Source organism: Ruditapes philippinarum, unplaced genomic scaffold, assembly GCF_026571515.1.
Source record: "Ruditapes philippinarum isolate M1 unplaced genomic scaffold, ASM2657151v2 ctg1483_1_1_1_1, whole genome shotgun sequence".
Lineage (NCBI taxonomy): Eukaryota > Metazoa > Mollusca > Bivalvia > Venerida > Veneridae > Ruditapes > Ruditapes philippinarum.
Window position 1 is genome coordinate 53,055 of NW_026856964.1, and position 72,089 is coordinate 125,143.

A 72,089-nucleotide genomic window follows, 5' to 3' on the forward strand; every position below is an offset into this window, starting at 1 on the left:
TATTTCTCCTACGTTGGAGATAAAAAATCCTAATTAAGAGTTTGTATCTCCTACGTAGTACTTTATAACTCCTACGTAGGAGAACACTTATAAAGTCCTACGTAGGCGTTATATAGTCCTGCGATAAAGTTATAAATTCCTAATTAGGCTTTTTTAATCTCCTACGTAGGAGTTACAAAGTCCTACGTAGGACTTATAAAGTCATACGTATGAGCAATAAAGTTCTACGTAAGACTTATAAAGTCCTACGTAATTTTATAAAGTCATAGGTAAGACTTATACGTCATACGTAAGAGTAATGAAGTCCTTAATAGGATTTATAAACTCCTAACTAGGCTTTTTTATCTCCTACGTAGGAGTGATTATTTTTTATAGACCATGTTAAAATGGTACAGGGACGTTTCCGTATACAGGAGTATAACTATGTCCGTGTGATTAATTATGTTTTTTTTTTTATTTTTACATACTGTGTCACATCAATGATGCTTGTTATTATTTCAAATAATTGTTTGACTGAATGCTGAATGCTTTTGTATCACTTAAAGTGTATATATGAAACAAATAATATTCCAAAGTATGAATGATTAAAAGCACATAATTCAAAGTTGAAATGAAAGTTAAGCAGCATAAACAACATAAATTCACCCACCACACAATTCATATTGTTTTTATACAAAGATTAAAAGGATTTTTTTATGATGTTTTTCTCTCTTTTTATTCATCTTCAGAAATCTGTTGGAAGATGATTTACATGACCTCATAGTTCTTGTATCGGTTACGTCTGACACAGACTCCAATCGCGACAACTAAAATAATGAACGCTAATCCTCCAAACACTGAACCTAAAACAATTGCAACTGTGTCGTCGTCGTCGTCACCATCATTATCAGGGTTGTCCGCGGGACAGGCAGTCGTACCTACAGTGAATAAAGGACAATATATTAATAGTGAGCCACATATTTAAATACAATTAAGACAAGTGCTAAATGCAAGAAATATACTCTACAATTTTTGTGGGATATAATTGAGGTTGCGAAACTTTTTTGTTGTGTTTTAATCGGTTTGAAATAACTCGAGATTTTATTAACCACTCATTCATTAAAACGGCCTTAAGTTCTTCTTGTTTTGTTTTGTTTTGTTTTGAAAACCAATTCTACGTGCTTCAACCTAAGAATTAAAGAAATAAAAATAGCATATTTAACCTTTAAAAAAGGTAAAAGCCGCTTTTTAATGATATGATAACATTACAAGTTGTTTCAGCTAAGTTCTTAATGATTGTTACATTAATGAATAATAAAATGTTTTATTAGAACTTATATAATTTATATTAAACGTAATTCATTCATGTAAAATTTTTAAATTATATTACATAACAATTGACCGAGTGGTTTGGGGTTGTAGACTTCAAATCAATAACCATTTACCGCTTAAATTCTAACTACGCTAGGGACTTTTTATTCTCAAATGTGAGGAAACTACCCAGCTAGCTAACGTAACGTCGGCGGTTCCAGTCAGGTGTTCTATCTTCTATCTGAAATAATGCACAGAGGGGCACTTAAAACCAGTAACGCTGGAAGTCGCCATTTGACATCTAGTGTGCCGGTGCGTCGTAAATTTGAACCAAAATAAATATTACCATTATTAGAAAAGTCTCCAGAATCGTCTGTGTTGAAAGCCTTATACTGAAATTCTGTCAGATCAACATAAAGATCTTCTCCTAATTGTATCGTCTCCCCCGTATTGCATCTGTAAGAACCCTCGGGACTTGCTTTGAAGTTTCCAGCGACATCTTTCGTGACATTTTTCTTTTGTCCTAAAATGTCGCATAACAAAATACCACAAGTTACCACATTTCATGTTGTTACATTTAATAATATTTAGATTTTTTTGCTATTAGTGTGCGCAGGAACATGTGAATGTGTGACACTAGTTTACTTGAGTGAATATTCGAGAATAATATAAGTGATATTGTGTTACTATTTTGTGATCTTGGAATTTGCATACATTAATGGAATAAGACTTGTTCAATTTTACATGATAAATGTTTTTGTTTTCAAATTGAATTTTATTTTTGCTTAAAGTTTGAAAAAAGAAATCATTTAAACAAAGATGCATTACCAGGAGTTTTTGGATCATCAAATTGCTCATCTATGACATATTTTAATTCGATGTTTTGCCACGAATATGACGTCTCAGCTTGTAGGTCTTGTAAATAAGGGCCGGTTCTCTTTAACATGTTCGCCGCATCTTCTGCTATAAGTACAGTAAAACTCCATGTGTCATTGAAAAATGTTATAATCAATTCCTGTGTTGTATTTGTTTCATTGTACGTGCATGCCCCACTCACTTTTGCTTCTTTAGGTAGGTCAATAGATGAAGTACCCATCTGTTAAGGTTTGATAAAGATAATTTATAAAAGTAAGATGCACAACATGGAAATGGAAAAGTTTTAACCAATTACAAGCAAACTTAAGATGTGTGATTCATTTTGCAGCATTAATTCATAAGATAATTGTTTTCATAATTATAATGATATTACGATTGCAATTACTCTACAGTGAAATTTTCCCGTAAAATACAATAACTTTGTCTCTTGTCTCAAGTATAGATAAATTGTATATAGAGGATAATAAAATAAGTGTTGAAGGCATGTCAATATACCCAGGTTGCAGTAATACAAAGAAATTATGGACTAAGATCTTACTGGCAAATTATGACCCAGAAAAGCTTTAACTTTAATTTCCCAAAACTTTTTTACTTTTGGTGTCCGTTTTTACTTTCCAAAAGGGCACCAGCTGGCCAATTTTCAGAACCATGCTTCTGAAGATTTCTGACAATAAGTACAGTTATAGCGTTTTGGTATTTTATATGGAAGTCAAAATACTACATGTACTATTTTGTTAACATTTTACTACTTTTATTACCAGTAATTTCACATTTAGAGCTACTTCTATCAAATAATAAGCATATTAAATGCTGTTGCACCACTATTCACATGGTTGCCCCTAAAAAAAGGAGTAACAAAATTGAGCCGCGTCACGACAAAACCAACATAATGGGTTTGCGACCAGCATGGATCCAGACCAGCCTGCGCATCCACACAGTCTGATCAGGATCCATGATGTTCGCTATCAGTTTCTCTACTAGGATTTGTAAGCGAACAGCATGGATCCTGATCAGACTGCGCGGCGCAGGCTGGTCTGGATCCATGCTGGTCGCAAATGCATTATGTTGCTTTTGTCATTTCGTGGCTCAAATAGTCGTTTCTGAGGCATAATATTTCTTTAATAATGAAAACATCCTTACTTGGTTGTCATTCCTCTCGTACTGAATTTCAAATCTTATCTTTCCTTGAACAACAATACAGACAACATCTCCATCCTTCACCTCATATTTTGGAATTTTTATCGGTGTAGTGGTTTCAATGACCTCTGCGGTAGTTGTTTCTGGTTCATTTGAAGGTGACATTGTCTCCGGTTCTGGTGAGGTAGAGTTATCAATTGGATTAACTGTTGTAGTTTCTGGTTCGAGACTTGCAGGCGTTTCTTGAGTTGTTGTCTCAGGTATCAATGTAACAGGTGCTTCTGGGGTTGTTGTTTCTGGTACAATGGTAATGGGTGTTTCTGGCGTTGTTGTTTCTGGTGTTATAGATGTTGTAGTCGGTTCATCAGGTGGTGCTGTTGTCGGTGGGGATGTAAAATCATCTTGGCTGCATTCCAAAGCTGAAAAAGTATTAACTATCTTACTCATGTTTTACACAGTGATATCTAAAATTGTCCTTAAAATGATCGTCATAAAGAATAAAAGTTAATTGCCTTAAGTGATTCATTAAAACACTTGAATAAATGATACTTTATATTATATGTATGTGTGAGAGCAGATATGTCTTGGAAAATGAACATGTATAAATGCACAATTACATGTTTGTATTTTTCTATCTACGTATTTACACTTATGCGTAAAAAGAAAACAACAACAAAACTTGATTTGTACATTTTTGGCATTGTTTCCTTGTCAAGTAAGGGGTTTTCTTAATAAAAATAGTTAAACAATGGTAGTTTATAAGGAAAACAAAAGCACAGTTTGACCGAATTGTATTTTTGGTAAGTTTTTTTTTCTGAAATATTTGCTACGTAAATTAAGATCATTGCTATGTAGATAATATTAATGCAAAGGTCAAACCTGTACTAAACTCTCCGTTTTCTATATCATACGCTTGGACGTGAAGGTTTGTAATCGACATCGTCATAGAGTAACCAGGATCCTGATTAAAGAACATCTTCTGCTCTGAGTTACATATATATGACATGTTAGTCATACCAATTGGCAAGTCAATGCTATTCTCGAGTTCGAAAGGTAGAATCTCACTTGCATTCTCGAAATGTTTCTTTGGTTCAATGTTTAGCACAGTGGACATTGAAACGGTTCTTGAATTCAAATCTTTCCTGAAGTTTATCTTAAATGATTCTCCGGACGGAAATAATTTAAGAGACAATACCGCGGTAGTCATTTCTGTTCCACAAAGACTCTGTCCTGCTGTAACATTTGCACCATCAATGGAAAATGGATCTGCTTTCTGAAAACAAAAGTATTGATGTATTAGCTGACTAGATCGTAACAAAACCTTTCATTTAGTGACAATAGTCGAATGGTTAACGTGTCGAACTAGAAATCAAAGTTTCGCTATCTGCATGGGTTCAAGCCCTATGAAGAGCAAGCCGTTGTTTCCTTAAGCAAGAAACCTTGCTCGGTACTGGTTGGTTCCAGGAAATAATTCCCGTGTGTATATATAAGCACTAAGCTTCCTGCACAATCAAACTTACATGAATTATTTAACCAAAACTTTAATGGAATTTATACAAGAAATTTCAAAGTATTTCATTAAATAAAACACCAAATATGTAACACAAACATTTAACAAAGGTTTAGATATTTCATCAAAAATTCAAATTATACAAACGATGCGTACTGTAAACGATTTGAGGGTGTTTTTATAATAATAATAATAATAATAATATAATAATAATAATAATAATAATAATAATAATAATAATAATGATGATGATGATGATGATGATGATGATGATGATAATAATAGTTTAAACTGAATAATGAATCCTTCCTTAAAACGCGAAAAAATATTAACGTGCTTTAAAAATTTAATAGTTTCACGTTGTTTGTGTCTGATAAGCCCATTGGGCCGGGTGTATACTACTGTTAGTTCATGTATTGTATGTTCATTCTTTTTACTTACTGTATTTCATATGTAGGTTTATTTTCATTATTAAATAAAGCGTTTTAATTTAGCGGGTTGTTAATGTATGACCGTATCAACACTCGTCTAAGCGTGTATAAAACAGGTTTAGAAGTTTACACCGTTATCTCTGTCACGTGAATTCCGTGTGTAGAATCCTACAGCTTTAGTAAATCACTTCTAGCTTAAATTCCAACGTGGTAACATCGTTCATTAAAACCCACAGCCGATGTTTATATAGCAGCTGATATGGTTTAAAATGCCGAATACCGTCATCTAACATTCAGATAAGTATTTTATTTGCCATAATTGTTTTTTTTTACAGTTAGAGATTGTATTCTACGATTTTAAGTTCTACCTCTCATGTACATTGTATTTCATAGTTAGTGAGTTTGCTACCTTTGTTCTCTACCTTGCCTTAATTAAATAAATCAGTTAGCTTTAGTATTATACAATATAAAAGTGCATGATTTATTTAGTTTCCGACTGTTTAATACATTTGAATATTCTTTTACTTTTTGAAAACCCAATTTTCTAGTTATCTAGACACATCAGCACGAACACGTGCCATCAGCACGAACACGTGCTTGGTTTCTCCTAAACAGATAGTGATTCAACATTGACGATTTATACTGTTTATCTATATATCTGGTTTATATTTCAATATGTTACGAATTTCAATTACTGCAGTATCTGCCCTATCTGAAGCAGAATTCTGTTGTTATTCATTGAATAAATTTAGTTGGGGTTTTTTTTCACCGCATAATATAAATTTTAATGATTTTGCGTACATTTTATTTCTAATACCAATTCTTGTGTTGTGTCAATTATCATCCTATTATTCAGTAGGTGGTTAATATTAGATAAAACGAACAGTAATGGTTATATACAACTTTCGTGAAAAACCCTTATCGAACATAGACAACTGAATTTTCTACAGACTGGTTATATTTGTTTAGAATAAGTGCCAGCTCTTTTTAGAGACTTGTTATTATACCTGTAAATAAAATGGGTAGCTTAAATATTTAAAGCTTTGAAAATCTTAACCTTTCGGATGTTGGTCGTATAAACCTCTGGTTAAATGCCGATTTAAATAAATTAGTACTACCACGCGGTCTTAGACCGTTAGTTGTGGGCGTGGTCTTTGATAATGTATAAAGTATGTATATATTCGACATTGTTGGGTAGAGCAGACTATTTTTCACTAATTATCTTGCTGGGAGGCCAAATATTTATAACATTATTTTTTTTCTACACTCACATGTGAATGATATTTTGTTGTAAAGTTGCATTTGTTAATAAGGGTTTACACTGTTTATCGCAACATAAACTTGATGTGCGATCGGCTGTGTAAAGTGGACATCTGCTCAGTACTATAAATTCTGTGTATACCTAGCTTATAATTTATTTCTTACACAAAATTAAATCTTTTCCGAGAATACTCTTCGTTTTATGTATCACCTTTTTCATTCTTGCCAGCTATAAATAAAGGAATTGATGTAGTTTCTGGACATTATGCTACGACTGACCGCATATAATTTATATGTTATCATGTGTTTAACTGTTTTCCTTGTCTTTCTATGTAGCATAACCAAAAGGATTGGCAGGTCATCGGCTCGTGAGTCTAATCCCATCAGTCATCAAAGGACGAACACCTGTTGTCTTTTCTTATGAAGAAATTGGTCATTCAAGCAGTAAACAATATGGCATAGTGGCATGGCATGGTTTTTGGTTGACAGTTAACAAAGAAATTCAATACGCATATGGCGTCGAGGTAATTGCATATTTGATAATCAGTTCTTCTTTTTTCTACTCTTATTTCACATATATAACTTCACTTACGATAAGATACGATAATTGTTAATAAACTATAAAGCATCGAATGCAGAACTTTTCCATAAATAGAACTGTTCTCGCACATATATCCCCCCTTTGATTTGAATATGCAGCATGTCTCTAAAATCATGTTAATTCCTCGAAACTAATACTCTAAAAAAAAAATACAAAGAGAACATAGAACGTAATTTACATATTACGGGTACTTTCAGTCCACGATAATTGTGGGATAAAATATTTTTAAAATAATGCTTTTGCTGTGTTTTTATCACACGTTATACAAAAATATTGTTTTGCATATGTCATTTTATTCAAAATGTGTGCATAGTTATTTTTCCATATGTTGACTTTCTAAAATTTTATCGTTATCTCATCTGTAGGGCTGTAAGCTTTAAGTCCTAGCCGATATCATTGTACTGAGTGTACTTGCTTAAAGTGACGCTGTGTTCCTTTTTCATTGTCAAGTCTTATTTTAAAAGAATAACTATTTTAATAGGCTATAGGGAATGTACAACAATATCTTATTACAAATTGATTTGGTAAAATATAAAAGATATCACAATACAATTGTATATTATAACACAATGTACTGATACAGAATGTGACTTGAATTCAATAGGATAATTAGATAAAAAACCAACACAATTTAAGTATCAAAACATGTTTCGCTTTATTCAGCTTCCTGAGTTGATACAAAAAAAAAAAAAATGACGTAAACGTACAAAACAAACGTTTACGTTAATAGACGTCACATTTGGCGCGTAAATAACGTTATAATATTATACTTAAGGACGGTGAAAACGCACGGTCGGGATAATTGCATTTTAACAAGGAAAATATATTTCTTTTTAAATATTTTTATCAGCTTTATAAAACCAAATGCATTCCGGTCATTTAGATACCAAAGTTATGAAAAATGATTGCATTTTAATGAAGTTATTGCATAATAAAGACAGTACCCTAAAAATCAAAAGTAACACTTTTGGCTAATTGTGATAAGATCACAACAGGAAAACAGATTGAACCAATTCATGGTTACTTTATGAAATGAAATTATTTATATTTTTAAACTGTTAATTATTAACTTGTTTTTCACACCTTTCTAGAAATGTAAGACACAAATGAGTAATTAAAATCGTTCTGAAAATGAATATTAAACTATGCCAATGGTCAGTTTTAGAAATCGTAAAAGCTCAATTGGAAATTGCATATACACACTTTTCCTCTATAAAAGGTGCTAAATTTCAAACACTACTGAAGACTTGCTAACAAATTGTATACAATGTTTCTACAAAGAAATAACCGCTGGGTAGATTTAGGGCATATTCAGTCTAGTCTATCATACAGACAAAGCGCCAACCGTTTTGGTGTCCATCGGTCTACAATTTTACAGCTTCACCAGCGTTTACGCACTACACTACAGGCCGAATGGCGTCAGTTTCCACAGGCGACTATCTGCACCGTAAGGTCTATGAGGCGACGATGTATATCTGTAAGAGACGCTGATGGGGGGCATTGTCGTTTCTAAAGATCCCGACAGTGACATTGCTAATAGACATTTATGAGTGACTTTGTTTTGCTTTGCATCAATGCTTTTCTTGTATTATTTGTAATGCACCTTTGCATTCAAACCCTTCCGGAAAAATGTTTCTGTCTTACGTAACCAGTATGTCTCTTTCAAAAGTCTCCCCATATTATAATGGTGTTTATCAATCGGCATAAATTCAATGTAAGAATATAAGTACACATGTATATGTATGTCTTCCCATCGTAATATAAGTAAAAGTCTATATTACCTTAAAATAAATCGTGATTATAATAGGTATTTTCTGATTGGCAAATTTTATTTCATAAAATATTGTGTGGCCCTCAATACACGCTATTATGTGCATTTCGGTGCAATGAATGCTGTCCGTCAACATCATCTCATTATATACGGAGATCTCTGAGAGTTCACCTTCGCCTCGTTTTCTCTTTAGCTCTGAATATGTTATTTTCTACTGGATTTTCCATGCCATACGACTCCATTTCCCAGACCGTATTGTAACAGAATTTAGCATATTTAGCGCTTATTATCATAGTTTCAGCACCATTGCGTTGCTATGTAGCTGTCCAAGCATTTTCGCTGGGAGCTGTCTTTCATATTTTATTCATTACATTATTTCATATTTTGTTTTCATTGACATTTATTTGCACCAAATGCTTAATAAAGTCACGGCCTTATCCCATTCAATTATGTTTGTTATTTCTTTTTCTGCAATGGCAAATTACAATGTTGTTACAACTGTTAAATAAACCTCTTCATTTAAAGGCCGTTTTGTGTTAAGAGGTTCTACTTATCATAGTAAACAGGTTCTACTAAACATAGTAAACACAAAATAGAAGATTTTTGGTTCTACTTTTGTCGTTAAAATGGTGTGTTTCACAACATCATGTTGCTAATTGATGACATCATAATGTCCCTATTTACCTTTAAAGAGTATTTATGTGTGAGGCATTTTTCCGGCTGATATCGAACCTCAATTATTTTTATAAATAAAACCCGCATAGAAATTAAGTAGGTTTATTTTCTTTATTAAATAAAGCGTTTTAATTTAGCGGGTTATTAATGCATGACCGTATCAACACTCGTCTAAGCGTGTATAAAACAGGTTTAGAAGTTTACACCGTTATCTCTGTCACGTGAATTCCGTGCGTAGAATCCTACAGCTTTAGTAAATCACTTCTAGCTTAAATTCCAACGTGGTAACATCGTTCATTAAAACCCCACCCACCCTACCCTTAATTGCTGATATTTATATACAAATTTTGTTGTACGCTTTACTGCTGTCAAGACTTTATATTTCAGCTGTGAGCCGGACTCCATTCCACTGTTAAACCATGCCATGCCATGCCATGCTGCTTGCCCAACTAAAGAGTACCACAATAAGGAGACCATCCGTAATTAACTTGGACATAGTGTTAACTTTCATCACTGTATGATGTTCATAGCTGGAACAAAAGCTGTCTGCAGTAGACATTTAACTTATAAACAGTTTTAAAACTTGTAATCTTTAACAGTGTTAAAAGGCGTAACTAATAATTGTGCAAATGCGTAAAGTTAAAAAATACTCCAATAGAACATTTAAATAATTTCAAAACATGCGTAAATGTAAAATTTGTATCAATTTGCAAGGATGCGATCCGACATCCGGTGGTATGACATTGACAAACGGATGCAGGTTTCCTATTTTCCCAATGGGTTTTGGTTTTCCTGAGCGAGTCGACCACAGTTTGCAGATTGATTAATTGCGCATGTTAGACTTTTTATTGGGCACACAATTGTCCTTTGTCGAAATTTAACCTAGAGATAAATCAATTGTATCAGTTTCGAGATGAACTTGTATGTTATAAGATTTTTTCCTTTTTTGTGTGTGTGTGTTAATTGACATGTTAACCCCCCCCCCCGTTCTAATCGCCCGTCGTGACTTTAGCTCTTTCATTTTGTTGAACTTAATTTTGAAAGTCATCTTTTTCACTCGTCAAAGATTTTACTCTAATGCAATTTTATTTTTTTTTGAGTGAGCACCGGTTTTGTTTTATAAATGATTATACACTCTTTTTTTTATTTTAACAGCCCGAGGCTTCCAAAATTAATCACAAAAAAACACAAAAAAAAAACAACAACAACAACAAAAAAACCAAATCCATCCCTCAGAATAAAGAAAAGAAAAAAAAAAAAAAAAAAAAAAAAAAAAAAAAAAAAGGAAAAAAAAAATAAAAAGGAAAAAAAAAAAAAAAATTGTATTTTTTCTTCTAGGTTGGCCTCCCGTATCTGCAACCTCGCGTTCGGTTGGCCATCTCTTATCATTGGTGTTATTGGGCGGGCGCCCTTTTAACCGTTAGAGGGGCCTAGACCTTAAAGGTCGGCCGTTCACCATGTCCTTGAATTGACTGTGTCTTATATGAACAGGGTTTAAAATTCAGCTTTTCGGCCAAACGGCTATTAGTGGTCTGTCGATAGCTGCAAAAATAGTATGTACGTGTGGGTCCGTACATATTCAAAAAAAAATAGATGGCTTTGCTACAAACCTCTAACAAAATGGGTATGTTGAAACAGACATGTTAGCCCCCCTGTTCGAATCTTTGTCTGCCGCTTAGCTCAGTCAATTTTTTGGATGGTTATTTATAACATAGTAGCTTAGTTGCTACGTCCTACCCTGCATTGTCGCTCTCCATGTATTCGGTTTTCCATCTATTTATATAAACAAACATATTTATATGTTTTGTCATTAAAAAAAAGAGCTTAAATAGGCGTCCTAGTAGGTGACTTTCTAAACTTTCATCATTTTTTCTGAAATTTGTAATGGTGTGTGCTTAAATAATTAACGTATGTAATACATAATTGCCCTCAATACACGCTATTATGTGCTTTTCGGTGCAATGAATGCTGTCCGTCAACATCATCTCATTATATACGGAGATCTCTGAGAGTTCACCTTCGCCTCGTTTTCTCTTTAGCTCTGAATATGTTATTTTCTACTGGATTTTCCATGCCATACGACTCCATTTCCCAGGCCGTATTGTAACAGAATTTAGCATATTTAGCGCTTATTATCATAGTTTCAGCACCATTGTGTTGCTATGTAGCTGTCCAAGCATTTTCGCTGGGAGCTGTCTTTCATATTTTATTCATTACATTATTTCATATTTTGTTTTCATTGACATTTATTTGCACCAAATGCTTAATAAAGTCACGGCCTTATCCCATTCAATTATGTTTGTTATTTCTTTTTCTGCAATGGCAAATTACAATGTTGTTACAACTGTTAAATAAACCTCTTCATTTAAAGGCCGTTTTGTGTTAAGAGGTTCTACTTATCATAGTAAACAGGTTCTACTAAACATAGTAAACACAACATAGAAGATTCTTGGTTCTACTTTTGTCGTTAAAATGGTGTGTTTCACAACATCATGTTGCTAATTGATGACATCATAATGTCCCTATTTACCTTTAAAGAGTATTTATGTGTGAGGCATTTTTCCGGCTGATATCGAACCTCAATTATTTTTATAAATAAAACCCGCATAGAAATTAAATAATTTTTACATTCAGGTTTATTTCATATGCTGGGAATATATAAAACATACATAAATGAATATGATATTCTTATATATACATAAACTTTAGTATCACATGCACTTAGTTACCTCTGTTCCTTGCGAAAGGTCAAAAGATGCATCTATATCTAAAAGTATACATGCTTGTTGTCCATCACGGAATTCAAACTTAGCACTTTGTACTACAATAAAAAGAAAGATTAAATCAAATATTAGCAGCAGAGAAGAGCGTCAATATCCGTGTAAAAATAATAAGTTTTCGGCATGAGGTAGAAACTAATAAAATGTAGTCACGTCTGACATATATAGTTTCTGTGGATCAATAAAATCTGCCAAATAAGGAAATAAAAATCATCAATTGATTTATATCGCACCCACCTACAAACCTATGCATTATATAACCTATGAGTTATTGAGTCATTGGCCCCAGAAAAGCTTTGATTTTATTTCTCAAAAGTTTTTTTTTTTGCTACTTTGTTTACTTTTTGCTACCTTTAGATAGATAATGTCGCATTTAGCGTCTCTTTTTTAAGGTATTAAACATCTTATATTCTCTAAAATCATTTTTTGAACGTTATAAAATTCATGCTTATCCATTTATTCGTTCTTGAAACATAATGGACGTTTAATGGATTCGTATTGAGATGGTGTGCTTTTAAGTTCAACAAGATTTTATTTACATGTATTGTTTACCAAATTTAAGAGTCAACACTAAAATAAAGAACAGAAGGAAATGAATAAGTTATTATCAATGTTAAAAAGTAAAATGGTTCTAAAAAAAGCGTCACATACTCCATGTAAAGAAACTAAAAAATTTAATTTATATACTACGTGATTTTAAGCAAATTTTAACCGTTCATTTAAGTTATGTTTTCACTCACCTGTACACATTAGAAATCCAAAAAATAGACAAATGCTTGCGTATAAAATCTTTGTTTCCGCCATGATGGCTGCTGTCCTCACAAATTCAATAAGTCACACAAATACATAGGCTATGTATGATAAATTGACATTATCAAGATAAAATATGGTATATCACATTTATATCACGATAACATAAATGATATCATGTATATCCCATCAGTCACAAGTTAAAGTTGTTCAAATATTTTGAAAAGATGTACATGTCAGATATAAATTTTAATCTAAAAATGCTCATGATACTGCCTATTCTCTCTGGGTTTGATGTGTTTAAGAAATTTTGTCACCATATGCTGTCTTTAGTTTAAACATATGTTTTTAGCTCGATTCCGAAACAAGTTCTTGCAACTTATATTAATCACTTTTGAGTCCGCTTCCTGGAACTAACATGTACTGGTGTCATATGAAGAAACATGGTCGTGACCTGAGTACGGCTCGGATCCATGATCCTTGGGTTGAGAGGCGACCACCTTAACCACTAAGCATGCTTTCTTTCAGTAACAACTAAAGAAGTGTTATACCCTTAAGCTGAATTTCTTTAATGCACTTGTCAAGTTTCCAGTTTTTGGAACTGTCATTATCACTTTCGGGGATATCAACAGTAAAGTTGTAAAGTTGGTCAGCCATTCGAAAATTATCAGGCGGCAACGAAGTTAGAACGATCTGTTCTATACTGGAAGCAAATACTGGCCAGCCACTTCCGGTTCCAGTGTGTTAAGGGTCAAGACTTATAGCATGCATTATTAACATTTAAAACCCCGCAATATCATTACGACAAACGGTGATATGTGGGCATAGAAAAATACTTAAAAGAAAGAGAACACTAATCCTGTCACGAATAATGTTTACAATTAAACTAGAACATTCGTTATCAGCGCATACCTAAGTTTGTTCTTGCATATATGATTACTTTCCTTAGATATTGTAAATTATAGAGCATTATGTATGAGCACCAAACCCACCAAAAAAGTCAAATAAACATTAAAGTTTGAAGAGCATATAAAAATGAAAAGGTAATTTTTGCAAACTTTATATCTCTTCAAATCCTCCAAACTTCAGACAAAGAATAGACTAGTCACACGTGGAAACCACCCAAGTATATAACTGATGGCTGATGCCTTTGTATTATGGATTGTTATTCACATCACATTTCAAAAAGGCAAATGTAAAAAAAAAAACAGCAGCATAAACAACATATTGACATGAACTAGTTTTAAATAGTAAATAAAAGATAACCAAAAAAATAATACTATAAAAATAATAAAGTATTTAAGAATTCCATTCCATCAGGATTAATTTTACCAAGCTTATACATCCATGAACTTTCTTTTGATATTGTTTTCTATTTGTACTTCACTTCATCAAATGACATGAAAGGAACATCTTTAAGACTTTAGAGTCGAGACATTGTGTTGTTGTTTTTTACATAAAACAATTCAGTTTTAAATTTTAGATGGAGTATATTTCTACATTTAAATTTACATAAAGATATTATCATAATATAGCGTAATTATCCATTTACATTTTATACATTTACGAGTTATCTCAAAACAGCGATAAGTTAATAACAGTAATTTATATCTCAGTGAAATTTGATTTTGAAATAACATTTCAAGTGACCTTGAGATAAAGATGTAAACACTAAGCTTATCAATAATTGATAATAATAGCTAAACATGAAATAGCAGTAGAAAGATATTAGTAATCATTTATTCGTGTAGTTATATTTGATTATCTATTTATTAGTATTTTTCCTTTTTGTCTTCTTTTTGGTTTGTTTTGCCCGACTAACATGTTACATATACAGTATATACCCTTGATCAAAACTACAATGTATATTATTATTATTTCGAAATTTAAGGCCCGTATTCATAATCGATACACTCACACTCAATACACATATTATTGCCTAACGGTCAAGATAGTCCTCAGCCTTTCAGTACAGTGGTATTCAGATTTTAAAGTGTCGAGAATCTGTGAGAGTAGGAGGGGGCTACTATGTTAAAAATATGTTGTAGTGTTTAAACTTTATTAGATAGTTTTGTCATCAATCATTTTTCAAACCCAAACCTACAAACTGTAAATTTATATGGAAGCTAACAGGCCGGTAACACAGCCTTGACGTGTCATCAATAAAATAATACCAAATACCACTTAGTTTTCAGTATTGATTTCGAGTTAATTTCGTCCAATATACATTTAAGTGCTTCATATACGCGAACTGACAGAAAATGAGGAAATAAATGTTGAAAAGCATATACTTAGGGATAGGGATGATTCCATTGAATTTATGTCAGAAGTTGAATTTTATCAGAATTTTCGATGTTCGAAGGAATGTGCACATTTTATACCCGGAATGATACATGAAATACTGAGTGTGTTCAGCTCACAAGATATCAGTACTTATGCCAAAAGGAAGTGAATTATTACGATTTCGATTTGAAAATTTATTGAATGTCCGTTTATACATGAAAATAGCTGTTCCTGTGTTTGTCAATGTGACCGTCGATGATTCTGGACTCAAGTCCTCAAATGATTTGTCGTATGCGACTAAATATAGGTCTGTTTCCTTTTGATGACGTCTGAGTATTTTAATTCCAAAAGTATTCAAATCAACGTAGCAAAACAACATCTTTAACATTTGTTTAGCACATTTGTTTAGCAGGACTTATTGGCGACGCCGGTGAGCGGCGTCGTCTTTTATGGAATGCTTTTTATTTTGGCCTATGGAAGGAGCTGTTATTATTATCAGTAAATGTCATGTTGTGCTAATTAGTTTTATTTTGATTCGTAAAAAATAAGTAAACAAATATGTTGTTATATTTGTATTTAATAACTTTATGCAAAAAGCATGTGCATTGTAATATTATTTTCTCGAAATTGCAGGCTTAGTTTAACAGCTTGTCCCTTAGTTACTAAAACCCGGATTTTGAATATCGTTGTGGTCTACATTGATGCCGTATCCATCATTCATTCATTTATATATTTTCATTTTTTTCTACAAGAAGAAAGTGCACCTGCAAATGAGTATTAGGGTAGGTAATGAACTGTTGTAAACGAATATCCTATTAGTTCTATCCATATTACGTTTATCTGTTGCACAGAATGATTGTTTTTACAAAGTGTACCAGTATCCGGATGTTGAAAGCTATCCGATTTTCTGCAATTACTGCTGCCGTATGGCCATCTATATTTTTATGAATACTTTACCATTAATTTGCATGGCTTAATAAAACTGAGCCTGCAACATTTCATAATTTTGCTGTTTAGGGTGTTATTTTGGGTTTCAGGTTTTCTATGTTTTAAGGGGATGTATAAAATTTACAAGTTGTAAGGTCATCAAAAGCTTGTTAATGTTAATGTCAGGATTTCATGTTTATTTAATAGAAACATGGAATTATTTATGTTATGTGCATACATGTATATCTTAGTATATTGATATGAAGAGACTTATAATATTTCTGAATTTAACGAGATACAGTTATGTCATTTTTATTAAAGGGATGAAACTTTCATTTAAAGTTATAAATGATAATACATGTATTGATAGAAAATGTTCTTAAACTTGGATCAAGCAATATAATTAATAAAGTCTCAAAAAATCATATACTGAATAGTTATTCTATTTTTTTTCTAACATGCATGTAGTTTGAAAAGGACAGCTTCTGTCTTATCTATTTGTAATGGAAGGACACCAGTCTCAACCTCCAGGTCTCCTGAGTCAACCCGATTGTTATTTGCCCTTGAATAAATTATTTGCCCTTGAATAAATTTGTGCACTGAATTTTATTGTGGATGAGTTGTGCCACATGAAAACCAACAAAAAGTAAGCAGGCGCCAGATGAAAACATGAAAATACAATCTACCACTCAGTGGTTCGTTTGTTGCATTTTCATGTTTTCGCCCGGTACCCTTGATGCAAAATACAAATCAGCCTTCATAAAATTTCTTATCATAGAAAAAAGGTTAGTTTTTTATCTGTACAAAAAAATAGATATTGTACATGTATAAGCACAGTTATGTTCACTTTCAAATTGACCTGTTATAAATAATGGCACAACATATAACTGTCTAATCCCTTTTTAGTAAAAATAATTATACAATAATATATAAATTGTTATTTTAATTAAGACTATGAGTATGTAAGTTTTTTTTTCTTATTTATTAATTAAGAATTAATTATCTGTTAATTAAAAAAATCTAAAAGTATCTGTCACGGTTTAGAACTCTTCACTATTTAGGGGAGAAAATGTGTAAGCGGCCAGATAGCTTAATCGCTACAGCTGCGGTACATTATTCTGTGGGTCACAGGTTCGAGTTCTGGTCAAACTGGACGTTTTTTTTTCATCCTGTGACTGCATATATTCACTATGCTCTGTAAACATAAGAAAAAATATGACCAGATTGATAAAAAAAGCTGTGTTCATAAAAACTAAAAGAAATGTAAATAATGACCCCCTTTAAAAATATACTATTAACTTACAAGTTAAAGTATATTTTTAAAGGGGGTCATTATTTATATGGGGGGGGGGGGGGGGGGGTTGACACTTTTAAGATGAACACAGGTTTTTTATCAATCTGGTCATATTTTTTCTTCCCAACGTTTAAATACCATTGTTTATCGTGATGTCAATGGAATCAGAATGTCAGTTATCCGATTAGTATAGCATCGAAACACCGTATTTAATTGTTTATACCGCAACTTTAGATAGGTACAAACTGTTATAGATGAACGATTGCAATCTATATCAAAATATCGCATTTATCTATATATTTTTACTACATTTATAAGTTGTTTGTTTGCTGTTTTTATTTATATGATACACAAATCATTTAATTGTTTTTGTATTTGATTTTAACAGAGTGTTCTTATAGTAAATTTACTCTTCACTAACACAGTGATGACATAGAATCACATCTCCCCTTCTCGCTACTCTCACACTTGTGGAATAAATTAAGTGTACCAAGTGTCCACACATTTTGTGCACTGTAGCCACTTTTTTCCAGAAGTGTAAATCAATTACACTTACAACAAACTTTCGATACCGAGTCCTAAGGTTCAGAATCACTGCTGACATATGCATTTGATGTGTTTACGGTTTGTTTCGTAGTTCCAGAAGGTCCAAGTTTGGGCTCGGGTTTCCTCTTCTGAGACATGGGCTTAATTGTGAAATTTTCATGCTGCCTAACCCGGACCATAGACTTCTTCGTAATTGCCTTACCACTAACAACGGTGCTAATGTACCTTCTCTTCTTGGTTGCTGTTTTTTGGCAAAGGTATTTGCTGCTTTGGCGGTGAAAAATCAGAGCTTGACACACACTTGCTACATGCATCTGGAATTACAGCACTGGCTTTTTTGTAGAACCTTATATCGCTTAAGGTTGGGTTTACAACATTGGGGTCATATGGATCGATGCCAGTCTTGTGTTCACGCATAAACGTGTGACTCACAGAGTTATAAATCCTTTAAAATGGTCCAAAGCAACCAGAATCTAGGGGTTGTAACACATGACTTGTATGTGCTTGCATGATAAACAAGATCAGATTTTGTGTCCTTGGCAACCTTATCAAACTAAAATATATATGATACTTGTGCCCATCATACAACACAAGTACTGGACTATCAAGTGAACGTTCGGGCAAGTACTAAATGAGATGAATTTCAGCGTAATGGCGAAACCAACACTGTTACTCCATCCAGACCCTATGACGTTACCATCAACACCAGCTTTTCAACCATTCAAGAGTTATGGCCTCATCATTGCGCCTGGAAAGCAAAAATTGGTGGAACATTATTATCTAATGCATTTCTACAACCAATTACTGTTACAAGAGACCAGGATCCAGAGGTGACAGATTGAGGTTTGAAATCACAATCTGTAGCAACAACTGGTTGGGGGTTGCAAGTAGACAAACACTTTTCATCCACATTGTATGCGTTCTGGTATATCTTTCAGACAATATTTGTCAAAAATTGAAACAAGTTCTTCATTATACTTTGTGACACAGTCCATAGTTGTAGCTTTAGCACGCTGAATTTCCAGGCCACGCGGTTTTAACACCTTAAAGTCCGATCAACGAGACATAAACCCACGGAACCACTAAAGAGAAAGGGAATGCTTTCCTTCTTGCTTAGGCATAAAGAATACTCAGAAGCCATGTCTTCAACTCCTGCCCTACTATATCCATAGCCACATGCAGACATAAAATATGACAAAGAAGATCAACAAGGAAAAGCGGCGTTAAATAAACGAACCCCCACATAAAACTCGGGTGTTCTTAGGTGTTGAGAAAACATGGGTGCAGGACCAGAATGGGTAGCTTCATGTCTACTTTTCCACTAAGTTTGTGTCTAAGAGAATATTTAGGTATACCAAACTCCCTTGCAGTGGTTTTAATTGGTGCCCCTGTCTGTCTGACCTTCTCCAATGCTGATACCATAGAGGTTGGTGAATAGCATATGTACTGCCTTTGAAGAACCTGCAAAACAGAAAGAATAAACTAAGTAGGACAAGAAATAACAAATGTGGATATTCATGACATCAAATTCAAATATACTTATTCAAATTATTTTCAATTAACGAGTATTAATTGATGACAGCAAATAATTATATAATGCATACCGGTTACGGTAGTGTGAACATCAGGGATACAAATAACTGGCCATGAATTGTGTCACATGAATGTCACGTGACTTAAGAATACCGAAAATGAGGGAAGCAGATTGAAAGTTAATTTTCCACGTTTATTTTGCAACAAACCGGGATGTGAAATACAAGAAAAAAAATCCATTTGTGAAAACATACAAAAATCTTATGAAGAACGAATAATTGGCTAAATTTTTACCTTTGGATCTCTTTCCACATATTTGTACATATCGATTGAACTCAACCTCTGTTTACTAGAGCGTACCAGAGTAATGATGTAAGCGCTCGCATATATCAATTACAGAGCAAAACAAAGATGGCGTCGAAATAGTGCAGTGTAAAAACAGGTCAGTAAAGCTTGAAAGTCGCAATATGACCCTAATGGTATTGTTGCAACGCCAAACCTTACCAAAAAGAAAGAAAACATAGTTTGAGCAAAAGTTTTTTTTACTCTCCTGACGGCCGCCGTTTTTTTTAAATTTGTCATCATTTTATATTGCAGATTATTTCGAATTTTTTAAAAAAGCTTTTTGTTCTTCTATCTCTTTAAACTTTAAAATGAGAAACACTGAAACGTATACATATAATAAAAATGTAAGATAAAATTAATGAACATAATTATGGTGTCAATATCTGCATTTTAAAAGAATGGTTTTGTATATTTCTTTGACGCATAATACTGTCGGTCAAACTACAAATGTGTACTCGAATTTTATTTGTCAATATTTTTAACCACCACAGGACTTTTAGAGGTGTATAACTACATTGTATCTCCGTGTGATTATTTATGTTGTTTAATGTTTTAAAAACCATGCCACATCAATGATGCTTATCATTATTTCAAATAATTGTTAGACTGAATGCTTTTGTAGCACATAAAGTGTATATATTTTCTTCATTCTGAAGATGATTTACATGAACTGATAGTGTTTGTATCGTCTACGTCTGACACAGACTCCAACAGCGACAACTAAAATAATGAACGTTAATCCTCCAAACACCGAACCTAAAACGATTGCGACTGTGTCGTCGTCGTCGCCATCATCATGTTTGTCTGTTGGGCAGGCAGTCACATCTACAGTAAACACAGAAAATGTATTAATGACGAGCCACATATTTAAATTTAATGAAGACAAGTGCTAAATGCAAGAAAATTATTTTACAATTTTCGTCGGACAAGCCTACAGGCACGCCTTATTGAGGTTGCGAAACTTTTTTTTGAAACCCAATTCTGTGTGGTTTCAAACTAAGCATCTCAGTGATTTTGTCTTCGAAAAGTGAATTGATATCTTGTAAAGCCTTATTCAACAGCTATTTATATCACGCCAGTGTCGTTCATTTAAAAAAATAAAAGATCGGGAAACGTAGCATCCGCTTTGCTAATTTACATAATTATAGAGAGTGGACTGGTGGATAAGAGGTTTTCAGGGGGTTTCCTTATTATTCATGTATTTTATAGAGAGCGAATCCCATTTTAACTTTTATTCTTGAGAATTTGAGATTTGAGAATAATACAAAACAATTTATCTAAAAGTAGCATATTAAACTTTAAAAACAAATGGCCGCTTTAAATAACCACTATAACATAACATGTTGTTCCGGCTGAGTTCTTAATGATTGTTATATTGATGAATCGTTAGCACTGATGAAAATTGTTTAATTTTCTTTCATTTAAAACTAGGAATTTGTTCATGTAAAATATTAAACTTATATCATATACGAAATCCAAGTTAAATGTGATGTCCGTGCCCCAGTGGTTACAGGTCGTTGAGTTTCAGGGACTTCTGATTCTTAAATGTGAGGAAGCTATCCAGCTAGCTTAGGCAACATTGGTAGCTCTTCTCAGGTATTCGCTTCTGTCAGAAATAATGCACAGAATGGCACCTAAATCCTTCCTCCACCAGTAAAGCTAGAAGTCGCCATTTGACCTCTAGTGTGTCGGTGCGACATAAATTTTAACCTAAATAAATATCACCGTTATTAGAAAAGTCTCCAGAATCGTCTGTGTTGAAAGCCTTATACTGAAATTCTGTCAGATCAACATAAAGATCTTCTTTTAATTGTATCGTCTCTCCCGTACTGCATCTGTAAGAACCCTCGGGACTCGCTTTGAAGTTTCCAGTGACATCTTTCGTGACAGTTTCCTCTTGTCCTATAATGTTGTATAACAAATACCATCAGTAAACACGTTTTGTGTTGCTATATCGAATAAAAGTTTGATTTTTCTTGCTTTTAGTGTGCACAGGAGCATGTGACACAAGTTTACATGAGCGAATATTTAAGTATAATCAAGTTGATTTTGTGTTACTATTTTGTGATTTTGGAATTTGCATACATTGCTGGAATAAGATTTGTTCAATTTAACATGATAATATTTGTGTTTTCAAAATGCATTTTAATTTTGATTTTGAAAAAGAAATCATTTAAACAAAGATGCATTACCAGGAGTTTTTGGATTCTCAAAATGCTCATCTATGACATATTTTAACTCGATGTTCCGCCACGAATATGACGTCTCAGCTTGTAGGTCTTGTAACAAAGGGTCATTTTTCTTTAACATGTTCGCCGCATCTTCTGCTATAAGTACAGTAAAACTCCATGTGTCATTGAAAAATGTTATTATCAATTCCTGTTTTGTATCTGTTTCATTGTAGTTGCACGCCCCACTCACTTTTGCTACTTCAGGAAGGCCAATAGATAAGTAACCCATCTGTTTAGGTTAGAAAAAGATAATTTACTAATTTACTATGCACAACAAATATATAACATGCAAATGCAAAATTTACCAATAACATGCAAACTTAAGATGTGTGCATCATTTTGCATCATAAATTTATAAGATTATTGCTTTCACAAGAATGATATTACAATTACAATAAACTTACAGTGAAATTTTCCCGTAAAATACAATTACCATGTAATAAGTGAGACATAATATAAGTGTTAAAGGCATGTCGATATACACTGATTGCTGTAATAGAAAGAACATATTGACTAAGGATTTAGCCAAGAAAAGTTTTCAATATAATTTCTCAAATCATTTTACTCCTGGTGTCTGTTTTTACTTTTACAAACCCATCTTTTTTGATTTTCTAGATTAGTACATTTATAATAATTAAGTATTTTATATTGAAGTCAAAATACCATTTTGTTAACCTTTACGACCAATAACTTCACATGCTACTTCCATCATGTAATAAGCATCTAAAATGCTCTTCGACTACCATTTAAACGTTATAAAAACTCATGGTTGCCTTTTCAAGACAAAGGAAAACATAATATTCGTTTCTGCATAATATCCCTTTAATAATGAAAATATCCTTACTTGCCTGTCATTCCTCTCGTATGGAATGTCAAATCTTATGTTACCTTGAATAACAATACAGACAATATCTCCATCCTTCACCTCATATTTTGGACTTTTTTTCATCGGTGTAGTGGTTTTAATGATATCTGCGGTAGTTGTTTCTGGTTCATTTGAAGGTGACATTGTCTCTGGTTCTGATGAAGTAGAGTTATCGATGGGATTAACTGTAATTGTTGTTTCTGATACAATGGTAATAGGTGTTTCTTTAGACGTTGTTTCTGGTGCTAATGATGTTGTGGTAGGTTCATCAGGCGGTGCTGTTGTTGGCAGGGTTGTAAAATTATCTTGGCTGCATTCCAAAGCTGTAAAAGTATTCACTATCCTACTTTTGTATTACATCATAATAATTAAAATATATTTTCTAACATTGTCATCAATTTCGATTACTTAAAAAATGGCTCCTTATTAGAAATTAAGTTAATTGTCTGAAGTGATTTTTATAATACTTTAAATGATACATTATATATATCTGAGTAGATATATATTTTGGAAAATGAACTTGTATACAATTGCATTGTATTTTTATCTCCACGTATTGGCAATTTTGTGGTTGATAGTAATTTGTACATTTTTCGACATTGTTTTCGTTTCAAAGGGGGGCTTTCTTAATTAAAATAGTCAAATAGTTTGTAGTTTATAACAAAAACAAAAGCTAAAACAGTTTGACCGAATGACAATTTTGATAAACTTTATTTATAAATATTTGCATCTTGAAAAAAAGTTATTGTTACGTAAATAACACCAATGTAAACCTGTACTAAACTCTCCGTTTTCTATAGCATACGCTTGTACGTGAAGGTTTGTAATCGACATCGTCATAAAGTACCCAGGATCCTGATTAAAGAACATATTCTGCTCCGAGTTACATATATATGACATGTTTGTCATACCAATTGGCAAGTCAATGCTACTCTCGAGTTCGAAAGGTAGAATATCACTTGCATTCTCGAAATGTTTCTTTGGTTCAATGTTCAGCACAGCCGACATTGAAACGGTATTTGAATTCAAATCTTTTCGGAAGTTAATTTTAAATGATTCATCCGACGGAAACAATTTAAAAGACAACACCGCGGTAGACATTTCTGTTCCACAAAGACTTTGTCCTGCAGTAACATTTGCACCATCAATGGAAAATGGTTCTGCTTTCTGAAAACAAAATTATTGATGCATAACTGACAAAATCACAGCACATATTTCATTTTTCTATGGAAATCATACAAAAGCACCGTTTTAATTGAATTTATACGACAAGAGATTGATTTCAACGTATTTGATTTAAATAAATATCAATATATTAAACATACATTAACAAATTAACAAACAAATCGTTCACAGTATGCATCTTTTTAAAAATTAAATGATGATTATATTTAGATTATAATTTAATTCACACATCATTTATTTAATTAAAGGTTTTGCTGGAATGTTTGTCACTTTAAACTGGATTCTTGATTTATATTTGAATAAAGAAGTTTTCATTCACAATCTAATGTATAATCTTAACATGGAGGTGTATTTTATAAGCTGAGAATACTTAAAAGATAAACAAATTAAAATAATATTCTTAAAAATACATGAACTTTTGTACCACATGTACTTAGTTACCTCTGTTCCTTTCAAAAGGTCAAACGATGCATCTATGTCTAAAAGTATACATGTTTGTTCTCCATCACCAAATTCAAACTTAGCACTTTGTACTAAAATAAAAAGATAGATAAAAACAAATAGCGTCAGTATCCTTGTAAAAATAATTAGTTGAACTGCATGAGGTAGAATCTAATGGAATGTAATCATAAACACACATATATTGTTTCAATTAATCAATAAAATCTTCCAAACAAGGAAATGTAAATCATCTTTTTTTTTTACCTCAACCACATTATTCTCCTACAAGCAAATGCATTCAACAAGTTGTTGTGAAAGGTCCATTGTGCCCTAGAAAATCTTTGATTCTATTTCTAATAAGGTTTTTTTTTTTTGGCTTACTACCTGGACCCTTTTTGTTTCTTCTGTTGTTTTTATTCTTTGGAAAATAGTACAATGTCAGTGATTAAGTTTTTTGTATCGAAATAAAAAAAAACTACTTTCAACATTTTGCTACCCTTATTATAAATGATGTCGACGTATTTAACGTCTCTTTCTTAAGGTGTCAAACATCTAATATTCTCTAAAACCATTATTTAAACGTTATAAAATGCATGCTTATTCTTTCTAAAGAAGTAAAGAAGTAAAAATTGATTCATGTTGAAACATAATGGACCTTAAATAGATTCTTATTGAGATGGTGTGTCTTTAGTTCTATTGTACATGTATTGTATACCAAATTTAAGAGGCAATAATAAAATCCCAACAGTAGAAAATGACTAAGTTATTATCAATGTTGAAACGTAAAAGGTTCATAAAAGAAAGCGTCACATAATCCATGTATAGAAAATGATATTTCAATTCAATTTATATACTACGACATATTAAGCACGTTTTAACAGCTCATATAAGTTGCGTTTTCCGCTCACCTGTACACATTAGAAATCCACATAATAGACAAATGATTGCGTATAAAATTTTCATTTCCGCCATGATTGCTACTGTCCTCACACATTCAATAAGTCACACAAATACATAGTCTATGTATGTATGAATGACAAATTGACATTATCAAGATAAAATATAATATATCACATTTATATCATGATAACTTAAATGATATCATGTATATCCTATCGGTCACAAGTTAAAGTTGTTCAAATACTTTTTAAAAATGTACATGGCGGATATAAATTTCAATCTCACAATAATTATGAATCTGCCTTTTCTCTATGGTTTGATGTAGTTTAAACATATTCTTGAGCTCGATTACGAAAGAAGTTCCTGCGACTAATATTCATCACTTTCAAATCCGATTCCTGGAACCAACCAGTACTAGTGTCATATGAAGAAACATGGTCGTGACCTAGCTGAGAAACATCCTCGGACCCCTGGATTGAGAGACATACACTAACCACTAACCATGCTATATTTCAGGAGTAATGAAATACGTGTTTTACCCTTAAGCTGAATTTCTTTTATGCACTTGTCAAGCTTTCAGTTTTGGAACTGTCATGTATCACAGCAAATAGAGCATATTCAGGCTGCACCGACATACTGATAAGTCTGGTTCTATATTAGTGGCAAAGACTGGCTACTTCCGGTTCCAGTGTGGTAAGGTCAAGACTTATAGCAGGCATTATTTACATTTAAAACCCCGCAATATTATTTCGACAAACGGTGATCTGTGTGCATAGAAAAGCGCTTAAACGAAACAGATACCCCTTGTAATGTCACTAATAATGTTTACATTTTTGCATTTTTTAGAAAATAGAATTAAACATTTTTTGATTTTAACTGGAGTTGATTTCTTTATTCAACCGTACATAAAAACATAATCATAATAGAACGTAACTTTCTATAAACATTCTATAAATTTACGAGTTTAATTTCATGCTTTCAAGGGTTTTAGCAGATGATTAGACGGCGCGTGCATGGGCCGTCTAGTAGATATGCATTTGTTCATATAGCAATGGGGAAAATTATAGACTTGATTCTGTGCATTTTGTTCTTGGTTTAATAAAATCACATTGTTTTCAGATTTTCTAATAGAAATAGTTTTTCTGATGTGCAACATGTCACAGAGCTTTAAGGGATTAAAATAAACGTTTAACTGAAGTGATAGTGTCATGTTTGAATATCGATATGTAAGTCATGAAAATAATTAACGTTTAAGTTATAAAATAGATAAACTGATTGAATAAGTACGTTTGTTTTAAAATGTATAACAAATATTTGCAATAATTTATTTTGAAGGATTCTGTGACTGACAATTGTTCTCTTTCATCTTGATTTTTTACTTTGATGTTTTACTACATTTAGTGGTTCTATACCTAAATATATCAATTTATTCATGACTATTATTTAATATTACAGACATATTTTTGCTGTTTTTAAAATAAGAAACAGTTTGTCCTTAAATTCATCCAAACGAGCATTATGCAATTCGCACCAATATTTTAATGGACATTTTCTCCGCACATATTGTCTTGAATTCATTTTAAGTTTACCAATCATTTTAATTTTTCTTGTTATCCAATTTATTTTGCTTCGACCAGACATTTCAATCATTGTCGCAACAGACAAACATTTCAGACTTTCAGACACATAACAAGAACATGGAGAAAAATTGATTAGTGCTTCGGATATTCAACTGTAATTGAGAACGATTTTCAATTCAGATTTTGTACATTACCTGTGACTGTTCACATCATTTAGCGGTGTCTTTGATAATTATGCAGCATCAAAATTTAACTTGTTATATTTTGATAAACCACTAGTGAAATGTTCTCTCTTCATTTTGGTTTGTTTTGATCGACTAACACATTACATATAATTGTGGCGATTTGGTCGAATATCTAAGAATAATCAACGTCCTCCCATAGCATCCTGGATAGTTTTTATTAGAAAGAATCCGAAGTCCTTAGCAAGGAGGGAAGAGTGCTAAAGTTAGCGGCCTATACCAGTTGTTCTTTAATGCCATTTTTTGTATATACGTGTGTAACATAATTAGTTATATTATGTACAAGTACCACTTCATTGGTGATGTTTCACTGCTAATTAACTCGTTCCTGCATAAACATTTTGTGGAAATGGCTGTTCTCATTGAAAAGCCCCTTGTTACAAGTTCAGATTGCTATGGAACTATAAAAGACGCTCCAATATTCATTAAACTTGACGCAAATGTTGTATGACTGGACCATAGCCTAAGTAATGCTCAATCTTAAATTTCATGTAACAATGGCAACGAGGGAACATCTCAAAATTGCAAAAAAATCAAAAATCAAATTTTGGCTGTCCATTCAAACCGCTAAGTAGAAGTGGGCACATCCAACTCTGGCACCTCCTTTTGTAACTTTCTGATAGGGGATGACGCCGAAAAAAGTGATCACTTTTTCTAACAACATTTCTCAAACGACAACAAGTGTTTTGGGCCTAAATAGGACATTTTTTTGCAGTATTTGATGCCTAAAACTTGCAAATAAATATAAGAATTGACTCCTATATATAACTTGTACAATGAATATGTTTCTATAATTATAAATAGAATATCAAATTCATTAAATTTGTTTCATATTATAAAGCCCAAGATTGATCTAACATGACGTTTATCTTAATACTACTTACAAGCTTTTTAAAAAGTGCATGCTTTGGAAAATGTCAGTTACTCTAGTCATATATAGACTTTTGATGTGGCAAACAAATATTACCTTTTTCTAGGATTAATTTCAAGAACATATTTTACAATTCTATAACAGATATAGCACAACGGGAGATATAAACGTTAATTATCTACGACAATAGGCTCTTGGTAGATGAAATACCCATGCCTTAACGAATAGAGCTCTTGAAAGTGTTATATGTTCAAATATTTCCAATGTCTTAAGTAGGTGAATCATTGCTTCAAAGAAGAGAGTCCCCTATCATAGAGCAACTTTTAAGCAACATTATTGCAACTGTGTCAAAATGACCGATTAAGCTACACAATTACGTTTAAATGACAATTAAATGTTTCCCATTAGTACTCGTATAGCCGTAGAAAAAAGTATTGGCTTGTATTTATTTTTTTATTTCGCAACTTTAGAAAGGTACTGACTGTTATAGATGAACGATTGCTATCATCATCAATATATTGCACAGTAAAATATGAAAACGGGACTGCACCTGGAATTGACCAATTCAGTCGAACTACAAATATATAGCGGTGTTTTTCGCAACACCGTCACAGTTAAAAGTTCTTGCATAGCACACTCGCGTTTCACAATGTACCCATGCCGGAAATTTCATCTGACATGGGGGTGCCACATGAGTCGCGCGTCATACAACAACGTCATTTGAACGCCGCATTTTATCAATGAACCGCGTAAAAACGCGTCGTTTCGGCATATTTTAGAAGGGAACTAAGTGCTTAGGATGAAGTCATTTCGCCGATGTTATTAAAGTTGTAAATTCATAGGCTCAATTTTCAATTAAGGTAGTTTTTATATTGTATCCGAAACATTTTTCATTATCAATTGTTTGTCAGTGGCCATTACACTAGTAAATGATAATTACAATGATAAAAACAAAATAATAATAATAATTATAATAAAAATTAGGATGAAAGAAGAAAGAAAACGATGTGATCAAATAAAAATTCAACAATTGTTGTCATTACACGAAAATTAGGCTCATGAACGTTCTTTTATGTGTTTCCTTTTTGGACCATTTTATGCCCCCCCCCCCCCTCACACACACAATTAAAGAATATTTGTGTGCAAGGACAGAAATAAATTAAATTGAATTTTGAGATGAATTAAGAAGAAGTAAACTTTGAAACTGCGAATCACAGACAGCTTTAAGAACGGGTTGCAAATCCTAAAGATGACCCAACAGTATTCAAGCCAACCAAAATATAAAGATTTCAATGATAGAACTGAATATAGTACAAACGCAAGAATACATTCTTGTTGAACTTCATGGATCAGACATACAACTTCTTTAATTGAATGTACAGAACGACATTTTACAGAGGCTTGAATCACATGTGTAAGTAATTAAAAGACGAAGTAATCACAGGTGTAATAATTAATTGTCAACTTTATACAAAATAGCAAATGATTGTTTTACACATTGATCGACACCTGTAAAGTATATGCGTCATTAACATATAGACCTATCATTTTCAGAGGCATATAATTATATTGGTAAGCACTCTGTTGTGCTCGCCCCATGAATTAAAACACCAACATTCTTGTTGCTGCGTTCTAAGAAAACACTGTTCAAATATTATCATTTGTTGGATGTTTGTTTAAGGAGAAGTACCTTTTTTCTACATTAGAAATAATTACTTAATCATAAACTTACAGACGCTTGTAAAGGATTTACGCAAGGTAAGAAACTAACAGCATTTGTCTTCTTTTATTAACAATTTACAATTAATTTAAACAAGAACAAAAATCTATATCGCAAAAAAGGTATATTTAGGTAGCGTTATCACTTTTGTACTGGAAATTAAATCTACCTTAGGATGTTACAGATTTAAAATGTATCATACTATATATCTACTTATTAAAGTTTACGAAATACATATGATGACTATATTATATTAAATTAAATAGTAAACTTTGAAAATTTCCTTAAAAGTGGATGAAACACAAAATCATTTATAACAGTTTAAAAGAGTTCCAGGTATATTGGGGTGTATTGGAAATATTTTCTTACGAAATTGATGTTCCATTTGATGTAGATCCAGACCAAAAACTAATATGTAAAACGTCAGATTATTCACTCATTCCCTTTTCAGAGAAAAATATTCTAAATGTAAACAAATAACCCAAAAATGAAAAGCGCCCTAAGCATATGTATGTGGAAAATCAAATCCTATGTTTTAGGCGTTTAGATCTCTGTGGAGTTCATTTAAAACTCTACATAAAGTAGAAGTATGATAATTTGTTCGAGATCATTGGGTTCCAGTTACGTAACATATTCAGGTGTTCTTAATATCAGAGGCTTTTTTATGCTACAACTCATTAGAAAATCAACCATAAGAGCGTAAAAAAACTAACTGAAAAATGTATATAAAATTTTATTAATGAAAAAATGTATGCGACGAGATACAGCTTTACACCGTTTAAAACAAAAATATTAGGATTTATATAAAACTTACAGATTTGACATCGACAACTGCGTTTAAAACCTTGAAATTTGATTTATTCAAACAAACTGAAACAAACAAAATCTGTTTTGATTTTAGGAAAGCAACGAGAATATTACCGAAACAATTACAGTGTAGCGTTTAGATGAAATGGAGGACTCTTCGTTAGTAGTGAACATAGAAGATCTTCTTCCGATACTGAATCTTAATAACTCGTTCTCTTTGTTATCACCTTCCGAACAGGTAAAATTTAAATCACTAGCTGGAATAACATTTGTAGAATACTGAAAAGTGTTGTCCTCAGTTGGGCGTCGGCCTTGATTAAGTTGATATCTCAAAAACTACTGAAAGAATAGGTTGAAACTTAACACACTTATTTTAAAATACTTGTTGGAGATACCAGTCCAAGACCCATAACTGCACCATGGATTTGAATAGAATTGTTATCCAGGCTCTTGTTTTACTATCAAGCACTTACAATAGTCGAGCACGCCGTCATACCGACAGCTCTTTTTTCTAATGAATTTCGGTGCAGATTTGAAAAATATACATTACTGTGAGATATATATCACACTACCGTGTTTAACTCTATGCGCGATATATATTAAAACATTTTTAGTTTTCCTTTCATTATTTGATATCGTCAACAATTTAGCAGTTTTTAGTGACATAGATTTAATACTCAAATAAACAAATATCTGAATATTATTTCTTAATGGCGTCAAACATCATACATTTACACAGTTGTTTATTTACTTTCACTTGAGAAACAATGTAATCAATTCAAATTTAAAATCATAATAATTATATAAATCATAAGGTATTCAATGCGGAATTCTTCATAGCTACCATGATCCTTTAGATTTATCTTTATTTAACAAAAATGGGTATACAAATAATTCTCAAGACATTTACAATACAATGCCGCTTTAAAATATTTGGCACTTATATGTACTTCTTACTTTTAAATCTGATATACCCCGGTAACAGCAATATTTAAGCATTCGTACATGTGTATCAGTGTTAAATAATTTGAAGAACAAACACAGTACTTTATTCATTTTAGAATGAGCTTCTTACGAAGATACAAGAACAGATTTACAACGATCCTACAGAACCTCATGACATTCTCCAAGACATCTTTGAATACCGCGTCCACAAAGCACTCACCATGTACATTCCACCAGTGTTGATCTTTGTCGGACTCTGTGGCAACTTTATTTCGCTTTTCATCTTGTTGAGCAAGTCAATGATACGACAGACAACTAATGTCTTCTTTGCAGCTTTGGCTGTAGTTGATTCAATTGTATTATGCGCAGGTTTGCTCCGGATTTGGATAGGAAATATCACTAACGTCCACATAGAGGGCGAGTCTACAATCTTATGTAAAATTGTTTCCATAGTAACTTTCAGTAGCAGCCAACTTTCGAGCTGGCTTATTATTGCAGTTACCATTCTAAGATACATTGCGGTACGTTCACCACACAAGGCTGTTAGATACTGTAACCGGAGACTAACAAACCGAATAATAATTATATTGGCAGTTGTTATTATTTCAATAAATCTTCATTTTGCTTGGACAGTTCAGATACAGGATTATGGATATGGCAAGTCTAAAATCGCATCGTGTGATGCATCAAGTGGATTCATTTTCTTCATACATAGTGTCTGGCCATGGATAGACACCGTGCTTTCGGTGTTTGCTCCGTTCATATTGATAGCTTCTTTCAATGCGTTAATTGTTAAACATATAGTGAGAGCGACAAATTTGCGACGAAGCAGTTTATCAAGCTCGAACGCGACACGGACAGGCACACGTCGTTCTGACATAAAAATAACTTTAACCCTTTTAACGGTCTCATTCTCTTTCTTATTGTCAACTCTACCTATGGCCGTCATTATGCTGTTACAAAATAAATGGTTGGATGACGTCAACGATCAATCTGTTACAATGCAAGATATAGCAAGACGCAGGATGATTCGGACGATCGCTGAAATGCTGATGTATCTCGATCATTCCATTCACTTCTTTCTGTATTGTGCTGTCGGTCAAAATTTTCGAAATCAGCTGTCACGGACGTTCTGTAAAGAATCCGGTGTACTAGAAAAAAGCTCGTCAAACCACAATATTCACTTACTTTGCTCCAGGCACAACGGGGGTAAGAGACATATGTATGGCAGACGAACGAGCGCTTTTTCGACCTCGTTATGATTGTTCGGTATTCCAGTAACCAATAAGCTGTTGTAACTTTAATGCTGCTTACCACGTTCAGTATGTAATATCTTGAAGAGGAGCAAGTCTGAGTTACCGCTTGTTCTTATTGTAACCAAACGTTTTTTAAGAAGAACTGGCAAAAATATCGCAATGACATGTCCTTTTTAATCATTATTTACATATGTTGGCTATCATTATTACCTTCTTTATAAGTATAAGTTTTGTTGGGCTATACCAATTAAAGTGAATTGTTTGCTGATATTATTTTTGTCTGTGTATTCTTTACAATTGTGGTAAAATAAATAATTTCCTGAAAATTCAAACAAGTAGATAGGGTAGTTGCTGCTGCTAAAATTTGCGCCATGAAGTTATGGACAAAGTGGAAAATATGCTACCTGTACACATCTTGTCACCGTTATTTCTGCATGATTAAAATGAATATACAAAAAGAAGCAACTGTTTGTGCCATTATATGGATGCAAATGATTTACTGACGCATGAAATGTATAAGCACATTACAATTATGTCACATGTAATTATTCTAATTTTAAATTGAAATAAAGCAAAATAAAATAAACCTAAACAATAAATATAACAAAGCTAATAGGTATATGAATTAACATCACAAATATGCACAATTTCTTACGCACCGCGCCCTAGTACGACCCTTTTGATTTTCAGAAGAAAAAAAATATTAATATAAAACACAGGAACAAAAAACAAACAAACCAAAAACAACATCAGCAACACATACAAATTAATTTACATAAGATTGTATGCACAATAACAACAATGACCTTAGACTTTGTACGACTACCACACAGCACAAAACACACATTTTGTTTTGAAGGTGAATATTTCAAAATTCAGTTATGAAAATAAAAAAGAGTTTTTGTAAGAGTTAAATTTGGACATCAGTTACGGTCACCGAATTATTGTCATACGCTACAGCTTACTGTTCAAGATTTGTTTGTGATTGTTTTAAACCGAAATAGTACGGGCTTTTGTGAGTTAAAGCTGACAAGGTAATACGTGTGGGGATAAAAGTCATTACACATTAAGAAAATGATTTTATTAAATGCAAAACTAGTGTTAACATAAGAGTTACACATACATATATAAAGTTATCAATGATTCAGAATTTTCTAAGCTAAGTATAATGCAATCAAATGGCAACAAGTTTTAACTGGAAACTATGTATGTTTTGTTTGGTTTTACGGCACACTTACACAATAAAGGTCATATAGCGCCAAACAGGAAACTCAATGTGATTTTGGCTAACCTCGTGTGTTACAGACTTTAAGCAGCACCGGGAGTAAAAACCACTCCAACTGGTGTAGCTAAGAAATGCAGTAAGTCTAACCTATAAAGTCGCCTCTTACGATCTCTCAGGGGAAAACTATATCTTATGGTTGTTATTTAGCGACATACAAAGTTCGTAGATCGGATATATATTTCCTCACGATTCAATGTTGAATTAATATTAAACACAGTGTTAGCATCGTGGCCGTAATGTCAATAAGTTGATCACAGTTAAACTATGATACAAACTCAATCACACTGAGACTGTAACATGTTCAGTTTTGCCGTTCTGTGCGTTTCGTATGGAATCCGTTTTATAAAGCCAATTGATTCCTCTGATATTAATTAGCGGTCGAGCTCTGTATATCGTTTCCGTTTATACCTTTAACTCTTTGTCATATGCTGCACCTATTTCATCGATAGGAAAATGAAGATGTACCAGGATTTTTGTACTTTTAAAGAAAAAAGTCTTCAGTCTAGGCAGTTATCAAAAATATCACTGTTTTGTGGGGTTTTCTTTTACATTCATTTATCAAAAGTAGCAATTTCAATTTACACGATGTTGGCTGATCCTTGAGATACCGTATTTTACCTCCGCGGGGCGCCAGACGAAAACCGAAAAAGTAACCACTGTATCATATTTTCATGATTTTGTCTGGCAGTATGACAAAATGGTCACATCGTCGTAATTTTATCTGTTTGCCTGCCGCCCAGCGGAGCGAAAACATGAAGCACGACATTTCCGTGATTTCGCCAGGGGCCCAGCGGAGCGAAACTATAATATAGTAGTCACTATGTCGAATTTACCTGTTTTCGTCTGGCAGAGCATGAATTCGTCCCGTAAGAACAGTTACACATCAATGAAAAAGAAAATATGCAATATTATAGAAGAAAAAATTGTAATGATAGAAAAAGATGAGGCAGAGTAGACATAAACACAGTACAATAGATATAATTATGCTATTTTTTATTTTTTATTCTCATGATTGCTTTTTAGTATCATTTACTACTTAAACTCAATAAAACGTCTTTAAAATCTTAGAAAAGTGCAATATGTTTTTTCTATAATAGTTTCTACATTTTGGTTAATTTTCCGATTTCTTTGCTTGTTTTGTTTTTATTTTTATTTGTCTTAAAAATAAAAATAAATTTGCAACCAAATTACTTATTGAATAGGCGTGCAAATAAATGCGCTTAAACAAAACATTTTTGTCTATCGAAACTTTATCTTGGTCATGCTTATTTTAACATTTATATAGTATTGTCAGATAAATTAGTCTCATTTAGAACAAAACAAACAGATAAAAAAAAGATGAGTAGAAAAGCCGAACAGAATAGTCAGTTGTCAGGAGTTATGAAGCTTAAAACTAAATCAGAGTGTGTAATAAACATTGTCCTGAAGATTTAAAATATATTTCTTTTTCAAAATAACATATTAACCAACTTACCTTAAGAAATTACGTGTAGGCGTTATTAATTTTCATGACTTTTATATATACATGTATTTAGTTTGTACTTGACGTACAGTACCAAGGCTCGTACAGTACCAAACCGAGCCTGCAAGATTTTCAATTTTGCCGTTTGGACTTTCTTTAGGGATTTTGTGTTTCTATTTTGTGATATATGCGACCATTACCCTCTCTTTAACCAAGTGTGTATCCACTTCACGTCGTATCCCTTGAATGGAGTTTGGTTAGTCTTTGCAGATATTCAAGCTTACATGCCTTAAATTGACTTTGCCTGGCTGATTTACAGTCTTATCATTTATGTAATATTACATATATTCATCACGTACAGTGTCAGAAGAGTAAAGTTCGCACGGTTTATTAGCTGAGAAGTGGAAACAGTGGGGGAATAAGGTCAATGGCTGGAATTGTATCGCCGATTTGATAATCAAAAGAAAAAGACCCTAACATTTTGAATGGATGATTGTCGGGGTTACAACTGACTGGTGTATAATGTGTAAAACTTTTCATTTCGGTTGTAATTCCTGTAGCGACTGATCGATATGTCAAATGTTTAATTAACCACTGAAAACAACTGTATTTATAAAAAGTCCTTACAGGATGACAAAAACGACACAGTTAAGTTTTACATCCTCGGTTGATGGAGCATGTTCGTGAACAGCAGTGTTAAATGCAAGATACCGTTCGCGCACCCCTAGCAAGAGCAAAAGCAGATCTTAACATAATAATTCATGAAAACTTATAGTTTACAATTTGTAACATCCTCAGAGGTTTACATCAGGCGGTGATTTTGATATTTCTATGAGACATTATCATGTCATTCGATGACTATCATTTGACAAATCAATATGTGTTCCTTAAAGCAGACTGTGGGCAAACAGAGACAACCTGTTTGCAAAGACGCATTTCATATAACTCAGTCACCTAAAAGGGGAACTCGTGATATTGAATCCAAGATGATACTGGCCCTATGAATAACCAAAAATATTTGTGTTGTGTTTGTTAGCTATTCATTCCAGCTGAAGTTTTAAAAAATTATTTTTAAAAGTGCATTTACAAAACATATCCAATGTGATGGGATGAGAACATGTCTTGCAATCATTTGATCACTGGATCATAGTATCTACTGTACACCAAAATAATTAACCAGGTTGGGATGGATATTTTTGTATCCACTGTAAAGCGTAGGACTAAAAACTAATTACTTTACGCATTACTCGATATACACGCCTTTTAAATCCTTTTCCACCCCCCTATTTGTTGTCCCAAATGGTGAAAAATATTTTAATTTAGGCCCCAAACATTTCTTTTTGTTTAAGAAATGTTTGCTTAAAAAGTGACAATTTTTTCGGCGCAGCCCCCATCTAAAAGATCCATCAAGAGGGTTACCAAAAGGGGGATGTGCCCGCTTGGGGGATGAAGAGGGCGTTAGTCCCCCTCATCGCCAGAAAATTTTGGACTTGTGAGAGGCTCAAAATGACCCCAGATCGATTATAAGGTAACGTGTACCCAACGCTGAAAAGCATTTGACTTTATCTCAATCTATTGAGAAGTTGTAGCACTTTAAAATCAATTTTGATGGAAAAAATCAACGCAAAATAGTAATTTTGGGCAATTTTGAGATATCCTCGTTGCCATGGTAACAGGACAGTTAAGACTGAGCATGTCAAGGCAATGGTCCAGTCAACATTTGTGCCAAGTTTGATTATTATTGAAGCATTTTTATAGTTTTTTAGCAATTTGAACTTGTAACTGGAGACTTTTCAATAAAAACAGACATTTTTCACAAAATGCTCATGAAGTAATGGGTTAAAATGTCAAAAGCACTGTTTAACTGTTTTGGCTTAATATAGATCTCACGTACTAAGTGACGAAATGGACCATTGAAAATGGTGGATTAAAGAATGACTATAGATTGCTACTTTTTTAGTTTAACTAAATGCGCTTAAACAAGACATTTTGTATGTAGTGAACCTTTATATTGGACATGCTTATTCAAACATTTATACAGTATTGACAGAAACATTTTTGTCTTTATTAGAGTACCTCAAAATATACATATGGAAATAGATGAGAAGGAAAAAAACGAACAGAAAAGTCATTTGTCAAGAGTAAGGAAGCTCAAAACTGAATCCGATTGTGTAATAAACATTGTATTAATGAATTTTCCTGTCAAACATTTCCAAAATAACATATATATCAACTTACCTGAAGAAAATACAAGCGGGCGTTATAAATATACATGACTTTTGTACGGTGTTTGCACTTGACCAAACCGAGCCTGCAACATTTTCAATTTCGCAATTTTGGACCTTCTTCAGGGATTTTTTTTCTAATTTGTCATGTTGAAACCATTTCGCTCGCTTACATTGCTTACATTCATTGAACGCCGCCTTTCCTTGTTGATCTTGTTTATCATATTTTACATTGCCTTTCCCTTATGATTTTCATTCTCAATTTTTATATATATTTTCATGTTCAAATGTCAGAATAGTAAAGTTCGCACAGTTTATCAGGTGAGAAGCGGAAAAAGTGGGGGAATATAGTCAATTTGTAATGTGTTTGAGCACTTAAAAAGTATATTGATAATTTACCAGGACAGGGCTTGTACCGGCGATTTTATAATCAAAAGAAAAATACCCTAACATTTTGAATGGATGGTTGTCGGGGTTACAACTGACTGGTGGATAATGTGTAAATCTTTCCATTCCGGTAATAACTCCTGCAACGACTGATTGTTATGTCAAATGTATAAATTATATAATGTATAAACCACTGGAACTATATATTTAAAGACAATCTTACAGGACTCCTAACACGATAGAATTAAGTTTTACAGACTCGGTTCAGTGGAGCATGTTCGTATACAGCAGTGGTTATATTAGTGCAAAATACCGTCCGCGCCCATAGCATGAGTATTAACAAAATTTAACATTATAATTCATAAATTGTAAATTAAAGTTTATAATTTGCAACATCCTCAGACGTTTACACTAGGCGGTGATTATGATATTTCTATGAGGCATTTTCCTTGGGAATAAAAAGTACTTAAAATGTCACAAATACTGTCACGCACTAAGTGACAAAATGGACCTTTCAAAATGGCGGATTCATGAACTACATATTGTAACTCTTTTAATTTTATGCTGTATGTTTTTGTGTTTGGAGGATATTCTTTACGGATTAAATTATAAGGATTCGGTTTAGTTTGTTTGTTAAGTGTACTGTTCTTTTTAAATATCATATTGTTAGTGAAATGCTATGTTGACGTAAAGTGGTAAAACAACAAATAACATCAACACATTAATATAATACTGCGACAGGTCATTATATAAGATCTAGAATGCCCTTGTGACTGCTTTAGTTTCTATCATTGCTGTAATCCCTTGGGTATTACATGTATTTGACGCCTGCACTTAGGCTTAGTCTGGATCAGTTTTGCAGATGGCAGTCCAACAGTTAGATAGTAACAAAGCTGCGATCAAAGCATATTCAAAGCAGTTTCGTTTATGTGTTTTCGATATGATTAAGGTGAATCAAAAATGAATTAGATAGATGCGTTTTTTCTACATTATGCATTGTCAGTGACAAACGTGGTATAACTACGACAAAGAAAAACAATGATGTAAGATGTTTGTTGTCCTATGATTTAATCAAAGTTTGTGACATTCAAAGAAACAATGTTCAGACTTTTTAATACGTTCACATTGTGAGTTACACCTTATTTTTAAAATTTTAACCTGCCTCCGTAAATAGCTGTTATCAATCAATTTTAATTTGGATTATATTCTTCATCTCCTCAGTTGCACTGTCATCTTGAGAGGGTCTTGTCAATAAATCTTTTCTTTTAGAAAAAATCGGCTAATGAAAGCATTTCATTATTATCATATGTTATTTGTATTTTAATGTCGTCTTGCAAAATTTCTTGTTTTTCAATCATTCTTAAAACAAATATTGTCTTTTAGTATTTACCGATGCAGTTGTGCAACATTTCTTTTCGGCTAGATTTCGTGTGTGAACATTTTCCAATTAATTCTTTCACTTGTCAAGCAACTTTACTTATTTAGCAAGAAGTTTTATAAATGCTAACAGATACTTACATTCATCAACATTATCCTTTAGTTCTTCAAAACTTCCCATGCCAAATTATCCACAGGTTGTGTCAGGTTGATCATTTTCACATATTGTTACAACATACATTTGTATTTACTTTAAAATTATGCAATATTTGATGTACGAAAGTATGTCTCGAACAATTAAGCTGGTTTTTAACATATATTTTTACAACACATGATACTTCGAGATATTCAAGACCTGACTTCTGAGAAATGCAGACTACATTTGTCACATCTTGTTTATCTTGACACGTATGAGGTCATTTCTAATTTCTGCAATTGTTCAGAAATTTTAGAAATATCCGAATAAATGTTTGTGTCATTATGGTGGAGACTCAAAACTAAAAATATGCACTAAAATATCTCAATCTCAACACCTACCACGAAATATGCTTCACTAAAACATTCATTTCGGATTGATCCTCTCCATTTTGCCTCTTCTTATTTGTAAACATAAAAACTATTACACTCCTTACATCTTTAATATAGTATTAAATCTTTAATCCTCCACTCACAATCCTTGTGTCCTGTCCGTTTTTTTTGTTTTTTTTTTGCTTGGTACCATATGCGTGTCCTGTGAACGTCGCCTTGCATAGTTGATCTTTATTCTCCATTTTAACAGAAATTTGAATTTTGAAATATCCGTTGATGTGTCCATACGACCGTCAATGACACTCTTAGTGCCATTCCATAAGAAATGCGCACTATATAAAAATGCGTATGGTATTTAAGGCAATCGTGATGTTAAAAACATTGGTAATATTTCGTTTTGTATATATCCATCGCATATTATCATGTCTAAATGATTTGTTAAGATAAAGACTTACTTGACATCAAAGGGTAATGAACTCGTAATGTTACATTGAAACAGTTTGGCCTGCAGACATTCCCTTAGGGCCAGGATTTTGTAGGTGCTTAATAAAACACGTAGGGTTTAAAACATATACCATGCTACTTGTTTTTTTCATTTCTGTAAATGCTTTTTGAGCGATTAAATAATTATTTCCTGAACGCCAGATTTACAAGTAACAATCAAAGAAGAATCCAAAGACGGATTTAAATATCTTGTTACAAGTACATCGGACAACTATCTTACGAATCGCACCGATATACAATCGTTTTGATTTAAATCAGCACAGTTAATGTCAGTTGTTCCCCTTGCAGTGATAAGTGTGTACACAAAGAGGTAACGGGTTACGTAACATATTTTGATACAGTTTATAGAAGTAGATTACAAATGCACAATTTTGATTTGAAACTTGATATTAATTTTCTTAGGTTGGTATATCCTATTAAATATTTCGGATTTTGTACATTTATAGATATACATTTATGGTTGAGTATTTAAATGTCAATTTGTGCTGATGTAACAACATTTTTGTTTTACAAATTTGTCATGTTTGGCCAGGGATTTGGCAGTTTTGACAGCATGTGGTAATAAATAATAGCTCTATAATCTATATAAATACAAAGTCAAAAATAGCATAAGTGAATATATCTTGCTAGTGGTATTGACAAAGTTAAAAAGTTGAAAATCTGTGTCGTGTCATTGTTATATTTATTATTGATTTATAACTGTATTCGCAAATCTTTAATCAAGATATACCCACGTAAAATAAAAAATGCGTCCGTTTCATGACTACTAATTTTTAAACATCCTTTTTTATATTAGATATTTTTCTGACTAAACTGTTTTGTAAAAAATGAAGGTTATTCCCCGTCATCGTCATTTTTGGCTTACCTCATTTAATATAAATTTGAGGTGATTTCCATTGTGCTGTATTGATTCAATAGAAACGATACATAAATAAAATGCTATACTGGATCAATTGTTCACATATATTATATTAAGTGTCTGATTTTGAATTATTATCAATTCAAACATGTATTTGGCTTGGGCTTAAATGCGTCTGTAGTTGTTAATGTACGAAAACAGATGTACTATAGACAGTTGAATAGAAATTTCATTGAATAGATATCTTATAAATAATATAGTGAGCCCCTCTGAGCATGAAGGTTATAGCAAATAGTCTCATTATTTAGTTGAGATCCTTGCCTTGTATATTTCCTCGACATGTAGGCAGTTATTTTGACACAAAGTTACTGCATATTTTCATCAAATCATTGCTACACAGAAAAATGTATACAAGCATAACAGGGAAAAGTAAAAGAGCTACAATCGATAGTTATGTACTATTTTTTTCGGTAAACATTTGCCTCCAACAAGTAAATGTTTATTATTCAAATATATAAAGGACAATAGACAATAAGCTAAACAATTAACAAAAACCTTTTATGTCAGGGGCGCGGCCTTTAGCGCTGACCAAATGCCATATAGCATTGGTTGTGCTCATCACCATACTTTGACAATCACTGTGATTCACGATAGCGCTGCTTTCAACCTCTCCTTAAATATTCTGATATGTATAATGTTGTACTTTAATAGTGTTGGTTTAAATACTACTCAAACATCAATATTAACATATAACAAGCGTACCGGTTTCATTTGCGAATTTGCAAAGGACCAATTTCTATATCTCGATATGGTTCTCTTCCTCCATGTTGACACCAGTAGAGGCACACTCCGGTTTCTGAAGATGGCTTTTACATGTATATTTTCTATATGCTTGGTTTGCGTATTTCAAGAGGTTACTCAACTTATTGTAATGGTAACCAAAAAAATAGAGTTCATTATTTCAATTTATGCAATAATATATGGTTTTGGAAACTTTTACATAATTTGTGTTTTAGATCAGTTCATTTAATTTCATGAGTAATGTGAAAAACATGTTGCTGCACATACCAAAGGAAATGAAGCTTCAAATGGCGCTATATTCAACTAAAACGAAAGTTTCCGTTAAAATGCGATTCGGAAAAATGGCCATTCATTGTTGTTTTATTAATTTATTTTCTTTACTTATTGTTGCCCAAGAACCTCGCCAAATGTTATGTATTATAACTTTTCTTCTTTTATCCATGTTTGCTAATGATCTGTTGTCGTTATATCCTTTAATAGACGTGACTGTTGATAACGTTAATCAAAATTCGAAGACATACCGACTTAAACTTAAACCGAAAGAAAACATGAAAACTAGTATTTTAATAACGTACAAGTAAGTGTGTACGAAAGAATATACTGACACCCTTATATATTTTGTATGCCTTAAAGAAAAAATACTTTGTATAATACGTATCTATAAAAAATTGACTGGTTATATGGTAAAATAAATCTTAAAGACTTTAATATTTATTATAAACCAACAGTCACAAAGGTGCATAGTTTCAATGATGATCGTTGGAAATTTAAGGGAACAAATTGTTCTTCTTAACATACAGTAGATGTGCACTTTATCATATGAACCCCATGGAAAAGATTTATGAAATTATGAATTGAAATATATCCTCTTGGTATAACAAGTTGCTTCTATATGGCCCTTTGTCTCTTTTTGATATAAAAACCATGTAAATGAAAATGACTGATATGCCAAATCTACCTTTTGTTATTATTTATGTTATTAGTTATGTACATTTTATCTTAGGTCTTCGATACTTTTTCTTAAACTACCTTGTGAAACCCATAAAATTTACATCTTAGCTACAAACTCAGATGTAGAATAAATGTATAAAATTATATATGATTATATCATCTCTATATCTATCGAACAAATAATGCTCCGAAAACATACTTTTTTCAAATAAATAAAAGCGGTTTATCCCAGAGAAACGTCTTCCTTCTAAAGTAAAATTTCAATGAAAAGAAGAAAAACATATTTCTTATCAATAAATGTAAGTTCTTAAGAAAGTCTAAGTTTGAAATACGTATCTTTAACAGTATAGTAGCCAAAGAAGAGAAAAGATCAATATAAACTATATAAGTAACTTTTAAAAAGCCATTACGTTCTATGCTGTGATCATGTATCGTCTTATTTTAAACAGGCATATAAATTATATTGGTATGTTTTTACTTGGTATTATTTTCTTTCTCTAACATGTCTAATCTACTCTGGCGTAACCTTCCTTAACTGATTCACACTGATCTGATCATCTTACATCAACTTCTTCAGAATGCACTAGTGTCCAGTTTTGTATTTTCTTTTATAACTTATCGTCCTACCTATGTTTAAGGCTGTTCACATTCACCATTTTGTTGATTAGCCAAGTTCCTTTACTTTTTGACATATTTATTGTATGTGTTTATTTTGATAAATTCTATGGATTGTACAATTTATGTTTGTAAATGTAACTATATCAGCATCTTATCATTCCGTAATAGAGTGGCAACATAAATCATCATCGAAATTGTAAATACTTCTATTTAACTTTAATTTATATTTGGGACGACACAGTATAGGTCATTTAGCGACGTTCCAGCTTTACTGGTGGAGGAATACCTTAGGTGCCCCTCCGCGCATTTTTTCAGGCACGAACGGGCACCTGAGTAGAACACTATTTAACTTCATTGTGTTTATTAGTCGCCGGTAAAAACCGGCGACTATATTTGTAATAGTTTAATATTATACCTATGGTAGGAGAAGCCCTTAAAATATGAAAATAAAAGCATATCAAACATTGAACATTTAAAGACAACAATTATTTTTCAGTAATCACAAAAAATCAAACATATGATAACTTTGCTCAGTGGAATGAAATATGCACATATTGACGTCTTAAAAAGCAACATTACAATTTTCATAAAATGAATCAATAACGTATCCCCAATGATCAGTCATTGAATATTAGAGATACTTTTACTTTTTTCTGTGTGTCAAGCATTGCTATTTTATAATATATAAATCATGAATGATATTTGAAATGACACTTTAGAATTATTTGGTTGTTTATTTTTTATGAGACCTTTTATATTACATAAATTTATCTAATTATAACAAATGCTCCCTGGTCTTTCGTAAGAATCACGTGACTACGTGTTTATATATGTTGTATATCGTAATAAAAAAAATTAATAGTTACAGATTGCTGATAAGACTGGTGGTAACTGATGAGATGCATATCATTGTAATTTTGTACAGATAATTACATAAGTTATTTTTCATTAATCAGGTTCATACTTTATATCATTAGAGAAACCTGTTTACATTAAAAATACATTTTCAAAACCTTTTCCTTTCTTCTTGGTAAAGGGTTTAACTTGGCCCTTTCTGTCAAACATTCGACAAGAAAGTTCAATTGTTTAGTTTAGGTTGAACATCCCAAAATAATGTTATGCTTTAGAGGCACATTATTGAAATATATAATGGTAATCGTTGATTTCGGTATATTCCGTCGGTTTCCGTCACGCAGGTTTCCAAAACGGTATGACGTCAGGGGTCCGGAATCGTATTAGATACATAGAAAAAAATAATAAACTATCTTTGTGTTGATAGTTTATCGCACTGAAAGGCAATTAAACGTTAATTTTATATATCGTATGTAACGATTGGAATACGTGTATTGATTTCAACTAAATTATATATTTTTTCTATAGCACATAATAATGATGTACAACACTTTTACAATAAAATTGTATTGTTTCATGTAATAATTAAACATATATATTTTCATAGTCACTTTGCAAATATTCGATGATTGGTAATTATTTGTCGGTAATTATCTGAATCTGAACTAGTAACCTATACGGATTTCAATGTATGGTACAACAGTATATGTATAAAGTAAAATTACAAGAAGAATAACCAGCATAGCACTTGCCTTACAAGCCTCACTCAACTCATTGTTCCTCTTATTTTTATACGTGAACCATTAAACTTATATTTTCTTATATTTATGATAATACAATCATTTTTCTATCCGGCGACTTGATGATTTAGCATCAAAATCTCTACTTGTATATTGATGATACTTAAATAAAGATAAACACATGTTTCCTACGGTGGTAGGTCATAAGCAGGTACAACAGTGTATGTTTTCCTTCGTTGTATCAATACCTGATTCATACGGTCTGCACACACCGTACTTTCTATCTTTTCAAGGAATAATATGTATTTTACTCTTATTTGCTAATTGTTTAAAATCTTTCTCATTTCAGTTTCGATTATAGTTGTAATGCAAAGATTATAACACTATGTAAAAGAACTGATAAATATTATCGTTTTTCAGAAAATAAATAAGTCAAGACTATTTATAGCTTATACGGATTTTTATTTGCTTCCATTTACCATAATCATAAGAAAGTATCAAGCGAGAAGAAGTAATTAAGCATATTTTAGATTTTGGCAAATTGAAATGCGATTTTACGGCGTATTACTAGCGAAATTCAAAATGCACACGACAGTACACCATACCACGTGTTATTTTATCATTGTTCTGAATATATTTCTTATTTGCAAATGAATCTTGGTGTTAGTAACAAAGTGAACAAGTGATATTGCCGATGTATGACATTTTGAATTATACAACTAAACAAATAGTACTGTATAAAAATTACAAAATAAAAAGCAGAACAAATCACAGTCTTATCTTTGATATGCAAACATCATAAACTCTGATACCCTTTCAAAAGTAAAATTTATTTAGTTTCGCCCATTATTCTCTCGATTAGGGCACATGCATTTCTTCACTTGATGACCATATACCGAATTTCATGGAATGGCACTTACGTGTCACATTCTAGGTCCCATGATAACCGCAAAATTGAACTCATCTTCGGATGTTTCAAAATTCAAAATTTTATCAGTTCATGTTACATGATGAATTCTGCTTTAGCCGGTACCAGGGGCTCGGACGGTAGCTTGCAATAACGTATTTTGCCATATTGTGATTTCTTAAGGTGTTCTGTTTTTCTCTATTTATCTTTATTAACACATTATTCGTCTTACAATTCTTAGTATAAACACAACTTAAAAAAGGAGAAAGAAATCTTATAATGTACTAATTCATCAGAAAAATGTACAGAATCCTACTTGAAGACACTGCAAAATAAACATGCACATACATATAACAACTTTTAAACGCTTCAAGTAGACTTTTCGGAATATTTCAAACAAACTATTCAGAATAATTGCTTGAAATTTTCAGTGAAGCTAAAGAAATATATAAGACAGTTGTTGGTGGAAAACAAACAACAGACGTCTCTGTTATTTGAAGATTTTGTTTTTTATTTGATGCAACCTCCACTTTACAAAGTCGCAAAAGCTATCGGATAAATGCAATTACTAATAAAACGAAAATCATGGCCCCGAATCTTGAAAAAAGTCTTTGGAATGATAAGAATTATTAAATATCAGTACGTATAATAAAAAGGTAAATCGTTATAATTGTTATCACAATCTTTGGATGATACAAAAAGATATAGCACATGACAAATATCATAAATGACGCCAGGCGTTCAACGGCAACGCGTACGCTGCGCAAACAAAAATAAATACTGCTGAGAGTAATCATTTGCGGTGTTCCTTTTTGATATTGTAATACAATAAGATTAATAAACTTGAATCGACCAATATGCCTTAAGGAACAAAAAGCAACTATATATTTTTATGTAAATTTAAAATTTTATGGAAATTCAATCATAAATTAATACGTAGTCTACAAGAAATTCTGCAAATCTGTACATTTTGCATTACCCACACTATGAGTGATATACTGTGAGTGATATGTATTTTATTTCACCTATTAAAAACCAGAATTTGAATTTCACTTGTAATCAAAAACTATTGCAACAATTTGACAGAATTGGCGAAATATTGACAAATTAAAATATACGGTTAGTCAATTATATTAGCGTGAAGCAAACAGTCATGCTTGAAACGTTAGCTCAGTGGGTGTTGGATTACAGATATAGCACGTTCGATTCTACAAGTATCTGTAATACATATTTTCTCGTTTTGCTTATCATTTTAGAATATCATAATGTTAGAAATAACGATTAATTGAGGATTCACCATAAACGCTGTATTAAAAACATTACTATCAAATCGGCCTTTGCAAACATTCATTATTCACTGTATAGCCAAATTTATGGTAGAATTTATTTTGAACAGGAAAATTTAGAAACAGTATTTTAAACATGAAATATAATGAAACGCTGTAAATACACGTCTGCGGATTTTAGCGAACCGGCGGCCCTGAGCTAGATACTGCACAAAGGAGTGTTGCGTTGTAAATCTTTATACAAAATAAAGATATTTCAATATATATTGTCATTTTTTTGTCTGTACATGCTACGGGCACTGTAGAGGATCTGTCGATGTTTCACTAACTATTTAATCAGTATGCAACTGACATGTAAATAAAACCGAGAAATATTACATTTTACTCAAAGTTTTACTATTTAATGTTATTCTGACAAATGTCAGATCAGACTATTATTTCTTTCCTCTTGTAGAAAGTGGGTAATTCTGAAGTACATCTTTATTCACTGTTTTATATACAAAATCTGTATTTACAAGAATAAAAAAAACAACATATTTTGGTTATATCTGATCGTGTAATTAAAAAAATATGTATTTTAGTAAATACGAACTTCATTCAAAGTTCCCGCATATTACGAGTGTACGGATCACGGTATATTAGTCATATACGTATTGCATGATATACGGTCCCGTACATCAAATTTCACTTATTTTTACCTGGCTATCTATAATATACGGAATTTCGTACCCTTTATTGTATCCATATATTTTCCGCAGTGGTCATGATAGCGTAAAATGCCGTAAAAAGCGGGATTTTGACACAGGGCGATCGTTTTAATAACATCAAAAAACCAAACGCCCCGTGACAGCGTGACTTTTATCCAAAGGGTTGGGGGAAATAAAATCACGTGTACCGAAAAAATTGAGTCGGTGACCCCCTAATTTTTTTAGTTATTTTGACTAAGTATACATTTTAAAGGACGTTTAAAGAAAGAAATCAAAAATTTATTTCAGTTTTTTTTTAATAAGCCACTTTACAGCCGAAAATTGCGGCTAAACTGAACGTCAAATTTTACACAAAATTGACAATTTTCTTTCCATTACTCAAACAATTTTCGGCGTAAAACAATAAATTTTATATCTGCTTCAAGGAAAAAATAATTTCCGTCGAATGCTGTAGGATTTAAGATATTTTGTCCGCCAATGGCGTTGAAATACCCGTAACAGTTGCCAAGGATACGCAACGACGTCGTGTTCAAAAACGGGCTTTGATGGTCAACTTTGACGTCATGTGTACAAAAATTGGCTGAAACTATTGAAATAAAATCAACGAAATCCAATCAGAAATATGGTCAATTATTTGCATGCCAATTTTCAAGACGCTACTCGAAAGTTCGCAAAGTGTCGCGTTCTACCTTAAAGCTTTTTTCAAGCTCAATTATTGCTTTTTTGAGGGGGAGGGGGTGTAATAACTATAGAATATTAAATCATTAAAAGATAATGAAAATGGCGATAATATAAAATGAAATTTAATTTATTATAAATTTGCAAGAATACAGTTTATAATATTGAGTACTGAATAGTTGACTAAATTTTCGACTTTGGAAAACGGGGTTTCATAGGATTATCATTAAATATGTTATTTTTAGACTTATTGTATTGTAGATTTTATATTAAACAACGGCACAAGTATTAATTTGTATTTTAGGAAAATTGTTTTCTGTTCCTTTCGGTAGTTTTAAAGTTATTACAAAATTGGTGTCGTTTTAAAGCGAAGTTTAAGCCAAAGTCTCTATCCGATGTAAAAGAGATACTTCTTTCTTGTAACTCTGAAATTCGTTTTCGCAAGAAACCATTATACTTCAATTCAAATTAATTCATAAAGAGTTAACTCGCTTTTCAACCTTGTCACTTTTCGTTTTTCGGACAAGTAAATGATACCTTTGCGAATTCTTGTATTTATCACATTATCTGTACTGCTTCTTATTTTGTAAGAAATCAAATATATAGAATCTACTTGTATGGTTATTGTGAGGGCTCCTCGACCCCTATCATGCCAATGAAGGGGAAAATAAATGGGGTTACACTTAACTGGGCGCCCGAAACTGAGAATAAAATGTTACTACGAAAATGCTACTGGTTGCGTTAGCAAAGTTGTTAAGTGTACATGCATTAAACAAATACCTTATTTAGAAGCATAGGGCTTGGAATGGATAAATATGATTTTTAAAACAGGATATCAACACACTCACAAGTATTGTTAAATTCAAGCAAATGTTACAACAAACTTGAAAACAGTTTCAAACAGGAGTAAGTCATATATTCATCATTTTAGTTGAATGCATTTATGTTGGCGTTTGTTCTTGCGTTTGCCCACCTGCTTGTAGCTCTCCAGGGCGCATCAACATCTTCATTCTGGTTCATCAGCACTAAAATGTGAATGCTTATAATAATAGATTGATATGATATTTAAAAAGCGAGGTTTTAATCACGCGAAGGAATGGTCAGCTGTGTACTGCATACCTTTAGAAGAGCAAAGATAATTCTACCCAGACGAATGTATATTTAGATTTGCGCAGATGTTGTAATTAAATGGGGAAGCGTAATGGCACTAAAATTCCACTAAGTTCTTACTAGTAGTACTCGTTTTATACAGAAACAGGCCGGATGTGCTTCCATGCATATTAAGACAGTTTTGCTCGTAATGATTCATCATAATGCCTTAACCAACAAAAAAAATCAATTTGAGCATAAACGTAGTATATAAGACATTAAAGGCATCAGACCCGTTACCAAATCTAACCAAAATCAAACAGCACACGTTTGAGCTCGCTTTACTATATATAAGGTGGTTGTTTATAAGTTTTTGAAAGCAGAAATATGTCCGCACATCACCATACAAATCATCTCACTATAAAGAACTAAAGATAAATTTCTTCAAAACGAACTTGTTTCCTACTTTCTTGAAGTCAACAAATAAAATGGATTGAACAATTCAGATGTTTATGACAGTGCAATGCAACAGCTCTTACACGATGCGTTTTGACCAAATGCGAAGAAAAGGTGGAGAAAAGGCGTTTACGTATGATTTAATTTTAGCCTGGTTCCACAATATTAATTATCTTTATACTACAGACAGTTGCACAGTCCATTATTTGTATACGGAGATAAGAAAACATTGTCTTTCCATTTGAAGAAAATTAAAAGATATATCATTACAACAAAGCCAGAAACTTAAAATTGGTCATTAAGTGTAAAGCTAATTGATGTGAATGTTTTTATGTACTGGTGTTTTTATTGACGAGTCCCAAAATTATCGTGTCATTCCGCAGTAAATCATACGTCTTTGCAGCAGAATTAAGATAATGTGTACAGTATTCATATAATATAGATATATTATCGACTTTTAATTTACATTTTCATTTGTAAGTGTTGAAGAACCAGTTATGTTTTCTGTGATAGAAATTAAAAGCAGAAGACAAAAACACTTACAGGCTCTGTTGTTTTGGGGAGCGGTCTCTTGTGTATGTACCAGGTTCCTGTTTTATAATAAAATCATGATAGTTATTAGGTTTTTATTTGAATAAGGGTACATTTGTTAAAAAGTGTATCATACTGAGTTAAAAAAAATATTCATATCTTTGTTATAAATCTTTATATTAAATGGTGTACGTATAAGAAAAAGTAATCACTTTTGTCAAGATGATTAATTCGCACAAAAGAATATGGTAAGAAATGGCTTAAAATTGCACTTTATTCAGTAAAAATGTATGTTTTATTGTTATTGTTAACCGAAAGTTAATAAATTTCTCATTACAAAATCATATCGCTGATATATCTCAGACCGTCCGTAGTTTCTGTTGCTGTTTTTGCAAGGTCTTTTGCTGTCTTTACAAGGCCTTCTGTTTGAATCTCACATGCTTTTATTCTATTTCTGCATATTTCTATTTCCCTTTTTTGTTCTCCTGCAACGTTGGTGCATTGGTGTTCTAAAGCTATTCCTCTTTGTATTTGATATGTTAGCAGCCCTTCCATTCTCCTCTTCCATAGGTCATTGCATTCGTCGGCGGCGTTTTCTCTTAACCTGCTCTCTCGTTGAACTGTTTTGATTTCAACTATCTGCTTATTTTGCTTTTCAATCATTTCAAAAAGGGTCTGTTTTAAATGAAATGTATATGTAATGTATTTTTTAAGATCCTTATAAAGTGTTAATCAAGGAAAACAAAAGTAATGTTGTATTCGAACCAAATGAATCAAATTTAGCATTAAACATATTACCAGTTATTTAGTTATTTACGTATTTATCTCAGAACTGTTTTAGTATTAATATTAAGTTTATTCTAACTTAAGGAAAGAAAAACTAAAATGAAGTTTTATTTCATCTATATCTATTTCGGAAGGCACAATAAACCTTTTTAAAGTATTTTAGTTTGAGTCTCGAGTAAACATATTGAGTTCAGTCATGATATTATGACGTTCATTTAATAATGGCCGGTTTCAAATGTGCACATATGATCCGGTGTGACTCATGTTCAAACTCAAACTAGAAAAAAAATGACTGCAAATTGTGTCGCTGGCCTCAATGCGTCTGGAGAGCTCACGATAATATCATTCGCTCTAACCCAATTACCCCTTTCTCCGCAAGATGAATCATTATTTATATTTTTAAAGAATTAATAAACACAAATAATTTAAAGAAACAATTATGCTGACAGTCTTGAAAAAATATGTTGCCATATCTAAAATCTTCATACTTCTTTCTAGATTGTTTGTTTGTTTCTTGATTTGGTTTAACGACACACCGACACAGTATAGGACGTTCCAGCTTTCCTAGGGTGGAGGAAGACCTCATGTGCCCATCCATGCATTATTTCAGACACGAACGGGCACCTTAGTAGAACCACCGACGTTCCGTAAGCTAGATGGATAGTTTCCTCACATGAAACGATCCAAAGTCCTATCGGGATCCGAACCCACAACGGTGAGGGGCAAGTGGTTTGAAGTCAACGACCTTAACCACTCGGCCGCCGACGCCCTCTTTTTAAAGCGTTAAAAGATATTCTTTATTTAGTGGCTTAAATTTTCTCAATGATTTATTGAATTAGAAATTAGACTCATTAGTAAAACAGTGGCAGATTGTAAATCAATAAACTGCTTAAATATTTGGTGGGCTAGTATGATCTATCATCATAACGTATCTTAGGTATGTTAACTATTTGCTTTATATTCAGTTATGACAGGGCTTTACAATGATTTGATATAAAAATGTTACCAACAAGCACTGCTGCAAAAACTCATTATAAACATAATATGATAATGCATTCTGTTCCAAGTAAATTACTAAATGCAACCTGTGCAAATAAACACACATAGGAGACGAAAAGTTGTGAAGTTGATACAAAGTATCGCTCCAAAAAGGTCAAATTAGTTACATGTACTAAGCTTTACTAAAAAAACAACTGGAACTTTCGTTGTAGAGAAGTAATTGATCTACAGAGGGGGTTGCAATGTACTAGTTAATTACCTTTATCTCTTTTTTTCCGGCTTCAGAATCTGATATAAGGTTCTTTATTTGATCCGCATGCTTGACAATTTTGTCAGTTTTGGCAGTATGCCTCGTCTTTTCTTCTTCCATAAATGTGTTTATTGTACTTTTAAGCTCATAATAATCTTTAGAAAGATCCTATAAGACGACCATAGATGATTTATTTGAAAATTTTATATTAGTAATTATCAGCAAATGTTAAAGACAATAATTAGATAGGTTATACACAGTCAATAGATTTTGACCTTAAACTAATTCAGTGAATTCAAATTTTATCAGTGACTGTCCTTTCTTGAACTCAATCTTTGTATATTTATCTATAATCTGTAAGTTAATAAGGAGTTTCATAATCGTTGGGTTTAGCCATTTGCAATGCCAAATAAATTACCTCTAGTTTTTCCCCCCCGGCGTGATAATCCCGTTCGAGTGACGTTATTTTCTCCTCCAACTCCTTAATTTTTCTGACTCTACGAGCATTTCTTGTGTCTCCATTTTCTTTGAGACTGCTTATGTCGTTTTTATAATCCGTTTTGAGGTTTTCTATATCCTTTTTGAGCTCTTCATAATGTTTCTATAATGATGTTTAAGGACATGTAATGATATTTAATATTTGTATGTGTTGTGTTTGATCTTACCCAATTCCAAATATCTTCTGTGAAATAAATACATTCCTTTACCCAAATGGATGAATTGTATCGAGGTTGAGTCTGATAATATAATTATAGTACTTGTAATTAATCTAAGATTTCCAAGTTATTTTAACTTGATCCAATCAAATCTGAGATATATTTAAAACTTTAATATAAAAAAAATCAACTTGGCTGAAACAATAACATATTTCAAAATGTATATTTTGTCTAAATGTTAGCCAGAAATTATCTTTTAAAAAAAGTTAAGATACCATTCATGGTTTTTGATTTTCCTTAAAGTGAACTTGATCTGGCGTTGCAATCCTGAGACTTAACTTGTGAAAGCATCACTTGCAATAATTTTGGTGAAAATGGAACACATATTAAATGTAAGTAAAATATAATTTCATAATGCAGAATGTGTCCATATTATATCCAAAATACAAAAGTTTGAGTTTCTTATAATTAGTCAAGACTGTCTGAGCATTCCCCTGAAGTCAACAAAAAGAAAACACCTAGGATATGAATTAAGAATTTTGAATGCACTGATATAACGTTTATTTTGTATCATTTGTTTCAGAGGCATTCTTGTTTTATTCACATCAAATACTTAAATTGCTATTGGTTAGGTATCATAAAATCATTCGTTAACACAGTATGTATATTTTATGAGTTCTACAAAGTTTTCATAATTGAAAGATCAATCAAATAAGAATATATACAATAGAAATTTGATGCCGATGAAGTAAACATTGTTGCTGTATTACTAATTTCAAGTTTCATCTCGATTATGAATACAGTAACATTCCTTGAAATTTAAATACATTTCGCTACACATGTTCGCGTCGTTTGATTGTTTATTTTTTTTAATCATCTTAATAAAGATTGGACTACAATATATACAATGATTATTTAAATCTTAGATTGAAATCAAATCATATAAACAAATAGAAGCAGTACATCTCAAATATCTATTTAGGTAGATTTTTGTAAAGGAGAGAATATGTACTTGTTCTGGTGTTAGTTTCATATTTGGACAAAATCGTATGTCCTTGGCTCTATAGGCTAGTATGATATAACATCATAGCAAACCTTAGGTATGTTCACTGTTTGCTTTATATTAAGTAATAAAAAGGCTTTACAAAGCACCGTTGTATAAAATCAATAATCCATTCTGTTTCAAGAAATGTACTAAATGGACATAGATATATTTATCACATAAACCGCGGCAGGGTGTGTAATAAAGCCATATAATAATCAAAGGGCTTCAAACTCTGGTATTTTCTGATCTTTGCAATCTAAATCGTACTGTAAATCTGTATGTATTTTCCTGTATAAGTTTATTTTTGTATATAATTCATCTTACAGGGCACTGCGTTGAGATTTTTTACTATAACAGTTTGAGTTTAGTACATACGGAATTTGTATGACTAGAATTGCATCAAAAAATAATTTATGTTCATGTTTGTGTTGCCTTGAAAAAGGCGACATATAGGGGTTACTTTTGTCGGCTGTGTCGGTCTCGTTGTTGGCGTCTGTGTCCCCTTAAGATTGTCCGGAGCATAAGTCAGTCATTATAAGTAGGATCGACCATAAACTTGGTATCCATGCTTCTTTTAATGACAAAAAGTGCAGTGCACAAGTACTGGTACTCTGTATTTCTTATTTTTTGAGTTATTGCCCTTTGTTCATTTTCATACTTTATTTTTGTCCGGGCCATTTCTCCTCAAGTATAAAAGCTATGAACATGAAACTTCATAGGATGATAGATCTCATTAAGAAGACGTGCAGTGCACAAGAACCGGTACTCTACATTTCTTATTTTTCAGTTATTGCCCTTTGTTAATTTTCATACTTTATTTTTGTCCAGGCCATTTCTCCTAAAGTATAAAAGTCATGGTCTTTAAACTTCATAAGATGATAGAGCTCATTAAGAATAAGTGCAGTGTACAAGAACCAGTACTCCTCATTTCTTATTTTTTGAGTTATTGCCCTTCGTTAATTTTCATACCTTATTTTTGTCCGGGCCATTTTCCTTAAGTATAAAAGCTATAGACTTTAAACATCATAGGATGATAGATTTATTAAGAAAAAGTGCAGTGCACAAGAACCGGTACTCTGCTTTTCTTATTTTTTTTAGTTATTGCTCTTTGTTAATTTCATACTAAATTTTTGTCCAGGCCATTTCTCCTAAAGTGTAAAAGCTATGGACATTAAACTTCATAGGATGAAAAGAAGTGCAGTGCACAAGAACCGGTACTCTGCATTTCTTATTTTTTGAGTTATTGCCCTTTGTTAATTTTCATACTCTATTTTTGTCCAGGCCATTTCTCCTAAAGTATAAAAACTATGGTCTTTAAACTTCATAGGATGAGTTATTGCCCTTTGTTAATTTTCATATTTCATTTTCTGCCTGGCCATTTCTCCTAAACTATATTGTTCACAAGGCGACACATCCGACTCGCTGAGTTCCAGTTTTATGACAGCCACACTTTATGGCTACTTCCTTAAAAAAGACACTTAAAAAGATATAGTTGCCTCGACTGGGATTTAAACCACAGACCTCTAACTCCCTAAATCAGCGCGTAAAACCTGCACCACGGGGAAGTTATATAAGACTGAATAAAATTAAATAATTCTAAATTTAGAATTTCCATTTCGGGTTTGAAATCCTTATTAAGTTCGAGGTATTTTGTTCACGATAAATCTATTGTTTAACATTGATGTAGATATATGTTGATGTCAAAACAGTCCGACAAGTATATATTCCACTACTCGACAGTCAGATTTATTTGTGTACTACGCTCTGAATTATTCGGTAATCGACATCGCTAAAAATAGCATTTTCATTGATAAAAATGATATTCATCAGCGTAATTTGTGGTTGTGCATTTATTGACAATTTTATAAGCCAACGCTACTTTTAAACTTTGAATTTGTAGGACACTTGTAACAAAATAAAAATATTTCTTTTTACATCGGTAGTTTTAAGCTGTTTTGAGAACTACTTGTTGTTAGGTTTGTCGTGAAATTCTGTGCCAAAGATTGAATGTCAGCATTGTATTTCCTGATCTGCGATCATAAAATACAAAAACGATATTACACTAGTGTAATAACACTTTGACGTGACGTCATTTGCTCTATATATAAACCTAGCGTTAAAGCGCGCTAATGTAAGCGTAACACTATAGGCGTGTCAATGAAAAATGACTCGTTTTGACTCTAAAGCGTTTCTCTTTTTAATAAGTTATAATTGTTATATTCGTGCAGATTCAATACTAAATTTATTGAACTCGTTGAATAAAACAATATTATGCTCGCGAGAGGCTCGCATAATATGATTTTATTCAACTCGTTCGACTCGTTCAATAAATTTAGTATTAAACCTACACTCATTCAATATCCTCTATATATAGAATATCTACCGTTTAAGTGATTCAAATGTTGATAAGTGATATGAATGATATGCATAATTATGATATAAACAAACACATGTCGTACTTAATGATAGATACAGTGCAATCTTTGCAAATAAACACCTATAGGATAGGACAATTTGAGAAGTTTGATACAAAGGATCGCTCCAGAAAGGTTAGATTTATAATTGAGCCTTACTTAGAAAACAACTGGAACTTTCGTTGTTAAGAGGTAATTGATCGACTGAGGGGACCAATGCAAAGGTTGCACTATACTTGTAAATAACCTTTATCTCATTATTTCCGGCTTCAGAATCTAATTCAAGCTTCTTAATTTTACCCTAATGCTTGGCAATGTCGTCAATTATGTCAGCCTTTTCTTTCTCCAAAAAACTGCCTATTTCCTTCTTGAGCTCATGATAATCTTTAGAAAGATCCTAAAAGACGATTTGAAATTTAATATCAGAAATAATCAGCAAAATTTAAAGATAATTATTAATTTGGGTGTAAACTGTGAATATATTTTGATCCTAAAAATATTCAATGAATTCAAATTTCATCAATGAGTCCCTTTTTTTGAACTCAATTTTTAAATACTTATCTTTAAACAAATTATGTAAGCTTTACGTCAATGAAGAGTTTCATAATCGTTGGTTTTAGCCAGTTGTAATGACAAATAAATTACCTTTAGATTTCTTTTTCCGGTTTGATGATTCAATTCGAGTGACTTTATTTGATCCTTCAATTTCCGAATTTGTTCGACTCTAACATCATTATCAGTCTTTTGTTTTTCTTTGAGATTTTCATGACCAGATTTGAGTTCGTCTATTTCTGTCTCACATTCGCAAACTTTTGAAGTAGTGTCGTTACATTTATCTTCTAGTTCTATGAGTTTTGTTTCATCATATTTGAGCTCTTCATATTTTTGCTTAAATGACATTAACGGACAGTTTATGATATTTAATGTTTGTTTACTATATTATTCGCGTTAAATAAATAAAATGTAATAATCACAAACAGACAGACAAAGCTTGCCATTGTTGTTCATTTTTTATGCAGATTCCAATTTCTGAGAGTTGAAATAAGTTGAATTTTTTTGTGTTTGATCTTACCCAGTTCCAAATATATTATGTGAAGTAAATGCATTTCTTTAACCAAACGGATGAACTGCATCGAGCTTGAGTGTGATAATGTAATTTCAGTAATTGTTATTGTTATACAATTTTCCAAGTGATTTTAACGTGATCAAATCAAATCTTAGTTATATTCACAATTTTAATGGAAAAACTCAACTTTGTAAGTATTAAGAAAGTTTTATTTCTAAATGTAAGCCAGAAAATTATATTTTTAAAATAGTAACGATACCAATCATTGTATTTGCTTTTCCCTGAAGTGAACTCGCTCAGGCGTTGCAATCCTGAGACTTAATTTGTGCAAGCATCACTTTCTTTGGTGAAAATGGAACACATAAATGTAAGTAAAAAATAATCTCATAATGCAGAATGTGCCCACATTATTTCCAAATACAGAAAATTGCGTTTCTTATATATAGTCGAGACTGTCTTAGCAGTCCCCTGAAGTCAACGACTCTTTCCTTTAATTAATAAAGAGAAAACACTTTGGATATAAATATACTGTTTAATTAAAAAAAAATGAATGCATCAGTTTCAAGATTGTTTTGTATCATTTGTTTCACATGCATTCTTATCATATTTACATCAAATGCTTAAATTGCAATTGAGCAGGTATCATATTCGTTTACATAGTATGTATATTTAAAGGAAATCTACAGAAATTGCTTAAGAGGTAAACATTGTTGCTGTATAATAAATTTCAAGTTTCATCTGGGTTATGGATATTGAAACGTTTCTTAAAATTTAAATACATTTCTCTACACATTTACAAGAAGTTTGATTGTTAGATAAAGAATGGACTACACTGATATGTAATGCCTTATTTAATCTTAGAATGAAATGAAATCATAACTACAAATGGAAGCAGTACATCTCGGTTATCTATCTGGGTTCTTTCAAAGTTTATGCAAAAAATACAGGACGAGAAACTTTTATACTAAAAGGTTGTGACTGTTGATTTGTTTGACAGGGATCATTGAATGTGTAAAATAGATTGAGGAAAAATTTAGATGTATCAAAATCAATGTTTCAAACTATGGTGCTAGGACATGTGTTAGAAACGGAGAAGAAGTGCAAGACATACCTGCAGTTATTGCGAGACGGGGATAAAGTTTTACAAATGGATTATATGATTCTATACGCAAATATATATATGTAGGCGATATAGATGAGGAGTTAAAAACATTATATCAATGACACAATAAATTTTCAATTACAAGTGTTTCATCTGTAAGTCATGTTAAGGAGTTGTATAAAATTTAATGGAACCACATTTAAAGCAAATCATAGGAAATTATTCTTGTTTTTATCATTTCTTTATGAACAGCTACCAGTAAAAATATTTTTAAGTAGAGATGATCCTTAACAACTTGTGGACATGAGATAAAAGGTCATTGTTCCACTATACTGTACGATAAGTCCCTTGTAAGAAAACTGATATGCATTTTACTTACGAATATCTTTTCAAACACAGAACAGTTAGAAAAATATTGTTATGAAATTTTAAATTGTAAAAAATATAAAAAATTAAATATTGTATTATACGTATTGTATGTTTTTGACTATTTGTTAAAAATAACTTTAAAAAGTAAGAAGCGCCCATATTAAAGTCAAAATCCAGAACATTGAGTTTTCATTTAGCAGAAGAAAAGAATATTTTTGGAATAAATCTTACCAAATTAACATTAACATAAACAGCACCCTTTTTAATTTTCAAAAATGGGTGTTTTATGTATATTAATGACGAACACATTCTATTTCTAGTTCAATGAATTTTCTATATGAGATATAATCAAATATTGAAAAAATAAGGAGCAATGTCTGTTTAAATTTTATAAAATATAAATCATCAAAATATCGCTTTTACCTACACATGTATTATACTGTCGAATTGAATAACATTGCCTCACGTTTTCACCATGATATGAAAGAAATATTAAATTTGGTATAAAATTATGAATATTAAAAGGTTTCAAAATCTCACCTTTAGTGATTTTGAGTCGTTGATCCCCATTGTGCAACTGAAGGCCGATTGACTGTTCTGCAAACTATAGATTGGTTAAAAATCACGCAGTCATTACAAAGGTCAGTGCGCATGCGTTTGCACAACTATTATTATGTTATGTCATACATAGAAGTTTTATCTTTGCCATACTTACATCTTGTTTATTTTATCGTAACAGTGACTTTTTCAGAGATAATCAGACAGTCATTTTATCAATAAAGTATAACATGATACATGGCCCTGATACACAGTTATGGAATAGTATATCTGTCTGCATGTGTGCATTAGGCTTTGGTTCGTCCATATGCATGTTTACACTTATTTGGCAAGTTTGACGTATGTTAAGTTTTTTAGGCAGTAAAGGAAAAAACATCATAAACAGATTACCAAGACAGAGACCATTATCATGACTCCTTATATAAATGTTTTACCCACCTGCCTAATTATTTCACCTGTGTGCACTTCGAGAACTGGCACAGTCGACGTATTGCTTAGAACTGGATAACGACATATACAAATACCTCAATCTATTTTCATATTTATTTTCTCCTTTACAGTATTTGGAAAATCAAAGGGCTGCAAGCTCTGTGGTATTTTCTTATCTTCACAATCTAAATCGTACTGTATATCTGTATGCATTTTCCTTTATTAGTTTATTTTGATATACTATTATTCATCTTGCAGGGCACCGAGTTGCAGCGACTGCGTTTAGATCTTTTATTATAACAGTTTAAGTTTAATACATACACTTTGCATGACTTGAGATTCTACTTGCATCATAAAATCATTTACGTTCATTTTTTATAACGGCCACACATTATCCCTGCATATTGTGGCTACTTCCTTATTTAAGAAAAAATGTTTAAATCGCTAAAAAGACACTTAAAAACAACAACTAGTTGCCTCGACTGGGATTTGAACCCCAGACATCTCACACCTTAAACGACCGTGTTACCCTTGGACCATGGTGAAATTATACATATAGGCCTGAATAAGACCAAATGATTCAAAATTTTGAATTTCCATTTAGGATTCGAGATATTTTGTTCACGGTAAACCTGATGTAAATAATTTAGCGAAAATCTTCTCGCCCAAACAGTCCGACATGCATAAATTTCATTACTCGACAGTCAAGATTTATTTGTGAATACGCGCTAAAATCTTCGGTAATCGACATCGCTAAAATAGCACTCTGTTTACGCGCAACGGACTGAATTATCGGGTGCTTAACTTTTAACCCATCATCGACTGCCCTAAATTCTTCCCAGTCCTAAAGTCAACATCCTTTCTTAATTTTTTCAAAAATCTAAATACCAAATGTTCATTTAGGGGGGGGGGGGGCGTTTAATTCCGAACGCAATAATCCGAAGCTTTTTGTAAAATGCCGAGCAATTTTCATTGATTAAAATGATATTTATCCGGGTATTTTGTGATTGTGCATTTATTGACAATTTTATAAGCCAAAGCTACTTTAAAACTTCGAATGCGTTTTAATTTGTTGGATACTTGTAACGAAATCAAAATATATCTTACCTTTACATCGCCAGTTTTAAGCTGAGTTTTAAGCTGAGTTGTGCAATGTCAGCATTGTATTTCCTGATGTTATGCCTCCCCTTATTATAACTAAGCCATGATTTGAAAAGTTCAAGAAATAAATAAAATTTAATGGGTGATCTCCCTTCCTGACTAATTTATTAAATGTGTAAGTTTTAGATATTTATCAGCTTGATATACAATTAGCATAGTGATTAATCTAAACAGCTTTTAAGTTCTCTTGATTCTGTAAGAGTAAGCGACGGTTTCTATCGGTATATAAACAATCTAAAGAGCAGCAAACCGATGAAAAAATATCTCACAGATTTATAAGTTATTAAAAAGCTTTGTTTTATGAAACATAAATAATTTTCATGTTCAATATTTTCGTTTGTTCCGTTGATATATGTCTGCATTAAATCGACTATAATAAAGAAAAGAAGAAGGAAAGTGTGATTCCCAAGAAAAGAATTCTGCAAAATACAACGTTGTTTTTATGTATGGGTAAGAGTTCGTATTAAGACGACCGTAGGGAGTCTTATCGAACTCTTACCCATATAACTGCAAATCGGCTTTTACAACTCGATATCAGATAAAAATATAGAAAGTGTAACCTCTTTAATTAAGCATAACATTATTTTTCCACAGCGTCACGTACAAACAAGGATGGGGTCCAATTACTTAATCTGGCATGTAAAACAATGAGTTTTCAACAATACCTAGGATTGTTAATGCAATTCATTCCTGTCATATGAAACAAAATAATGTTTTGCTTACTTTTTCTAGAAAATATAAACAGTCAGCAATTATTAATTAACATTTTTCTTAGAGTTAAAAGGATATCAAAAAGTTACTGTGTTCTCATTTGTCTCTTCGAGCTGAGCTCCATGTGTATTATCTATGCAATAAATTTGAATGTATCCTCACATTGCTACAGTGTTATCAGCCTTTTTAGAAACACCTGACCTTGCTAATTAAAATATGCCAATCACAATTTTCACTATCAGCACTGGTTTCTTCATGAAAAAGCGGCTACACTAATTACTGCCGAGTAAGAGCCGATTTGCAGTTATGTTAAAGTAATAGTAATGGTTACATTTCAATTGCGTATTGTACACAACAATGTGTAATAACATTATAGTATGTTGCAAAAATATTGCTTATAAAGGCACATGATAATATAACTGTCATCAAAGTAAACATATCATAATGAACACTATTTAAAACGAACAAGTGTTTCTTTCTTTCTTCAGAAATGTTTATATCTTAGAGATATTATTTAGTGGGGCTGGAAATTAAGAAAATAGTGCAAATGGTGATACAAGCATGAAACTTTCAGGAAATCATCTTTAGACCACGTATATTTCAAAAGTGAAGGTCTGTACAAAACATTCACTTAATGCGCTATATTGTACGTCAAATTCATAAGGCGGCCATTTTGAAAGTGGTGGCCATCTTGGATGACCCGAGATATTTTTGGGCCCACCTCACTTTTGGGATCTCTATAGTCTAAAGATGATTTCAGGAAAGTTTCATGCTTGTATCACAATTTTGCACTATTTTGACAGGAGAGTCCTTATTTCCCGCTCCACTAATTTAATCGACAACAGCAACATTTCCGATTTCAATATGTTATGCAAAATGACTGAAACAATCATGTACATATAAGAAATCTTGACTTAAAAAAACGTAGAACGAACGAAACTTAAGAGTAAGACTTAAAACAACCACATTACATTGTCGGTTCCTAAAATAAACAGCCTCATTGTAACAAGTAACACGATTATTTTGTGTACATAAAACTTGGGTCATCGGCGCTTATTGCATTCTTTAAATGCAGTTTTGTATATAGAACGAATGCAGTGAATATTTTGAAAAGATTTCAGTTTCATATTTTAGTTTCTGTCCATAAAAATAGCTAATAACACAGCAAACAAGTTTCGCTACATATCAAGTGCCATATTCGTAAATTAACCGTCGCCTGTGAAATATTTTTTTTTATTCTGTATTAAGTACATTTGAACTCAATATTTAATTTTGTCAGCAAATATCTGTAGAATGGTCATGTTTATCAGAAAACATTCTTAGTTGTGTCAGTTATATTCAATAAATCACCATTTTGTCAAATAGCACAATTTGAACGTTGATTTACAGAAATACAAATAATGCTAAAGATGTTGGGAAAACCAACCCCATTTTAATACTTTAGTCACATTTCATAAGGTGAAATCGATGTACAAAATATTAATGACCTTACATTGCCCAACTTAAGCCCAATACTATATACATTGACAGTGGTTTCCCAAGCATTTTAGCCTGCTGAACATCATGATATTAAAGCGTGACATTTGTGTAGATAAGGCACACTTTAATTTTAAAGGTTGCGCAAAAGAGGAAGAGAAAAGATAAAGTAAAATATGTCAATATGAAATAACAAATAAAGAGAAGCAAACAGCCAGTTATTCAAAAACATATCAATATATTTAATTTTCAAAATCAATTTTCCCGTTATAGTTGTTTTATTTGAATTTCTTTTCTCTGATTTCTGTTTATAAAGGTTTTACGGAAAATGTCAGTGTGTTTTAAATAAACCTTTCATTTCTTCAGAAAATAAAGGCGTTGAGGTGAAACGGAGAAGATCTCATCATGCCAAGTACTTTCTATTTCCGTTCGCCGGTTAAAAAGATACAGACCGGTATTGATATCGCTGAAAGACGGATGGACGTTCTCTCTAAGTTCATGTTATTTGTTTTTTATTTGATTTCTTTTATTTTCTTATCTCAACAGTCCTAATTACATGTACCAACTTTTTAGTTTTAAGTATAAGTCTGTACGAAATTATACGGATATTCATCCCATAATCTCACTTGAGTCCGTATGAGTCCGAATTGACAGACTGACGGACGACCAGTTGTATAACAGTCTACGCCAGAATGTTTTCGGGCGTATAATATAAAGACTGTATTAGCAACAATTTTAAAATATTTTGTTAGCACAGGTGACGTTCCCACCTCTGGGCAATTCACGGTAGGCATTTTCCTTCCAAATATGAAATACCTCAGTCAATATATAACATCGTACATTGTACTTTGAATGGCTACCACAAAAGGAAAGTCCAATGTAAAAGTTCAATAAAGAAGGACATGGCTCGGGATTGTTTCGATTTGCCCAAATGATAGATACTGTTATCTAAATAAGTTTTTGAAGTAGGCTTGACACAACTTCATTTCTTTCGGTGATACACGTGTTTATCTGATCAATTTTCTGTTTATCGCCATATTTTTTTAAAATTTGAGATAAGTTAAGAAAGAAGACGTAAGCAATAAAAATAAAATGAAAAAATATAAATATAGACACAAGTAATGGCCTAGTTTTTTTAATCATGCGCATAAATTCTCGGAAGGAAAAACTGAATCGTGGAAATCAGCTAACGAAACTGAACATGTCATTCCACAATTAGGTATTGCATAAGGTATTTAATACTTTGTATATTAGGCCAGCAATTTTAATGAGATGTTTCACTCTTTATTTTTTATTAAACAAAATCAAGATTAAAGTATGCTATTTTAAATCTTTTATTTTGCCCGCCCAGCTGTATTATCCGTTTCCATCAAAAATAGAGTCTCTAAGTGTGATAGACGTTTTTTACTACGGTACTGTCGATTTTTTCAGGACTGATTCTCGATTTTGGATATCATTACTAATACGATTGCAGAACCATTGTAGCGTACCACAAATGAAGTGTTCTGTCAACAAGGAGATGCGTGTCGACGGCGAAAATTCAAATTGTAAGTCGTCAGAAATAGAAGAATAAGAAAAGGAGTCAATGATGTTGTTAACAATTGCATTTTAGACAATAATACCATGATAAAGAACTTCAACGTTTTGTGTTTTGATTTTTGTTTAAATTTATCTTGATTGACATATGGAATATTTCACGCTTCTATCAAAACTCATACGAATATTTCTATGCTTAATTTGTATTTTGAATTGTTGTCATGATCAATTAAGTGAACGTGTTATTTTTAGTAGTGATTATAGCGTGAACCTCTGATGAATTTAGTTAATTTGTAATATGATTCAATAGAGAAAATATGAATCCATATAGAAAGCACAAAACGGCAAATTTGAAAATGTTGTAGGCTGGGTTTGATTGTGCCTGTTCATGGACGGTACTGTCAAGAGCAAACTACCGTCAACACCGACTATTTTAAACATGGAATGGTAAAAATTTTGAATTAAGAAACATCCGTAGATGTGTTCACACGGCGGTTGTCATGGAACCGTCAATGAGACACTTCCGTGCAATTCCATGAAAAGCGGCGTAGGGTCCCCAAGTAATAGATAGCCTGTGTCCGAAACGAGAAAACAATTGGCGGAACTAAATAAAAAAGAATTTTGAAAGGGGATCGGAGGTTATGAAGCCTGCATATCACAGATAAGACGTCAAAACGACAACGTTAAAAAGCAGGCAACATATCCTAAGGGTGATTCAACATTATTCGAGTAGTAATATTGGAACCACCCAACTAGAAAATGCCAAATAGTCAAAACTAAAATACCACAAACACAACAATAATGTCATGCTGAACGATCTTTAAGGATCGGAAATATAACATCTCTGATTGAATGGACGGGGCGACTTTTACAGCCTCCACACGGCACAAACAACGTTGATGTGGCGATAAAATAGAGAAAATATGAATCCCTAAAGAAAGCCCAAAACGGCAAATTGAAAATGTTGCAGGCTCGGTTTTATTGAGCCTGTTCAAGTCATTCACGCAGAAGTGAAAAATAATTGAGCAGATATTATTTGATTAATTTTGTGTTCAAGGTTTGATAATAGCTGTACGGTTCAGTCCTTCTTTACCATTATTTTAAGAAAATCATGTCATATCATTCTTATAAATATCATTATCTTTCGAAAGAATACTGCACTGTAATTGTTTATTATAAATTGTTCAAAGTTTTTGTTTTTTGTTTGTTTCTCTTGTTTATGAGTTTTTTTTATTTTTCCGTCAGAAAACTAATCACTCAGCTAACAGTATTTTACTTGTTCTTATCTGATGTCTACTTGAGAGAGGGACCTAAAGGTCGTCCTTTTTCAGTAAAGCTGCGATCCGTACTGTGTTTGTGTGGCTGAATGCATCAATAAAGGAAATTTAAAAGTGACGTTTTATATTTTGATTTTTTGTTTAATTTTTTTTTTTTTGTTTTTTGTTGTTGTTTTTTTTTCACAGGAAAAAACATTTTTTGAGTGTTGAAAAATAAACATTTTAAACCACTTTTGGCGTTTTATTTCTATTTTGTTTCGACGACTCAAAATCCTAGACTTTGGTTTTACTTTTACATATCCCTCCGATTGAAAAAAAAATCTCACTTAAAACGTTAAATAAAACAATGTTGGCCTATCGGTGTCAGAAAAAATACATTTCCCAATTTAATCGCGTTCTAATTTTCCCCCGACAAATCGGTAAATAGGTTAAAGGTTCATGATATCGATGCGTGATTTACAAACATGTCTATACAAAACAACTTCAGTCAAGAACATTTTAGTTTTTGCAAAGAAATGTTGTTTAAAAGCATACAACTTTTAATGAAATTATAGAAATTTTAAAGTAAAAAAAATTCTATCGAGATATTAATAAGCTAAATTCATGAACGATGAGCAGAAAATGAAAAACGACTTACAGTCCAATAGAACTCAGTATGGTACTCAACAATGTATAACCTTACAGTATAAAATCAATCAAGGTAAAAACTTCAGCAAAAAAGATTATATGCACTTATTTCTTAAAAATATTATTTTATTGACAACAAAAACATTTCAGGACTTTATTTCATCATCATCATCATCATCATGTATTGTCTTCATCATCATCATCATCGCCATTATCATTACCATGATCATCATCATCATCAACAACAACAACGTCATTATCATCATCAGCACAACATAATTATTAAAATAATTATGGCATAATCATCATTAGTATCATCAACACCATGATAAACAAGATCATCATCATTTACATGATCATCATCATGATCATCAGTACATCGTCACCATCACATCATCTACATCATCTACATCATCATCAACAACATAATCATCATCATTATCATCGTCATCATCTTCATCATCATCAGTATATTATTATCATCATAACCATTAGTACATCATCAACATCATCAGCATTATAATCATCAGTACATTATCATCATCAACATCATCCTCATCATCATCATCATCAACATTATTATCAGTATACAATATTATTATTAAAATGTATCATTTTAATGATCATATCATTTAGTCATCCGCATCCATATCATTATCATTATAGAAATATTGTTGAGCCGTTAAATAACGCTATCGCTATGAGAGCCAGCTATTTATCAGATAGGAAAGGATCTGCTGTCATGTTGAAATTGAAGTCATCTTAATAGGTTTTATCAGTCGATGACGGTCATATCATTTATGCCAAAGGGCCACTTGGTGATAAAATATATTACACTGATTTAGCAAATTAGTATTTTCTATTGAAGTCAAAATACAGCTTTGTTTACATTTTGTTACTTAAATGAGATATATTTTATTCAGCTCTTCCTTCTATGGGTAACATGCTCTGAAATCATTATTTTAACATTCATGTCTGCCTTTTCTAAAGAAACAAAACTTATTTGTTCTGAGACATAATTAGACTTGAAAGGCCCATCATCTTCCTGAAATGGTTTATTTTTATTTCTCTAAAGCTTTATTGTGTGTCCTATTCCACCATCCCCCCTCCCCCCTACAAAAAAGGAAAAAAAGATCACTGGTTGATAAGCAACTCTATCTTTTTCTTCTGTTTCCTTTTGATAATTTGGTCAGTTTAGTATTTTGTATGGAATTTGTTTACATTTTGCTATTTTTATGATAAATTTATGTAATTTCACATTTGGCGCTTAAACATTCTCAATGTAATAAGCATCTAACATGCTCTCAAACCATTATTCCAAAGTTATAGTTTTAATCTAAAAAAATATGTAACTTCAAGTTCAATTTTCCTCTTAAAAATTACGCTTAAAAATATATATATATATATATATATATATATATATATATATATATATATATATATATATATATATATATATATATATATATATATATATATATATATATATATATATATATATATATATATATATATATAAAATTATAATGTTTAAGAAATAACAAACTCTATATGTAAAATCAGTAGCGCTTTCAATGCTTTCTTTGCATATCTTCAGCCGAAACTTTTAAAACATTATAATTTTATATATTTCAACACTGCACAAGGAACATTCATCACGTTTTAATATATATATATATAATATATATAGACATATATAATTGTAGATCAGTCATTTGCTACACAAACTCAATCGCATTTTTGGCGGTTTTAGCACCTATTACAGTAGCAGTTCAATGAAAAAGTCTTGATTTACAAGGTTCTAGAGTAGACGTTCACTTATATCTTTATTAGAATGAAATCCGCGCAGAATATTAAGCTAATTAAATCAAGTCTTGAATCGTCTTTTGCGTGAGACAGTGATAAAAGTAAAGAGAATATACATTTGTATTATAGAATAGGGATAATGAAAAACAGTGCAATCATATTACGCGTTTTACAACTTACTAATCCTCACCACAAAGCCATCCATAATATGAAAATTTGAATACAAAGCATCACAATATGTTGCTGTCATGACAATTGCAGAATTGTACCCTTTTAATTGCCCTAGCAAATAAATTGATAAGCACAAACCTATATTTCCATCTGATTGGAACGTTTATGCCTTTGTAGATGATAACACATAAGCCAACTGTTTGCTTCTACGGTGCGGGCACTCCACAATTTACGACACCTAGCTATCAAGGGCAGCATTTTTCAAGAAGGAATCATTTAGTCTATGTAATTAATAACAAAGTAATTCACTTCTCAGAACACTATACTATTTGTCATGTACAAAATTAAAAGAAATTAATAAAGTCAAGCTCATACATTGTAGAAACATTACAATTCACTTGATAGATGCTGTCAGAATTGTAAATATTTGATGCAAGGGAGACTATCATATCAGTTATGTTGAAATTACGTGAGGGATTTACCTAAATATGTATTTGATTGTTACATGATACAAAGTAAAAGATTGACCGGGACTTCTGGATTTCTTTATTTTTCAAATTGGAATAAATAAATAAATATATAAATCATTAAATTATTAATTAATTAATTAATTCATTCATTCATTCATTCATTCATTCATTCATTCATTCATTGTTGAAAAATATTTTCTATAATATTATAGTTTTCAAGAATATCGCAGAAATAAGTTATCATCGTTAGAGTATCACTATTACTTAAAACCAAATTAAAAAACGACAATAAATGTCACTTGATTGAAAACTCGATTAAAAAAAATACAGTTTCTCTAAACAATTTTGCATGCACTATTTCGAGGTTCCTAAAGTGAAACAAAGCAAGACGTTTTTATTCATTTGTCTATATATAAGAAAATTTTGTTTTTCTATCCCAGGAACAATATTTTATCTTATGACACATTTGACGATTTGTTGTACATTTAATGTTACAGTAGTAGATTTAATAAATAGTCTTAGATTTGCTTACATACTTAATTTACCTAAATTATCATTTTGCGAATCCATTCATAATTTATGTTGATAAAATGAAACAGCTTCGTTTCACCTGCAGGTAATGATGAAAACAAAATTTCAGACAGATCACGACTCACTGATTTTTAAAAGAGAGGTATATTACAGTCCGCAAACAGAATTATACTACATTAATATATTTATATGCGTATAATTGTTTTGAAAGCTACTATAACGCCATATACTAGTAAGAAAATCTGCCATTTTATTGCTCTCCGCGCGTTCCGCCATCTTGAATTCATCGTTGAATAAACAAAAAACACAATGCAAAGTTTCAAAGCAATTCATCCTGCTACTATGCAAATAAAAAAAACTATATGAAAACCTCTTACAAACAATTATGCGTTGAAAAGTAATTGGCAAAATGAAATTCTCAATAAACATACGATAAGATGTATGAACATTATTATGTTGTTAAGAACTACAATTGATTCCAAAATGCATTTCTTTCTAAGAACCAAGATGATTAAGAAACGTGATTAAGATGATTTGAGAAACGTAACTAATTAACAGCCCATTTGTATTTAAAACAGCATGCATCTAGATTCATGCTTATTTTCATGAAAAATTTGAAACTGTATGTAAAAGTGAAATATTGTGAAGTGATCAAAGATAACAATTTTCATTATTTCAAACTTCGCTTACAATCCACGAAAATTACCAATTAGAGGCTAAAAGTTGCCAAAAATAACTCTTACTGTGTTAGTCACGCAGTAGAAATATTGTGATTAATACTGCAAATCAGTCATAAAACGCATTTAAAATGTAAATTATTACTGTAAAAGTCAAACATCTGTTTACTTTACATAAAATTTATTACATTTTTCTCAAGATTGATTTTCTTGAAATTTTTTGGATTATCTGGAGGCATGCACCTTTAAGGATAATAAACGAAAACAAAACGTCATCAAACATGGATAACACGGAAAACAGTTAAACAAAACATTTTGTGAGGTTCTTGTGATAAGTGAAGAAAAGTAAAAATGTACGTTTATTCAATATATACAATAATTGACGGTACCATTTTTTCTGAAATGTAAATATGCTCAATTAAAGTCGCCTATTGTTCGATTTATTGGTATAAATTTAGTGTTACTTTTGTGTTCGATGCTCTTATTCAAAGTTTGACGAAAAACTTTCGTTTTAGTTGTATATAGGGCCATTTAAAGCTTTATTTTCTACTGTATGTACATTTTTTTCTTCAAAATATTCACTCCATAGAGGATATTAAATGAGTGTAAGTTCAATACTGAATTTATTGCACGAGTTGAATAAAATTATATTATGCGAGCCTCAGGCGAGCATAAAT

General features: G+C 31.9%; 3 protein-coding genes across 3 annotated transcripts; all 3 read right to left on the reverse strand.

Moving 5' to 3' along the window:
* Positions 1-688: 688 nt before the first annotated feature.
* Positions 689-13,253, reverse strand: LOC132748279 (uncharacterized). The gene is made up of 7 exons (XM_060737849.1): positions 13,072-13,253; positions 12,281-12,372; positions 4,183-4,576; positions 3,307-3,722; positions 2,119-2,386; positions 1,637-1,813; positions 689-917 (listed from the first exon to the last, which is right to left on the reverse strand). Exons 1-7 carry the CDS (start codon positions 13,133-13,135, stop codon positions 748-750), a joined length of 1,581 nt encoding a protein of 526 aa, XP_060593832.1. The 5' UTR covers positions 13,136-13,253; the 3' UTR covers positions 689-747.
* A 7,181-nt stretch (positions 13,254-20,434) lies between these two features.
* On the reverse strand, positions 20,435-24,268 carry LOC132748280 (uncharacterized). The gene is made up of 5 exons (XM_060737850.1): positions 23,879-24,268; positions 23,085-23,428; positions 22,202-22,469; positions 21,735-21,911; positions 20,435-20,834 (listed from the first exon to the last, which is right to left on the reverse strand). The coding sequence occupies exons 1-5, from the start codon at positions 24,204-24,206 to the stop codon at positions 20,671-20,673; spliced, it is 1,281 nt and encodes a 426-aa protein (XP_060593833.1). The 5' UTR covers positions 24,207-24,268; the 3' UTR covers positions 20,435-20,670.
* A 21,820-nt stretch (positions 24,269-46,088) lies between these two features.
* On the reverse strand, positions 46,089-53,938 carry LOC132748282 (uncharacterized). The gene is made up of 5 exons (XM_060737851.1): positions 53,749-53,938; positions 53,340-53,498; positions 51,633-51,970; positions 51,308-51,354; positions 46,089-50,244 (listed from the first exon to the last, which is right to left on the reverse strand). Exons 2-5 carry the CDS (start codon positions 53,448-53,450, stop codon positions 50,147-50,149), a joined length of 594 nt encoding a protein of 197 aa, XP_060593834.1. The 5' UTR covers positions 53,451-53,498; positions 53,749-53,938; the 3' UTR covers positions 46,089-50,146.
* Positions 53,939-72,089: the final 18,151 nt, after the last annotated feature.

Excerpts from the sequence above, each read along its gene's own strand:
- LOC132748282 (XM_060737851.1), bottom strand. The coding sequence starts at position 53,450 with ATGGAAGAAGAAAAGACGAGGCATACTGCCAAAACTGACAAAATTGTC. Across the intron at positions 51,971-53,339 it reads CCGGAAAAAAAGAGATAAAG|ACCCTTTTTGAAATGATTGA; the intron begins GTAATTAACTAG and ends CATTTAAAACAG. Across the intron at positions 50,245-51,307 it reads TCCCCAAAACAACAGAGCCT|TGCTGATGAACCAGAATGAA; the intron begins GTAAGTGTTTTT and ends TTCACATTTTAG.
- LOC132748279 (XM_060737849.1), bottom strand. The coding sequence starts at position 13,135 with ATGGCGGAAACAAAGATTTTATACGCAAGCATTTGTCTATTTTTTGGA. Across the intron at positions 12,373-13,071 it reads TGGATTTCTAATGTGTACAG|TACAAAGTGCTAAGTTTGAA; the intron begins GTGAGTGAAAAC and ends TTTTTATTGTAG. Across the intron at positions 4,577-12,280 it reads ACCTTTCGCAAGGAACAGAG|AAAGCAGATCCATTTTCCAT; the intron begins GTAACTAAGTGC and ends TTTTGTTTTCAG.
- LOC132748280 (XM_060737850.1), bottom strand. The coding sequence starts at position 24,206 with ATGTCTACCGCGGTGTTGTCTTTTAAATTGTTTCCGTCGGATGAATCA. Across the intron at positions 22,470-23,084 it reads ACGAGAGGAATGACAGGCAA|ATGGGTTACTTATCTATTGG; the intron begins GTAAGGATATTT and ends TAACCTAAACAG. Across the intron at positions 20,835-21,734 it reads TGGAGACTTTTCTAATAACG|ATGTGACTGCCTGCCCAACA; the intron begins GTGATATTTATT and ends TGTTTACTGTAG.